Source organism: Vitis riparia, chromosome 19 (assembly GCF_004353265.1).
Source record: "Vitis riparia cultivar Riparia Gloire de Montpellier isolate 1030 chromosome 19, EGFV_Vit.rip_1.0, whole genome shotgun sequence".
NCBI lineage: Eukaryota > Viridiplantae > Streptophyta > Magnoliopsida > Vitales > Vitaceae > Vitis > Vitis riparia.
The window spans coordinates 21,591,498-21,663,586 of record NC_048449.1 but is presented as its reverse complement, the minus strand read 5'-3'; the positions used below and the strand labels follow the sequence as shown (position 1 = coordinate 21,663,586).

The 72,089-nt window shown below is 31.4% G+C and overlaps 1 protein-coding gene and 1 long non-coding RNA gene across 7 annotated transcripts; both read left to right on the top strand.

Moving 5' to 3' along the window:
- The first annotated feature begins 23,180 nt into the window (after positions 1-23,180).
- Positions 23,181-31,117, top strand: LOC117909163 (putative disease resistance protein RGA4). Of its 6 annotated transcripts, none has more exons than XM_034823072.1 (8): positions 23,212-25,526; positions 25,659-26,256; positions 27,171-27,408; positions 27,542-28,000; positions 28,581-29,127; positions 29,814-30,224; positions 30,346-30,769; positions 30,950-31,117. In XM_034823072.1, the coding sequence occupies exons 1-3, from the start codon at positions 23,254-23,256 to the stop codon at positions 27,171-27,173; spliced, it is 2,874 nt and encodes a 957-aa protein (XP_034678963.1). In that variant the 5' UTR covers positions 23,212-23,253; the 3' UTR covers positions 27,174-27,408; positions 27,542-28,000; positions 28,581-29,127; positions 29,814-30,224; positions 30,346-30,769; positions 30,950-31,117. The 6 variants fall into 6 exon arrangements, 5 of the variants coding, with proteins under 5 accessions (XP_034678963.1, XP_034678960.1, XP_034678959.1 ...); XM_034823069.1 differs by having other exon boundaries at positions 23,212-26,256; positions 29,814-29,978; positions 30,179-30,224; XR_004650307.1 differs by lacking the exons at positions 23,212-25,526; positions 25,659-26,256 and adding an exon at positions 23,181-23,205.
- Positions 31,118-69,961: 38,844 nt separating this feature from the next.
- LOC117908571 lies at positions 69,962-70,234 on the top strand. The gene is made up of 2 exons (XR_004650210.1): positions 69,962-70,022; positions 70,101-70,234. It is a non-coding gene; the product is annotated as an uncharacterized LOC117908571 (long non-coding RNA).
- Positions 70,235-72,089: the final 1,855 nt, after the last annotated feature.

Below are 72,089 nucleotides of genomic sequence, written 5' to 3'. Positions count from 1 at the left end.
AAGAGTGAAACATTCATAAATTTCAAGAACATTGGTTTGAAAATTCAAAATGAAAAAGGGTATCCCATTGAAAGAGTTAGAAGTGATAGGGGAGAGAATTTGATAATTCTGATTTTCTAGAATTTTGTCATTCTTTAGGAATCAAACATAAGTTTTCCACTCCTAGAACACCTAAAAAAAAAATAGGGTAGTTGAGATAAAGAATTATGTCCTTCAAGAAATGGCCTAAACAATGCTAAATCAACATGAACTTCCTACACATTTTTTGGTCGAAGCCATCAACTTAGTTTGTTATACTTCCAATAAAGTTCACTTACGTTCTCACGTTAGGAAGACTTGTTATGAGCTATAGAAAGGAAAGAAACCTAGTGTGAAGTACTTTAGGGTGTTTGGAAGTAGATGCTATCTCTTGAAAGATCATGAAAATCTTGATGAGTTTCTAAGTCTAAGAGTGATGAAGGCACATTCCACCAAAAGTCGAGCATATAGAGCGTACATTTTGAGTTCAAATTTGTTGTAATATGCGGTTCATATTGAGTGAAAGATATATATAATGAGAAATGAGCAACTGTCGGAGTGAAGTAATGACTTTTGCCATTCAAGCTTGTATTTTTATTGTTGAGGATGAACGATAGGTTGGGGGGTGCAGGGGAGCAACGCTCTCCCACAATACGGTTCAGGGGTATTTTTGGAATTTTTATTATTTGACGGTTAATATAAATACCCTTTTATGTAACCCTAATTAGAGATATAGTGAAAGTTTTCTTCCCTGTTCCCGTGGACGTAAGCAATCTTTCGAGTCCCATTAAATCTGTGTTTTTCTTTTCGTTTTCTCTAATTTTCACCATAAATCGCTCCACGAAAATCAACAAAAATGTATCGTAGAATTTATCAATGTGATTGTGGATGATCTAGAATCAAGGTCAAGAGAGTGTGATGATGATAGAATTGATGTGTCAAAAGAGATTGAATTGATTGAAGAAAAATTTGAAGATGAAAAGTTAAGGAAGAAAATAGAGAAGAGCAAGGAAAGAAATGAAATAGGGGGAGAATTGAGCCATTAAAATAAAATATGTCAAAAGTACCTAAGAACCATCCATTGAGCAATATGATTGGGAACTATGAGGATAGCATGGTAATAAGGAGACAAGCCAAGCTAAATGAAATAAGTTTTGTTTGCTATACCTCCCAAATTGAACCAAAAAATGTTGAAGAAGCCTTGAATGATGAAGCTTGGGTAGAGGCTCTTCATGAAAAGATAAATCAATTTTCTAGAAATAAAGCTTGGTTCTTAGTGCCTAGACCAAAGGATGTGAATGTCATTGGAACAAAATGGATTTTAAAAAATAAGATGGATGAAGATGGAGTGATTGTGAGAAATAAAGCTAGGTTAGTTGCTCAAGGGTTTAAGCAAATTGAGGGAATTGATTTTGATGAAACCTTTGCTCCGGTTGCAAAACTTGAATCCATTTGAATACTCTTAGTTGTATCTTGCGCATGGAAATTTAAATTGTTTCAAATGGATGTTAAGAGTGCCTTCCTTAATGGGATCCTCAATGAAAAAGTGTATGTGGAACAACCCAAAGAGTTTCAAGACCCTAGGTATCCTAATCATGTTTATAGACTTAGAAAAGCCCTCTATGGTTTAAAGTAAGCTCCTAAAGCTTGGCATGAAATATTCACATCGTATATTTTTATGAAAGGATTCATGAGAAGGGGAGCAGATCAAACATTGTTCATTAGGAGAAATGATGAAGTGTTCATGGTGGCACAAATCTATGTGGATGACATAGTGTTTGGCTCTATCTCCAATGAGTGTGCTTTAGATTTTGCCAAAAAGATGAAAAGTGAGTTTGAAATAAGCATGGTAGGGGAATTGACCTACTTTCTTGGTTTCCAAGTGAAACAACTCAAGGATGGGATTTTCTTATCCCAATCCAAGTATGCAAGAGAACTCGTCAAAAGGTTTGGTCTTGAGTCAACCAAACATTTTAGGACACTAATGCCTATCAACCTAAAGCTAAGTAAAAATGAATCCGAAAAAAGGGTATAGAAAACATTATATATGAGCATGATTGGTAGCCTTTTATACCTCACTGCTAGTAGACCGGACATAGCTTTTAGTGTTGGAGTGTGTGCTAGGTATCAAGCATATCCTAAGAAATCTCATCTCATAGCTCTTAAGCTCATCATTAGGTACATTGCTGGTACTTTAGAGTTAGGCCTTTGGTATCTGTTTAACACTCATTCTGATGCTGATGCTGATTGGACTGGAAATGTGGATGATAGGAAAAGCACTTCAGGTAGTTGTTTTTATATAAGAAATTGTTTGGTTGCTTGGATGAGTAAGAAACAAAACTCTGTTCACTCTCAACAACTGAAGTTGAATACATTGTCATCGGAAGTTATTGCTCTCAGCTTCTATAGATCAAGCAAATGTTTAAAGATTATGGAATTGATCAACGAACCATGGTTGTGTTTTATAGTGCCATCAACATCTCCAAGAACCCTATTATTCACTCTAGAACAAAACACATTGACATTAGACATCACTTCATTCGTGACTTAGTTGAAGACAAAGTTGTATCCTTGGAATATGTTCCAATAGAGGGTCGAATTGTTGATATTCTCACTAAACCTTTAGATGTGTCTAGGTTTGAATCACTTAGAAGATCCATAGGTTTATGGACACTTCATTGACATCCTCTAAAACTTGTCTAGGACATCTTGTTGCATATTTTTTAGTCCTGGTTGTCTTCCCAAGTTCCTAAATGTCATCAAGTTGAAGTTCTTTTTGTCTTGGTTCAATTTTTCTCTATTTTTCACTTGTTTTTCATCAAAATTGTTGAGTTAATCTAAGTGGCATACTTCTTTGTCTTGCTTAAAAGTGAGATTGACTCATAATGATCTTAAAAGCTTCAAGATGTCTTTATCTCCATGGCTTGATTGATCAACATGATATTGAAATGCTATTTTGATTTGATTAGTTAAACCACAAAAAGTTAGCTTCATTTCTTTTAAGTGAGTAAAAGCTCATGTTGGACCTTGTGATTGCATAAATGGTGAATAATGCTCTTTAAAGTCTAAATGTAAACTTATACCTATTTAATGAGCATTAAAGAGTGAGTAAAGTCACCTAGAAATTCCTTGAGTGGTTGAGATGATTGTTCCTTGATTGGTTGCTCTTTCTTTGATATTAAGTTTAAAAAAAATGGAAAAGAAAAGAAAAAAAAATATTAAGTTTCTCGGAATGGTTATGGCTCCTTGGCAATGTTTCAAGTGTGAAAAGCCTCCATTACAAGATTGGGACATCCCTTATGTTGTTATGTTGTAAAGGCTTCCTTATTGTTCCACAAGTAAAAAATTGATCTTAAGGGTAAAATTTATATCTTTGTAATCATTTTAATACCAAATGTGAAAAGCAAATGAGGTATGAACTTCAGAAAAGGGATGTGAATGGGCTATGTTAAACAGAAATCTGACCAAGAGATGTGCAAATTGACTTCTTTGAATATTATCTTGAATTTCTCTAGGAATGAAGAGTGTCTTGAAAACAATTTTTGCCTCATGGATGGATAGAGGTTTATAAGGGAAAATCACTTAACATTCTCACCATTTTGTGGTGTCATGAGTGAGTTTTTCTTGAGCTTAAGTTTCCTTGTTAGAGTGTTGATAATCATTTGTTTTTTATCTATTCATTTGATAAATTTGGAATGTTCTTCAATTTCTATGTTTGTTAATTTTGTCTATTGTTAAGTTCTTGGAAGCATTTTTGTTCAATATGAATCAATTATAATTCATTGAATAAAAGATAAGTATGTCATCCTATTGTATCTCAGCTTTGGTAGATCAATTTTTAGTTTTTGGAAAGCTTGTTGGTGTGTTTGTTGTGATTTTTCGTCAATTTTTGCCTGTCATTTTTCAGTAGGGTGTTGATCGATCTATTGAATTTGTGGATCAATCCACTATGTACACAATTTTGTGACCAAGAGCCCTTGAACTAATCTTGGAGCGATCCACCAAGATTGATACCACTTATACCTTGTCTTTCACACACTTAGCCAATTTTCTTCAAATTTGGCCTATTCAAACCTATGTGACTATGTATCTTCGAGAGTTCACAATCGAAAGTTGGATCGATCCACCAAAATCAATACCACTTATGCACTTGAGAAAAATTCCATTTTTGCCTCCAACTGGTTATACTCGTATGGTTTAATGGATGAGGGGCATTTTCATAATTTAAAGTCAAAAAAATTCGAAAAAGTCAAAATCCCCAAAAATGCATTTCCTTCTTTCATTTCTCTCATAGCCCTAAAGCATTCATTCCAGAGAAGAAAACCTTTCTTCTCTACACATCCTCCCTGGTCGTCGTCATTTGTCCGTTCATTTCGACCATTGTCACCGAAAAACATAGCTGTCAATGGAGGTCTTCTTGTTGTTCCTTTCTTTCGACAATTATTGTCATCTTTTCTTGCAACCTTCATATGTGGGAATCATCTCATAGGTCTAGCATGTGACGCTCGCTTGTACTCTGGCATGTGTTGTCATCCAAAGCTGACATTTTGTGTTTTTTCACTATCGTCGGAAACTACCGCGACCAGGTTCTCTCTTTCCTGCCATTGCCGCTTAAAATCTTTGTTTTCGGTGTGTTCTTCTTGTCATTCCACTCTCATCATCAAAGTTTTCAACTTGTACAACATTAATCTTAGCTATTGTCGTCGGTTGATGCTCCATCTGTTGTTGTTGGCACCATTTCTAACGAGCTCTTCTTCTTATGGTTGTGTCTTTTCCATAACAGGATCTCTTTTCCGGCAACTACTAATCCTTTGTATACAAGTTTGTCATCCTCTACTAGTCTTGTGTGTCTGTATTGGGTTTCTACTCAAGCGTTCCGACAAGGGTTTAAGTAGGCGTCAGGCTTCCCTGTTCTACTGGTTTTCAAAGTATGTGTTTTCAAAACTATGCCTCTGAAAGGTCGTGGGATCAAAGCCCCAGTTAAAGGGTCATCCTCTAGGACCCCAAAAGGTACTCGGGATGAGAATTTACCCATCAATCCCCCTATTCAAACTCCTAGTATCCCTAAGACTCCTGCAAAAACTTTTGTAGAAGGGATTCCTTTCAATGCTTTCTTGGAAAAATTCTATAGAAACTTGTACACCAAGGTTTATCATCAGAGGTCTTTTATTCTTTAGAGACAGCTTCATCTAGAATCATTTCTCGACACACCAATTCCAACAGTATTTGCAGAACTAGGTTGGCTTCCTCTAGCAGGCTTCATTAGGACCGTATGTGCTCCCATTGGTCATATGTTTTATTTGAATATTATTGAACATGACTTGGATGAGTCCTACCTGAAGTCAAGTCTCTTTGGAATTGTTGTTAAAATCACTCCTGAGGTGGTTGCTAAAGTCTTAGGAATCACATTGGTTAAAGCACTCTCTACGAGTGAATTGGAAATCACCTCTGAGCTGTTGGATAGAGTTTTTGTTGATTTATGGGGAGAGGTATGAGGTAAAATAGGCTCAGTTATTCACACTGGAAGTATATCTCATCTTGCATGGGTGTTGGCAACTTTTCTAACATTTTCAGTTTATCCTTCATTTCATCAAGTAGATATTTGTAAGAAGGGTTGCATTCTCTTGTCTCGAATTCTTCAGCGGGAACCCATCAACCTAGCATATTGCATCATAGATGAAATGATTGTTTGAGGAAATCACTTCTTGTCAAAGAAGGCGGTTTTTCTCTATGACATTTTAATCACAAAAATTTTCCAAAAGGTTGGGGTTGAATTTCCTTTAAATTCTTCATTTCTTAAACCAATGGGTCCCATTGATACCACATCTTAGAATCGAAGTGAGGGACAAATTGTAGGTGCCCTGGGTTCTAGGAAGAAGGTGTGTCATTATAGAGCTAAGATACAAATTGGTGAATGTGATTCAAATTCAGCTATAGGTTTAAGTGTCTTAGCTCAACTATGTGATAGGTTTGATGCATTAGATGAGAAAATTTCTGCATAATCCACCTTGTTCTCTGAGTAGATTTCTCAACTCCAATCTCATATGGAGATAGGCTTCTCACTAATTGATGGACAAATGCTTTGCAACATGGATCAGCTTCAAGCTCTTTAAGACTTTGATGGAGTTTTTTTTTTACTGAATAGAAAAAGTTAAAATATTTTACTTTTTCTATTAAGCTAGAAGTAACTTGTTGATATCAACCAACATACCTAAACTGAACCTATTGATAACAAGTTCACTTTAGTTATGTTGGATGATGTCAATAGGTTGTTTTTAGCTGAATAGAAAAAGCCAAATATTTTGGTTTTTTCTATTCAACCAAAAAACAAACATCACATTTGTCCATAAGCATCTCCCTTAGTCAGATAGCAGTTAGCTATCTTTTTGGACAACTTTTTTTTGATATCATGTTCAGTTTGCTAGTTTTATATCTTTTGTTTGTTTTGCATAGCTCTTAAGTGATCTTTGTCTTCTTCTAGGACAAAAAGGGGAGACATTTTACATTTTACATGGATGTTGATATGACATGTAGTTGATCATGATAGTTTCTTTGTGTTTTGTTGCTTTGGATATTTAATATGTATCAACCCTTGATCATGATCATCTTTTTGAATATCTATGGATGTTTGACATGGTTTTGGACTCATGAATGCATATTGACTATCTTTAGACAAGTGATTTTTGTGGATATATGTGGACATTTGTATGTCAACTCATTTGGAACTTGTGGAAGTGTCTTAGTAATATGTGCAGGTGCTACTAATGTTTTTCTTAAGATTTATTTGCAAGTATTGGAGTACCTTTGGTGAGTTTTTGAGTGAGTGAGTGGCCTTGTATGAGAGTTGGGTTGGGCTTACATGTACTCATTTGTGTTGTAAAGGATTTTGTCCTATAATTACCAAAGAAGGACATTATGAGTGTTTAGCTAGGTTGACAATTTTAGACAAAATTCCTAAGTGTCCCTTAACTCAGTTTTCCAATTCCTCTTCAGATTACTTAACTTTTGAAGATTAAGATTTTGCTAAGAGACCGAGGTATGTAGTTGAGTGTGTGGTAATTGAATATGAATCAACCCTGTTTTTCATCTTTAAAATATTTAAGAAAGCTGGGACAAATATTTTTTGTTGAAAGGCTTTTGTTCCCCTATTTCTAGATCGATCCAGGTGTAGGGATAGATCGATCCAACTAACCTGTTTTTAAGATCATTTTTTAGCCCTTGGATTAAGGGTTTCATTCTCGTTTAAAATCAAATTTCTCCCATTTTTGGAAGTGGTGACTGTAGCAATTGTGAGAGAGTTTTTCTTTCCTCACCAATTTGAGGGTGTTTTCCTACAAATAAAATGCATTCAAGTTTTACAAGATTTTTTTTTAATGGATTTTCGGAAAATGAACATGGGTTGATTCTGAAACATTCATCTCTCATTCTCTTGATTATGTGAAAAAAAATAATAAATAAATAAATAATAAAATAAATAAAATAAAAAATCTCATTTTCTTCTTATGTGAATTCAAGAAAAGGCCAAGATCGAGCTTAATAAGGACTCCAAGTGTGCTTCAGAATAAGAAGGTAAGAAGTTGAAAGTGAAGGTACTAGTCAAGTCCAGGAAGGATTGGTTGGCTTGAGTTAGGTAAAACCTTGTATTCAGTTTTTATTCTTCATAGTAGATGTTTTCGATTGGTAGTAGGCTCGTGGTTTTTTATTTCTTCGGAGGTTTTCCACATTAAAATCTGGTGTCAATTGTCTTTTTCTCTCACTCTACTCTTTGATTTATTTTTAGTTTTTGATAATTGAGTATTTGCATGTGACTTGCATTTATAAATTGTTGTTTTTCATGAGTTGTTTTTCAATGATTCTTTCTGGAATATGCTACTTGGCGTTAGGACAAAATGGTGTAAAATTTATTTATCCTAAAATAATAATAAAATGATGTACAGTAGTTTTATTTGTTAATGTCATATTTTTATTTTTGTCTTATTTTTCTTTTTTTTTTTAAATTTAAATGATAGCTTGAATTCTCTAGTTGATCTAATCAAACTATTGTCCAAAATTTCAAATAAATAAATACAACACAATAATGTATCTTTAATTTGAAATTTAATTAATATGAACTATTTCATCTGCTTTTTCTAATTGAAATGATAAAATGAAAAATAAATGGTAATACATTTAAGTCTTTTTCTAAAATGGTGATGAGAATAAGAATCAACCAAATCATAATTATAACTAATAAGGCTATAAATCAAATTTTTGTCACTCATAAAATTTTGAGATTGAATATGTATAAATGAATATATTTAACATTTAGGCTATGTTTGATTCTTGGAAAGTAGTAAGGAAAGTAAAAAATGTTAAGAAAAATGTTTTTCTTTTATTTGGTTTCATTATGGAAAATATGAAATAAAATCAAATATAATTAAAATTAATTTAAAATTTATACATTTTAAAATTATTTAATCTTTATACAATATAAGAAAATAAGTAAAGTGAGTTTGAAAAAATATTTAAAAATAATTTATTACCTTTAAATATATTTTTTTATTTTCCTTCATGTTTTTTCTCCTCTTATACTTTTCCTCTCTATTTTATTTCCTTTGTATTTTCCCTCAAATTTTCCAGAAACCAAACATAACCTTATAATAATAATAATAATAATAATAATAATGAGATTCAATGTAACGAAAAAAAAAAACAAACAAACCTTCTCTAGGCCTATTTTGGAATATAATTTGATTTTTACTTCATTTTATTATTGAAAGTAACATATGTTGGTATTATGTCCAACAAATTGTAGAAATTAAGGAGCTTTGTTTATGGAATTAGAGATAATATTCATAATTTATTGTAGTTATAAACATGTTAATTTTATGATTATTTAAGGTATCTGAACGAGTTTTGGAAAAGATCTTGATTGAATAATATTTTTATTTAATCATTCAAGTAATAAATATAATATGCCAATTTCACTTGGAATTTTTCCCCCTTTGTCTAAGTTTTTTTGCTAAGAAAACATAAATATCCATGTTCTTATTTATTTTTTCAATTTCTTTCTAAGATTTTAAATTTAAATGAGATGTTGAACTCTGAGTCAAAATAGAACAGTTGAACCAACTAAACTTGGATTCAAAAAATAAGTTAAACTACAAAATAATAATAACAATGATAATACAACATAATAATACATATTACATAAATTTATCATTTGATTAATATGAATTAACGAAGGGCTTTAAGTATTATATTCTCATTTTCTTCAAAAAATATAACTCGAGATCGAATCCATATTATTATTGAATCAATACTTCATCCCAACCTTTTTGATTGGGCTAAGTTTATCTAGCCCATGAGCCCATATATTAGGTTATTTTATATTTGGGTATTCCCTAATCCCAAATATGGATATATAAATAGCATTAAACCTTTGGTATTAGAAAAAAAGGGTATTTTATTAAGAAAATGAAAGAAAATTAAGGTTGTTTTCTAGGCACTATTTTAGGGCTCAAGGGTGAAGTTACAGATTCCTTTCATCAACCTTTTGGGGAATTCCTGTGGTATGTTTTCTCCTTGATTTCTTTTTGTTCATGTTTCCTAGGATGATGGATTCTCATATCAAGTATTAAGATATTTATATAAGTTCTCAAGGAAAAAAAAAAACCTGAGGACTTAATTATTGCATTCCCATTTATTGTAGTGAAAGAAATTTTCTCTATGGTTTTTTACCTCCATTTGAAGGGTTTTTCCACATTATATTTGGTGTCCCTTTGTTGGTTGAATGTTTTTTATTACCATTCTTGATTATTGTTAGATTGTTATTATTCTTGAGAGATGGTTATTAGTGTTGAGTGGTTGTTATTGTTGTGGAGGAATCTTTTAACCTTGATAGTTTAATACTCTAGATGAGCCCTTTATCTTCCCAACATTTTCATCATAACCCTACCACTTGATAGATTTTTTTCCTATTTCTCCATCAAATACAATAATTCAATGCAATTTTTTCTTCGAAACCCACCACTTGATGGATTTTTTTCATATTTCTCCATCAAATATAATAATTCAATGCAATACTTTTCTTCGAAACCCCACCACTTGATGTATTCTTTCTTTATTTCTCCATCAGATACAATAATTCAATGCAACATTTTTCTTTGAAACCCCACCACTTGATGTATTCTTTCTTCATTTCTCCATCAGATACAATAATTCAATGCAACATTTTCTTCGAAACCCCACCACGTGATGCATTCTTTCCGTATTTCTCCATCAAATACAATAATTCAATGCAATATTTTCTTCGAAACCCACCACTTGATGGATTCTTTTCATATTTCTCCATCAAATACAATAATTCAATGCAACATTTTTCTTTGAAACCCCACCATTTGATGTATTCTTTCTTCATTTCTCCATCCGATACAATAATTCAATGCAAAATTTTCTTCGAAACCCCACCATGTGATGCATTCTTCCGTATTTCTCCATCAGATACAATAATTCAATATAACATTTTCTTCAAAACCCCATCACTTGATATATTCTTTTCCTATTACTCCATTAAATACAATAATTCAATGCAAAGTTTTCTTCAAAATCCCATAACTTGATGCATTCTTTTCCTATTTCCCCATCAGATAGATCATGCATTCACATTACTTCTTCTCTAAAACCTTTAAGACCCATTACATGTGAAATTCAATGTATATGAAAACTTTAAAAGATTTGATCCTTTTGGAAGAGTGTGAGCATCAACACCTAACATTTGGTAGCTTATTTCTACCTCTTCACTAGAAACATCATGTATTCAAACTCTTTTTGATACAAATTTACCGATAATGCTAATCTTTATCTAAGTTAGCATAACTTTCCATCCTTATTGTTGTTATTATTTTCTATCCACACATCTATAAGTATAATTAAAAAAATAAACCTATATAATTAAAATATATTTTGATTGATAATTACAAAAAGCATAGTCAATATAATGCTAGTTTATTACAAATGCCACAAAACCATAATTAAAATGTGTAAGTATGATATATGAGCTTTTAAAGATTTGGACTAGCTGCCAATATTCTTTATATGATTTTTTTTACTCTTGCAAAATTTTGTTTCACTTACTAATAAATATAAATATTCATGTTTTATTTTTATTTTTAATTTTTTCTTTGGATTTTAAAATTAAAATGAGAGGTTGGGCTTAATTCAAAACCAAATGATTTAAAACAACCAAATTAGATTATAAAAATAAGTTAAAGGACAAAAACAACAATGTAACGTAATAATACATATTACATGAATTTATCATTTGATTAATATGACTTGATTAAGGGTTTTAAGTATGGTATTCAATTTTTTTTTTTTAAAAAAAGATTAAATATGTATATAATTAAATCAATAAAGTCAATTCTTTTTCTGTTTAAATATGCATCAAACATATTATTCATTCGCTTCGTTTTTTGAATTAATAATTCAAAACAACTTTTTCTAAGGAACTCACCACTTATGTTCTTTCTTTCTTTCTTTCTTTCTTTCTTTCTTTCTTGTGCAAAATGCATTATAATTGACATTACTTTCAATGAGTAATTTAATGCAATATTTTCACTAAAATCTAAACTTACCCTTCCTGCTCGTTCACATTACTTTTACACCAGCTGCCGTGTATCACTTTGCTTTGTCTGTTTGATCATTTGAAGAATCCAAAGATGATTAGGACCCCACAACATGGCATCCATAGTAATTGTCTTTCAACTACTTTTGTTGACAGCTCAAACCTCACTTACCGCTCTTATCCACTTTTGAGTCTACCATACCCACTTTTAATGCCACCACCACCTACCACTTCTAATATCCTCTCCTATTATTCAAATAACCTCCCAAGAAAAATTATAGAGATAAAGTAAACTATAATTATCTTATCTTAATTCATCCTTAATACAAAAAATGTAACTAATTAATATAAAGGAATGTCGTAATGTAATGCAAAAATGCATGACTAGAAAATCGTAAATTTGAAGAGGATGTGCCTCATGAATATATAAATGTTTATGATGATAATATATGGAAATCTTTTTTTAGAGGGTTAAAATTTAATATTCATAAAATTACAAACAAAAAATGTTTAATTTTCCTTTCTTTTTTTTTCTCTCTCAAATTTTCAATTTTCAAATAGGTTTTAAAAATTTAAATGATAGCTTGAATTCTCTAGTTGATCTAATCAAACTATTGTCCAAAATTTCGAATAAAAAATTAAATAAATACAACACAATATTGTATCTTTAAATTACAATATAATTAATAAAAACCATTTCATTTGCTTTTTCTGATTGAAATGATAAAAAGAAAAATGAATGGCAATTCATTTCAATCTTCTTTTAAAAAGGTGATGAGAATAAGAATCAACAAAATCATAATTATAACTAATAAGGCTACAAATTAAATTTGTGTCACTCATAAAATTCTGAGATTGAATGTGTATAAATGAATATATTTAACATTTAGACTATATTTCATTCTCAGAAAGTAATAAAGGAAAAAATGAGAAAAATAGTTTTTTTTTATTATTATGAAAGAAAATCAAATATAATTAAAATTAATTAAAAATTATTTAATATTTATATAATAGAGAAAAATAAGCGAAATTGGTTTAAAATGACACTTAAAAATAATTTACTAACTTTTAATCTTTTTTTTTTCTTTCACTTTTTCATTTCTTCTACTTTTTTTTCTAATTTCTTTCCCTAACATTTTCCTTCAAAAGTTTCAAAAACCAAACATAATCTTATAATAATAATAAAAATAATAATAATGAACTACAATGTAAGGAAAAAAAACCTTCTCTAATCCTATTCTAGATTATAATTTGATTTTTTTTAAATTTATTTTATTATTTATTCATGAAAATAGCTATGTTAATATTATGTCCAACAAATTGTAGAAATTAAGGAGCTTTGTTTATGGAATTAAACATAATATTTTTAATTTAATGTAGTTATAAACATGTTAGTTTTATTATTATTTAAGGTATTTGAACAAGTTTTGGAAAAGATTTTGATCAAATAATATTTTTTATTTAATCATTCAAGTAATAAATAAAATATGTCAAATTTCACTTAGAATTTATCATTTGATTAATATGACTTGATTAAGAGTTTTAAGTGTCATATTCTATTTTAAAAATAAAATAAAATAAAATAAATATTAAATCTAGATATAATTAAATCAATAAGTCAATCCTTTTCCTATATGAATATGCATAAAATATATTATTCATTCACTTCATTATAGTTCACATTGCTTTCAATGAATATTTCAGTGCAATATTTTCTTTCTTTCCGTATTTTTCTATCAAATGCAATATGGGTTCACATTACCTTTTCAATAAAATCTAATCGTTACCCTCTCTGCCTTCAGATTCCTTTCATGCCAGCCTGCCCTGTATCACTTTGCTTTGTCAGTTTGATTATATTGAAGAATCCAAAGATGATTAGGACCCACAACATGGCATCCTATGTCAATTTTCCACCCAACGTAATTGTCTTGCGGCCACTTTTGTTGAAAGTTCAAAGCTCACTGATTGCTCTTATTCTCTTTCGAGTCTACCATACCCACTTTTAATGCCGCCACCACCTACCGCTTCTAATATCCTCTCCTATTACTAGTTAATATTCATTTATTTTTAACTTGAAAAACAATAATTTTTCTCATAAAATTTCTATTCATCAATAATGTTTATGTTAATTCTATAATTATTTATAGTACTACTCAATTTTAAAAATATTTCTAAAGGTCTGAATTTGGAAGCTATTTTTTACTCATAAATAATAATTAAAATGTAAGAATTTTACTACTTTTGCTTCAAATGAAAAAAGAAAAAAAAAAAGAAAAAAAGAAATTGAATCCATAATTAAACCCAAATATATATATTGAAAAAGAAGGTAGAGAGCATCCAAAGTCCAAACACCAGCGACTTATTTGTTCTTTTTAACATATTTGGACCACTCCATTTTAACATATTCGGATATATTCTTGTATTTTTTCACTTAATTTTCCATCCTCATAATATTCAAAATTTATTGTTATAAGAACCTATAAACTAAAAGTTATTTAATTTATGTGGATAAATAATCATTAGAAAAGACATATTTTCACAAAATCATAACATTATATTTATAAAAATATGAATATGTGTCATTCATCACCGTAAACTTATCATATTTAATCAACTTCAAAATAGTAAAAATATGTTTATAAAAACAAAATAGTAAAAATATATATTTCATTTAATTTACTTATAATGAACAATTCAAATATGATAAATTTTAATTTTATTTCCTATGTATTAATTTTTGTAGGGAATGTGTTAATGACATAGTTTAGTAATAATAATAATAATAATAATAATAAAAATTCATAAATAATCGTCTTAATGTCAAACTCAAGTTATTTAAAAATCGTACAAAACCTATTAGGAGTCTTATATACCATTATATACTTGACACATTTCTCTTACACAATTAGTGTAATACCTTTGTATAGTGATACAAATTTCATATCCTTCCTAAATTATGTGTCCATGCAGGTGTGTTAACTATATTTTCAATGGTTTGGTTAAAAAAATTGTGGATGACTTAAGCTAAAAAAAATTTCATATATTTAATTTTATCATACTCAAATAATATTTGAAAAATTAATAGTACTTACAAATAATACTAAACTTGTTATATTTGGTTTATATTTTAAAAATGTCTTTGTTAGTTTTCTGATGATTCCAAGCATTAGAATTGATATTGAGTTTTGACTAAAATTTAATATCTTTTTATTTAACTTTTCCAATAATAAATTCAATTGAAAATTTTAAAATTAATTTATAAAAAAAAATCAAATTGATTTGGTTTGGTCACGGAAAATTCGATTTATCTTTTCCCCTATCCTACTCAAAATCTAAAATAAGACTTTTCTCTTCAAAATTAACCTCATTTATCATCAAAGATGATAGTATTTTATACCAAATTTTACATTTGTTTATTTTTGAAGTGGGTGTTAATATATGGAATTAAAAAAATATATAATAATTTTAAAAATTAATATAACAATTGAAAAAATATTTTCAAATCCATCTTGGTAAGAGAAATCCAATTAAAAGTTGTCTTTTAATTTTGAAATTGTCTTTTAAAATGAACAAGTTCAATTAATACCTTAAAAAATAGTATAAATTTGGAAATAGTTTTAAAATTATCATATTCTAATAAATATTTTTTCAAATAAATGGTACTTTCGTCAAAATCTTGATAGTACATGGCAAATATCACTTTGCTTTGTTAGTTTGATTATTTCGAGAATCCAAAGATGATTAGGACCCTACGAGACATCTTATTTATGTGAACTTTCTACTCAAAATAATTGTCTTTCAACAACTTTTGTTGAAAGTTCAAACCCCACTTACTGCTCTTTCTAGTCTACCCACTTTTAATGTCATCACAACCTACCACCTACCACCTACCACCTCTTCTAATATTCTCTCCTATTATTCAAATAACCTCCGAAAAGAAGTTATAGAGATAAAGTAAACTATAATTATCTTATCTTAATTCATCCTTAATAGAAAAAATGTAACTAATTAATATAAATGAATGTCCTAATGTAATGCAAAAATGCATGACTAGAAAATCGTAAATTTGAAGAGGATGTACCTCATGAATATAAAAATGTTTATAATGATAATATATATATATATATATATATATATATATATATATATATATATATGGAAATCATTTTTTAGAGGGTTAAATTTCATTTTTTTTTCTCTCAAATTTTCAATTTTCAAATAGGTTTTAAAATTTTAAATGATAGCTTGAATTCTCTAGTTGATCTAATCAAACTATTGTCCAAAATTTCAAATAAAAAATTAAATAAATGCAACACAATATTATATCTTTAAATTACAATATAATTAATAGAAACCATTTCATTTGCTTTTTCTGATTGAAATGATAAAAAGAAAAATGAATGACAATTCATTTCAATCTTCTTTTAAAAAGGTGATGAGAATAAGAATCAACAAAATCATAATTATAACTAATAAGGCTACAAATTAAATTTGTGTCACTCATTAAATTTTGAGATTGAATGTGTATAAATGAATATATTTAACATTTAGACTATATTTCATTCTCAGAAAGTAATAAAGGATAAAATGAGGAAAATAGTTTTTTTTTATTATGAAAAATATGAAAGAAAATCAAATATAATTAAAAATTATTTAATATTTATATAATAGAGAAAAATAAGCGAAATTGGTTTAAAAAGGCACTTAAAAATAATTTACTAACTTTTAATTTTTTTTTTCTTTCACTTTTTCATTTCTTCTACTTTTTTTTTCTAATTTCTTTCCCTTACATTTTCCTTCAAAACTTTCAAAAACCAAACATAATCTTATAATAATAATAATAATAAAAATAATAATAATGAACTACAATGTAAGGAAAAAAAAAACCTTCTCTAATCCTATTCTGGATTATAATTTGATTTTTTTTTACTTCATTTTATTATTTATTCATGAAAATAGCTATGTTGATATTATGTCCAACAAATTGTAGAAATTAAGGAGCTTTGTTTATGGAATTAAACATAATATTTTTAATTTAATGTAGTTATAAACATGTTAGTTTTATTATTATTTAAGGTATTTGAACAAGTTTTGGAAAAGATTTTGATCAAATAATATTTTTTATTTAATCATTCAAGTAATAAATAAAATATGTCAAATTTCACTTAGAATTTATCATTTGATTAATATGACTTGATTAAGAGTTTTAAGTGTCATATTCAATTTAAAAATAATAATAATAATAAAAGAAAGATTAAATCTAGATATAATTAAATCAATAAGTCAATTCTTTTCCAATATGAATATGCATAAAATATATTATTCATTCACTTCATTATAGTTCACATTGCTTTCAATGAATATTTCAGTGCAATATTTTCTTTCTTTCCGTATTTTTCTATCAAATACAATATGGGTTCACATTACTTTTTCAATAAAATCTAAACGTTACCCCTCTCTGCGTTCACATTACTTTCACACCAGCCTGCCCCTGTATCACTTTGCTTTGTCAGTTTGATTATATTGAAGAATCCAAAGATGATTAGGACCCACAACATGGCATCCTATGTCAATTTTCCACCCAACGTAATTGTCTTGCGACCACTTTTGTTGAAAGTTCAAAGCTTCAAAAAAAAGTGAAACAAGTAAATTAAATTTATATATATATATATATATATATTTTCAAAAAAAGTGAAACAAGTAAATTAAATATATATATATATATATATATATATATATATATATATATATATTAAATATATATATATATATATATATATATATATATATATATATATATATATATATAAATTATGATGAAAATACATTTCAAGTTAAGTTAATTACGGTAGTAAAATTTTGTAATGAACAGAAATTATAATTTAAACAAATTTAATTGATGTAAAATAAGAATAATGAAATGGTATATAGTGATTTTATTTGTTTGGACCAATATCTTTATTGTTATTTCATTTATTGTGCATTTTCATAGGAGTAACACGTGTATGGATAAGCACAAGAATATTGATTGCGAGCACATGGGTGTTAACATACATTAAATAAAATATAGAATATTAATATATTTATAGAATTGAATTTGTTGTACTTAATTTTATCATACTCAAACAAAATGTAAAAAATTAATAGTAATTACAATTACAAGTAACATTAATATTTACTTTCTAAAAGGAATTTTAAAATGACGGTTAATTTTGTAATTATTTATGACATTACAAATTGATACAAGTTTTGACTAATATTTAATATCTTTTTATTGAACCTTTAAAATAATAAATTAAATTGAAATTTTTAATTAATTTTTTCTTAAATTAATTTTCTAAAATTTAAAGTTCCATAAAAAAAAAAATCAAAATTGATTTGGTTTGATCAGGGTCAATTCAATTTATCTCTTTCCTATCCCTACTCAAAATTGAAAAAATATCATTTTCTTGAGAATTAACCTTATTTATGGTCAAGAATCATAGTCTTTTGTATGTGATTTTATATGTACTTAATTTTTAAATTGGCGTTAATACATGAGATTTAAAAGAATATCATAATCTAAAAAAAAAAATTTAATATGATAATTAAAAAAATATTTTCAAATGTATTATAGTCAAAAGAAATTCAATTGAAAGTTGACTATGGAAATTGCTTTTTAAAATGATAATTTAAAAAAAAAAAATTGTAGCTTAGGAAAGAATGCTAAAATTATCATATTTTACTAAATATTTTAAAAATAAATAATATTTTTATCAAAATGTCATTGATATATATGTCAAATAATAATAATAGAAGTAGACCTGACAAGCTTAATTTCTTCCATGATCCCCATAAACATGTTTGGGTATGTAATGTACAATGGAATCCCATCTTCTGTTCACCACCCTATTTTCTCCACGGGAGAATTGTGTTTTTAACCCAATTTAGCTTGGCAATTGAGTTAAGGTCCTCTTTTCACCCATAATTAAACTCAAAACTCCATGAAAGAGTAGAAATCGAGAAAAATGGCATTTCCTTTAAATAATCCCTAAAATACTCTTTAACTATTAAATAAAAAAACTAGGTCACCCTATCTTTCTCATTCTCTCTTTTAACTCTTTTATCCTTCTCTCACCTATTTATTAGTGGAATTAAGTTGAATCATTTCCCAATCATTTTTCTCCATTAAATTAAATATGAAATATAAATGGTTAAAAATTATTATTACCAAATACATTTTTGAAGTAAATAACTTTTAAATACCTCATCAAATATTATTCATTTCTTTTCAAACTTACATAATATATAATAAATATTTTTTAAATACCTTGAAAACTTACATAATATATAATAAATATTATTTTTTATTTCAAACTTATATTATTTCTCATATATATTAAACAATTTTTAAACACCTCATAAAATATTAGTATTCTTTATTTGTTCTAGCTTGCAAATTAGACATCAAATTTTTTTTTTAAACTTATATAATAAATAATTTTTAAATACCTTAGCATTTTTTTTTGTTTATTACTTACAAAATGATAAATATGTTTAAATACCTCATAAAATATTATTATTATTATTATTTCTAACTTTTAAATTAGACACATGATGTTTATTATTTCTCATATTATTTTGGAAATAATGTAAACACTCACACACGCGTATATATATATATATATATATATATATAATATTAATCAAGAAGACAATATTTCTAGTAATGGGCAAAATTAAAGTCTTCAAGATATTCGAAAATTTTCCATTCCAAAATTACCTAATTGTTTTCCACACTAATCCTAAATATTTTTAAATAAAGATTTGAATATTGAAAACTATTAAAATAAATATTTTCTTGTTAAAGCGATTTTTTAAAAATAATCAAATAAAAATCATGAAATCTTCAAACCTATAATTATAATAAATATTTTTAATTTTAAAACTAATTTCATAATTTAAATTAATATTTTTAAAAAATAAAAATGTTATGAAAATAATTTTTGTTTATTTTAATTCCATTTAAATATAATTTTTAATCTCTATTGATAACAATGAAATTATGTTTATAAAAACAAAATAGTAAAAATATATATTTCATTTTGTTTACTTATAATGAACAATTCAAATATGATTGATTTTAATTTTATTTCCTATGTATTAATTTATGTAAGGAATGTGTTAATGACATAGTTTGGTAATAAAAAAAAAATTATAAATAATCGTCTTAATGTCAAACTCAAGTTGTTTAAAAATTGTACAAAACCTATTAGGAGTCTTGTACACCATTGTATACTTGACACATTTTCCTTACACAATTAGTGTAATACCCTTGTATAGTGGCACAAATTTCATATTCTTCCTAAATTATGTGTCCATGCAGGTGTGTTATCTATGTTTTTAATGGTTTGGTTGAAAAAATGGTGGATGACTTAGGTAAAAAAATTTTCTCCGAATATCATTATTAGGGAAAATATTGAAATTTTCATGTGAAAGTTAAATAAAGTGCATGACATAGGTGTATGACCCTTGGGTGACAAGAAAAATAAAAGAGTTGTTCAGAATCAATTGAAATCTTTTACAAAGGATGGTCTTGTACACTTATTATATTTCCTTTGTACAGTTAATGTAATACTCTTGTACAGTGGCACAAATTTCATATCACTTATAAGTTATGTGTCCATATAGTGTGTTGAATCATATTTTCAATGGTTTAGTTGAGAAAATGGTGGATGATTTATGATCAAATTTTTTTCCCCAAATATCATTATTGAGGAAAGTATTGAAATTTCCATGTGTGTTTAATCATATTTCCAATTGTTTAGTTGAGAAAATGATGGATGACTTAGGATCAATTTTTATCCCCAAATATCATTATTGGTAAGGTTATTAGAATTTCCATATGAGAATTAAATAAAGTGCATAACATATATGTACAATTTGTGGATGATAAGAAAAATAAAAGAATGGTTTAGAATCGATTGAAATATTTCATAAAGAGTATTATTGTACACCCTTGTACACTTAGTATATTTCCCTTCTACAGTTAATGTAATACTATTATACAATGACATAATAAATGAATAAATTTAATTTAATTCTTTTTATTAATTTCATATAAAAATAGTACTAAACAAAGTTTTCATTTTTTAATTAAATGTATTTTCAAAAAGAGACAATATAAAAATAAAAAATAAAAACTAGAAAAATATTTTTAAGCCAAACTCAAACATAATCTATATAATTTTTAACTACTTGTTTTCATCTAAAATAAGTAAATATACCTTTCAACCATTTTATATAAGAAAAATTCAATCTCTACTAGGTATAAATATACACTTCTAAAATTAGGTCATACGAAAACATTTTAATTGAGTATCTAAAATAAAAACTATCCATCCATCATTTTTCTTTCTTTTTATTTTTCTTATTTTAATAAATTTTCAATTAATTCAAATTATTAAAAAAATCCTTAAGTAAACAAATTTGTAATATTTCATATAATTTATTATTAAAAGTCATGTTCAAAAAGTTATTAAAAAAAGGAAGAAAGAAGATTAAAAAAAAAAAAAAATTTTTTATTTTATAATAGTAAAAAAAACTTTAAAATATTTTTTAGTATAAAAGAAAAGAAAATAGTGAATATATTTATTTTAAATAGTGTTTTAATCATTAAATTATTTACTTCAAAAATATAAAATATAATTTTTATTTATTTAAATTAATGTTTTTTTAAAATAGTATTTTTCAAAATAGTATTTGAATCATTAGTATAATTTTTGTTTATTTATAATTTAAAAATAAAAAATAATATTGATTTTTTAATTATTTATGAAAGATTTAAAAAAAATAATGAAAAATTTAAAAATGATTAAATAAAAAAGAATTTGTTAGTGACACGTGAAAAATGGTAGAATAAAAAAAAAAATTAAGGGTATTTTTATTGGTTACTATCTCATATAATTATACTTGTAATCAATTATGGATAGTTGGACTAACTTATCTTAATTATCAAAACGCAATTCTCCCTTTCTCCACTTTGGTGATTGACATTTTTGTCGGATTCCTTCTTCGTCTTTTTCATTAATTCAAGAAGTGTTATTCAAATACTTTATTGTAATTTGAAAGCATTAAAAAATAAAAAATTAATGTGATGGAAGGACAGTTTGGCATGTGAACGCTGACATGCACAGGCTTTCCCCGATCCCAACACCACATGTTTTGTTACCCACAAAGGAGACGTTGGCCCCCTCCTCCCAAGTCCCAGTGTCTCTCCCGTCCAACGGCTACTTAATGATCCAACGGTCATATTTCGATCTGAATGTGATCCGACAATCAAACACATTTCCCAACGGCTATTTTGATTCCCAGTATAAATGCTTTCATCTCTATTCCATTTCCTCTCCATTCCACTTGAAAGCCTTCCTGATCTCGTATTAATTATTGCATCAATTATTTTTTTTTTCTCATTTTCTCTCAAAATTTTATAATTTTGATACTGTTGAAGCTGCTGCAGATTCATTACGAATCAACGTCAACCACTACTGTCACTAAATTAATATTGTTATAAATTATGACTATGGTTCAATTTGAGTATTAATTCAAAATTTTTAATATTAAAATTTAAATTCATTGTTTATGCTTCATTATTGCAAATTTAATTATGTACTTATTTACTTAGTGAGATAACTCTATAATTAATTAATTCAATTTAAATTTTAGTTTAATATTTGATTTCATTGGATATCATTTTATGCGGTTTATCATGTACTTCAACATCTGTATTATTACTTCATTGATTATTTTTTAAAATATTTTTAATATTTCATAAGTTTTTGATTAATTTCTATTCATAAAATTCAATCATCAATATTTATTTTATTTTATTTATATAAAATCACCAATTTATTTGAGCTTTAACAAGTGACCAATTATATATATAATTATCTTATCTTAATTCATCCTTAATAGAAGGAGTGTAACTAATCAATATAAAATAATGTCGTAATGTGATGTAAAAATGCATGCCTAAAAATCATAAATTTGAACAGCATGTGCCTCATGTTTATTTATAACCATAATACATTGAAATCTCTTTCTAGAAATTATTTGATGAGCATATGATAAGTTCACATTGCTTTTTGACTAATCAAAGTATATCATATTAGGCCCACTGCATCTTCTTCTATTATCCTCTCACTAGCTCTCTGTATATCATCACTGCTTGTCTGGTGGTATTCTCTCTTACAATTCTCTCAACTCCTTCTCCTACCATACTTTGTTGGCGTTCTGTAGTTTGAGTTCTTCCAAAAAATGGCTGAACAAATCCATTCAATATTATAGCTGACGTTTTAACCAAGTTAGGCTCCTTGGCTTTTCGACAAATTGGATCTGCGTTTGGTGTGGCAAAAGAGTTAACGAAGCTTACGGAGAAACTGGACGCCATCAGGGGTGTACTGGTTGATGCTGAGAAGAGGCAGGAGGAGAGCGATGGAGTAAAAGCTTGGGTGAGGAGGCTCAAAGATGTTGTGTATGATGCCGATGACTTGTTGGATGACTTTGAGACGCTTCAGCTGCAGCGTGGAGGAGTAGCAAGGCAGGTCAGTGACTTCTTCTCATCTTCAAATCAGCTTGTATTTCGTTGTAAGATGAGTCATAGACTCAAGGATATTAAAGAAAGGATAGATGAAATTGTAGAACAAATGAATCTGCTAAATCTTGTTCAAGGGAACATAGTTCAGAGGGAGGTGGAGAGTAGTTGGAGAGAGACTCACTCATTTGTGTTGACCTCTGAAATTGTGGGAAGAGAAGAAACCAAAGAGGAGATAATAAAGTCGTTGGTGTCATCTGATAATCAAGAAATTCTTTCCATGGTTGCCATTGTTGGGATTGGGGGGTTGGGTAAGACCACCCTTGCCCAGTTGGTGTACAATGCTGAGACAGTGGTGCAATATTTTGAGCCCAGAATATGGGTTTGTGTTTCTGATAATTTTGATGTGAAGTCGTTGGTTAAAAAAATCTTAAAAGAAGTGTGTGAGCAAGATGTAGAAAGGTTGGAGTTGAATGGTTTAAAAAATCTCCTTCATGAAAAAATTAGTGAAAAGAGATGCTTGCTAGTGCTGGACGATGTTTGGAATGAAAATTCTGAAGAATGGGATCGACTGAAAAGTTTGTTGATGGTTGTTGGAAGGGGAAGTAAAATTTTGGTGACCACCCGACATAGTAAAGTCGCATCAATAATGGGAATTAATTCTCCCTTTTTGTTGCAAGGGTTGAAAGACACCCTGGCTTGGGATTTATTTTCAAAAATAGCATTCACAGAAGAACCAAAGAAAGTGCATCCAAAGTTTGTGGAAATGGGAAAAGAAATTGTAAATATGTGTAAGGGAGTTCCGCTTGTCATCAAAACATTGGGAACAATATTGCGCCTGAAACCAGAAGAAAGTCATTGGCTGTCCATAAAAAATAATGGAAATTTGCTATCACTAGGAGCTGGAAGTGATAATGTTTTATCAGTGTTGAGGTTAAGCTACAATGATTTGCCAATCTATTTGAAGCCATGTTTTACTTATTGTGTGTTATTTCCAAAAGACTATGAAATTGAGAAAAACATGTTGGTGCAATTATGGATGGCACAGGGCTATATTCAAGCTTCAGATGTAGGAAATCAATATTTCAAAGAATTATTGTCAAGATCATTATTAGAGGTGGCTAAAAAAGATGTTGATGATAATATATCAAGTTGTAAAATGCATGATCTTATTCATGATCTTGCACAATCTATTGTTGGATCTGAAGTCCTTGTTTTAGAAGATAATGTGGAGAAAGAGAAGATCTTGGACAGAGTTTATCATGTGTCATTCTTTAAGATGTCGAATATCCATTGGAAGCATTTGAAACACACAAGGACCATTTTGAAATTAGATAATTCAATTTGCAGACCTACACTTAAGTGTTCCCGTGTGTTGAGCCTAAGTGGAAAGATACCAAAATCTATAGGTAAATTGAGTCATCTAAGATATCTCAATCTTTCATACAATGATTTCAAGGTACTCCCAAATGCTATTACAAGGTTATATAATTTGCAAACATTAAAACTTACTGGTTGTGTAAATCTAAAAGAATTTCCCAAAGACACAAGGGAATTGATTAATCTGAGGCACTTGGAGAATAATGGGTGTGGACGTTTGAGTTATATGCCCTGTAGGATAGGGGAGTTGACTTTGCTTGAAAGCCTACCACTGTTTGTTATTGGAACTGGGAGTAAAGTTGGCAGATTGAGTGAATTGAAAAGGCTGAACAACCTTCGAGGAAAGCTACGGATTGAAAAGCTTGAAAACGTAAGGGATGCTAACGTAGAATCCGAGGAAGCAAATTTGGGGGAAAAACAATACATTGAGTCCTTGGAATTAGAATGGTCATATGGTGAAGAAGCTCAGTCGGGTGAGGATGCTGAGTCAGTGATGGTAGGCCTACGGCCACATCGAAACCTGAAGGAGCTTTTTATAACAAGATATGGAGGTAGGGTGTTTCCAAGTTGGATGATGAATGGTGGGTTGAGTTGCAGACTCCCTAACCTCATCACAATTAATTTGAAAAGTTGTTCAGGATGCCAGATTCTACCGCCATTTGTTGAACTCCCTCACCTCAAGTCTCTGAAGCTTCGGTATTTAAGAAAGGTGGAGTACATGGACTACTGTTCATCAGGAGGGCCATTCTTCCCATCACTTGAGTACCTCGAACTCGAGTACATGCCAAAGTTAAAGGAGTTGTGGAGGAGGGACTTATCTCCAACACACCCACCTTCATTTCCTTGTCTTTTAGAATTAAAGCTCACAGATTGTCTTGAGTTGGCATCCTTGGAACTGCATTCATCTCCTCTTCTTTCCAAGTTAGAGATTGAAGACTGCCATAAGCTGACATCCGTACTACTGCCTCATTCTCCTCTTCTTTCACAATTAGATATCTCAAATTGTGGTGACTTGGCATCCTTGGAACTGCATTCGTCTCCTCTTCTTTCTCGTTTGAAGATCTTCCATTGCCCTAAGCTCACATCCGTGCAAGTGTCTTCGTTACCTTGTCTTAAGGCACTAGAATTGGGTGAAGTGAGAGAAGAAGTACTACAACAGTTGTTGGCCACTGCTTTTTCATTGGAGTCTCTGTCTATTTACAACATAGAAGATTTGGTGACTCTCCCAGATGAGCTTCATCAACACGTTTCCACTCTCCATACTCTCAAAATTTGGGCTTGCACTCATTTGGCAACATTCCCACACTGGATAGGCGACCTCACCTCGCTGAATCAGCTTTGTATTAATTCTTGCCATCAATTGCCATCATTGCCAGAAGAATTCCGTTCTCTTAGAATCCTCAAGAGTCTCACAATTGGCAACTGGTCTGGTTTGACAACATTACCAGATTGGATAGGCAGCCTCTCCTCACTTGAATACCTTGACATTCGTGAATGCCCTAAATTGACATCATTGCCGGAAGAGATGCGTTCCCTCACAACCCTCCACACACTCGGTATCTCCAAGTGTCCACATTTATCGGAAAGATGCCAAAGGGAAAATGGTGAAGATTGGCCCAAGATTGCTCATGTCCCAGACATTGTTGATTGGGACATTCTTTTATGTGGAAAGCCAATTCAGGTCTGAAATGTACCCTTCTTCTCATTCTTTTATGCCTTCGTTTTTATTATTTTTACAATCAATATCCTGTAATAACATGAATTCTATTTAGGTAATTTATGTATAGCAAAAGTTGACTATATTAGCATATAAAGCAAAAATTGCTTTTATTATTTATGTTCGCACCTTATCAATTTGATGGAATGCTTAAATGAGTAAGTTTGAAAAATTTGCTCTTCAATTCAATTACTAATAACGATATAAAATTATAATTAAAGATCGACCTTGATTTAATTACTATTTTATAGCAGATTCACCTTATTTACTTAAGAAGTTTGTGATTATTCCTTGACCCATCTTGAAATCACTTCCTGCATTCTTCAATTCCCCAGCATGAAATCATTGCCAAAAGTTTGGTGTAAGGATTTCTCATGGCCCAAAAATTCATATCTACTAGATGGCCAATATAGGATTTGAGCTTCAAAGGTAATAGATGAGATTGATTCATAATATATTTTTGTTCTTGGATTCAAGCATATCATCTATAATATATTTCAGTTTTGCAATCCAATCTTTCATCTTGCTTTTAATAGCTTCAATTTTTATTATATACTGCCAAACTGTTTGATAAAATGATTAGTTTGAAAAGGTCACTCAGTTTGAAAGGTTTGCATCTTTAAATCAATGTACAATTAGAAAAGCCATTAAATTTGACACAATTTGGAAAGAGTTAACTCACTTCCACCATACTCTCCAATCTATAATCTCTTTAGTTTGTGTCCCATCCATAATATTTATTCGTTATCCGGGTTTGCAATTTCTCTCTTTTTTCAGCTTTTGGTCCTTTAGTCATTTATCATTTATCATTTTTCAATCAATTTATTAAAAACTCTGTACTATGTTTTTAGTTATGATCTATTGATACTCATATGCAGTAGAATAACAAGTTCAGTGAGGAACTAAAGCTGGCTGGAGTTCACATTGGCCTCCTCTTCATGGAAGTCTCAAAATATCTCTGCCAGAGGTGGGACTGTGACACCTCCCTTCTCTCGAGGACTGTAAACTGTCTGTGTAGAGAACAATGTCTCTGTCTCAGCATATTCAACATGTCACAACCGTTGAGAAGAACTTCATCTGTTAGAGAATGAGGATGATAGCAACCATATATTTCAGGTGCCCCTCTTCCTGTTATTGATGGTTACTTCATCTTTTATTTTTCTGTCTATCTATTAAGAATCCTGTGCACCTTTGTAATCTTGTTTGTTAAATGGATCGTGTAACTGTCAGGTGAACTCTTTTATTGCAGATGTAATTGTTGCCACATCAAAGAAAAAGCTGATAGTGTTGTAAGAAAAAGCAGATAGCGTTGTGGCTGAAATACCTCACTTTCTTTCAGTAACTGGAAAGTTAGGATTGTCTTTTGCAGCGATTCCACACCTCACTTTTCTCAAGCTATTGAAACTCCAAAGCTGTTGTGTCCTAATGTGTTTGTCTCAAGTAATTCCTGATCACTACCCTTGAAGCCTCAAAAGTTATCTCTACGGTTTGGCCTTCAGTTGTTGACTGCCCTAATATGAAAGCAATTCCAGAAGAGATGTGCTGTGAGCCTACTGTCTATGCTTAGAAACATGCCGAAAGGAAAACTCAAAGACTGACCCCCTGAAATTTCTCAAGTTCCCACAGTTGATGTCGACTAGAAATGATGGCTGATTCTTGAATTGATCTTGTTCTCTTCAATTCAAGCATGTCCTCTACAATGTTTCAGGTTTGTAATCAAACATTTCTCCTGTTTTTGAAGCCTTCATTTTTTATAATCTTACAATCAATCTTCTAAGAGTTTAAATACTTTGTTTAAAATTTTGTTTTCCTAATTCTCATATGCATTAGCATGTATAAAGGGGGGGGGGAAAATCTTTGTTGCTGCCCTTCCATCTACTTTTTACCTGTTAAAACCGTTGATTATTAATTTATTACTTCTCATTCAATTTGTTAAAGACTTTCACATTCTGCTTGGAGTTTTGATTTTTCTAATTTTCATATGTAGTAGAACACCAACAATTTGCACAAGGAATGCATCTTACTGAATCATACAACAATCTGGTCACCCTTTATTTCAAGTTTCTTGACCTTTTGAATTAAAATGCTACGGAGTAAACCAATAATGGTTTTGAGATCATCTTTACTTTCACTGAAAGGCAATTTGTAGCATCATTTTTCTCATTCCTGAAAGTACTAAATCTTAATAGTTTGAGACATGAAACGAAACATTGTTGAAATGATTTTCTTATCTTATGTTTGCTTTCCATACATTTGGAAGCTTTCTTAAACTAAATATTTTGTTATAGGTGTTAATAGTTTTCAAGATAATGCAAAAAAAGGTGATAGTGAAGATAGGCTGAATATTGCCCATGCCTCCTGATATATCTTGACAGGCTATTGAGAGCTGGTGCAATAGGAAAGGCTTTGCTCACTTGCTAAGGGACAAGCCCTCTTCTCTGTTCTGATTTGACAACATTCCCAGTCTGGATAAGCAGGCTTACATTACTTGCAGAGCTTCAAATTCATTCTTGCCCTCAATTGATATCACCACTAGACGAGATGGATTCCCTCAGCACTCTACAAAGACTCACAATTTGGGACCGTTTGACAACATTGCTAAACTGTATTGGTAGCCTCGCATCAACTGTTCTTGTTTAGCAGCTTTATTAGACTGAAAAAACAACTCGACCTCTCTTAATGAGCTTCAGAATGCTGTCAGCCTTAAATTGAAATCACTGCCAGAGGGGGATGTGTGCCCTCAGCACTTCAATGTTCTCGAAATTGACATGGATGGCTGATTCATAAAGGATTTCTGTTCTATAATTCAAGCATGTCATCTACAATATATTTCAGGTTTGCAATCCAATGGTTCTTCCAGTTTTTAATAGCTTCAATTTTTATCATTTTTTTCCCCAATCTATTTGGAAAAATGCTTAGATCACTGAGTATGAAAATGTTGCATCTTCCAATCAATGTACAATTAGACAAGTTCTTAATTGGTAATTGAGGACCAAGGTAATCATGTTACTTCAATTTTTACATCCTAAGATTTTTGGAAAACGCTAGGATTGATTTAGTTACTATTTTCTTGCAAATTTGAAACTCGAGATTATTCATTGGCCTAAAGCCCAAAGGAGATCAGTCTTGAATTTGCCTAAAATTTCACATGGCCCAAAAATTTATACTCTTAGATGACTCATGCAGAAAGGAATTTTGCTATCTTTTCTACAGTCCCTGTCTTCTCTATGCTATGTGTATGTATTAGCATAGACAAAACAGTAGGATATTCCTATGCTTTAATACTATTTTCTAAATATCACTTGAACTAAAGCACAACATAGACAAAAACACTTGATTATTATGTCAACCATTGATAGAGTTAGCATAGAGAAAATGCAATGTTCCTTTGATATTATAATTTAGTTGAACCTTTGTGGCCTGAAAGCATGCTTGTAATTAGTAAAGTTTGAAAAATGTATCTTTAAAGATATCAATTGCTAGTTCTGTTTTGCTAAAATGATCTTGCTATTTTCTTGCAGATGTAATTGGTGTAAATTCAATGTAAAAAGGGATAATGGTGGGGCTTGGACATCTCTATCAGTGGATGCAACATTTAATCACCTTTGAGAGGTGGAATAAATGTTGCAAAGAGCTTTTTTTGTCGAATAATGAGTTGATGCTTCTGCTATTGGAGCTTGGAAATGGTAACATTCTGGAAATCCTTAAAATCATTAATTTCTCTTGTTTTGTAACTTTACCGGACTAGAAGACAGCCTGACATCTCTTAATGAGCTTGAAAATGTTGTTGGCCTGGAATTGAAATCACTGCCGGAAGGAATGTGTTACTCAACACTTCAACTTTCCTGAAATTGATATTGACTAGCTATGGTACCTGATTTAATAGGATTTCTGTTCTTCAATTGAAGCATGTCATCTACAACAAATTTCAGGTTTGCAATCCAATGTTCTGTATTGCTTTTAACAGCTTCAATTTTTATAATGTTACTGTCTATATGTTCGAATAAATGCATAGATCACTAAGTTTTTGAAAATTTTGCATCTTCAAAATAGTGAGGAACTAAAGCTGATTGGAGTTCACATTGGCCTTGTCTTCATGGAAGTCTCCAAATATCTCTGCTAGAGGTGGGACTATGACACCTCCCCTCTCTCCAAGACAGTAAACTGTCTGTGCAGAGAACAATGTCTCAACGTATTCAGCTTGTCACAGCTGCTAAGAAGAACATCTGTTTGAGAATGAGGATGATGATAGTGGCACACAATTCAAAGGGAAGCCTCATAACCATTTGGATTGGTGGCTTGACACCACTGGAAGGTAACAATCCATTGGCACCATTGGCACTCTACATAGCCTCAAAATCTCTTAATACATAAGGAGAAGATGCCAAAAGGAAAAGGACAAATTTATATATGGATGGCTGGTGCATGAAGGACTCACTGGTCTCTTTTAATTCAAGTGAGTCTTCCACAATTCCAGGTTTTCACTGCCAACCTCTCTTCCTACTTTTGTCGGTTCATGTTTATTGTTTTAGAACCCATCAGTTGCAAATATTGCATTATTCTAGTAATATTCATCATGACTAATAAGCTGGCGACAAACACTGATAAATTAATATTTCCTCTACTTCTGCCTTTTCTTTCATTTTTAATTGTACAGTTGGGTACACAAGCAAAAGAGAATTGTTTTCCATGCCATTTGTGAGTGTCTGAGCCACCATGACAACGCTGTTATGCTGTTTGAGCCCTTCAATGTTCCAGAGACAAATGTTGGCCAGTTATGGATGGCTGATGAATATGAAAAGGGTTATCTCAATTGCATCACCAACCTTAGCCCTCAGTTTTTGTTACTGGTCACAACCATTCTTTCTATTCAGGCTTATGCTTTTGATCCCTTTATCTCAAATGTTGGCCAGTTTTTGTTACTGGTCACAACAAAGGCTCAATGCCTTGCGCAAGGAGATGACTTGGTGAGCCATGGACACAATACCATGGCAGGTGTAGCGCCAAGAGAGAGACTCGAATAGGGCACATCAATGTGAAAAGTCCAAGTAGGACATCAAAGCTTGCCAGTCATAACAGTCCAATGATACCTCCATCTCCAATTCCTAGACTATTTTAGAAGTAAAAATTAATCACCTTTCCAAAGAACTTCTTGTGTGGCAAATGTTTTCTGTGATCTATAAATGTGATTCAAGTAATTACGTTGGAAATATATTTCATGAAGCTTTAATGGGATATGTTAATGTGTTCTTCTAATAAATAATTTCATGAAATTTCAATTATAGGTTATGTGGGTACCCAAACATTAAGATAATTAGGTAGGCAATCCAAATAAAGCTGGTCAAAGTGGTCCCACTTGACCAAAACTTGGCCAGGCAGTAAGCCGCCATAAGTAAATGACTGTTATGTGCCAGTAGATTGTTACATGTCATCAATGGGGCAACGTTACAAGATTAAATGCAAATATCTCTTTTGTTCGTATTTTTTTATTTTTGTTTTATTTAAAGAAAATTCTAAGGTTCAAAATGCATGAGTGGAATAACAAAATTCAAATATGAGTGATTGACATGTATAACAAGAGAGAAAAGGAATTAGATTATTTTTTTCTTTATTGGTTGATATGTGTAACAATATACAAAGAAATAATATTATTTTGTTAATTTGTAATATATTATAATATGAATGAAACCCAAAAACTATTTTTTAGTATCATATGATAATCTTTTATTTTATTATTAATTTATATTAATTTATTTTTAACTTGAAAAGTAATAATTTTTCTCATAAAATTTGAATTCATAAAATTTCTATCCATCAATGTTTTTGTTAATTCTATATTTATTTAGAGTATTCGAACTTGTAGGCAATTTTAAAAATATTTTTAAAAGTCTTGTAAGAAATTTAGAAGCTATTTCTTTTTTTTACTCAAATAATAATTAAAATATAATATTTTTTCTACGAAAGGTGAATCTCAATGATAGAATACACCTAAAGGAAGGGGAAGGGGAAGAGGAGGAGGAGGAGGAGGGGGAGGGAGAGGGGGAGGGGGGGAAGTGAATAGGTGTTTTTCTCCGATTTAAAAGTCTCTCAACACAAGTTAACTAACCTTAACAATTTTTTCAATTTTTCCTTCTTTTTACAAACACTTAAAAACACAAATTAGAAATCACATGCAAATATGAATACAACAACACTCCTTAATAAGAATAAAATGCAATTCATATGCACATGTTCCAACACTCCCTAACACAAAGACTTAGAACAATTTTTTATGAACAACAAGAGCAAAATATCTCAAATATACCTATGAACAATATTCAGAAACAACATTAAAGGTAACTCATATATATTTTACCTCAACATTCAACCAAAAATTAGATGTCCAAATTATCAAAGATAGCTAAAATTGAAATTGAAATGAAGAGGAGAATGAGAGACAATGAGACCAAATTTTAACGTGGAAAACCTCTGAAGAGGTAATAAACCACAGGCCAACAACCAATAAAAAAATGTCCACTATGAAGAATAAAAACCGAATACAAGATTTTACCTAGTTCAAGCCTACCAATCTTTTCCGGACCACTTAATTAGTACCTTTCACTTTCAACTTCTCACCTTCTTCCAAAGTACACTTGGAGTCCACATCAAGCTCAATCTTGAGCTCTTCTTGAATTCACATAAGAAGAAAATTTGTTTTTACACAAACCCAAATAGATTCGAAATTGAGAGATGAATAAATGAAAAATCATCCCATTCTTTCTTAAGAAAATCCATTAAAAATTTTGGTTGAAAACTTGAATGAAATTTTCTTGGAAAACAAGCAACCTCAACGAGAAAAGGGAATGAGGAACACAAGAACAATTGCTACAGTCTCTCAGTTTCCAGAAATGAGAGAAATTTGTATTTAAAAGGGAAAAGAAACCCTTAATCTAATGGCTGAAAATTGATCTCAAAAGAAGGTTATTTGTATCGATCTGCCCCTACACTTGGATCGATCTAGAAACAGGGGAACAAAAACCTTTTAGCAAAAATATTTTTCTTATGCTTCCCTAACTCTTTTAAAATGTTCCAAGACAATCAACATTTTGAAGATGTGGTTGATTCAAATTCCATCCAACTCCAACTCCAACCTTAACTACATACCTTTGTTTCTTAACAAATTCAACAACTTTATTTTCATTAGGTAAGTAGTCCAAAGAAAGATTGGAAAAACCAAGTTAGGTGACACTTAAGAATTTTGTTCGGAACTGCCAACTTAACTAAACACTCAAATACTACATAATTAATTTTTATTTTTTATTTTTTTTTAAAAAAGCCCTAAATCCATAATTGAACCCAAATATTTTTCTTTTCCTTGAAAAAAAGGTGGAGAGTATCCAAACCCCATCCACTTATTTGATCTTTAACATATTTGTACCACTCCATGTGAATTCAACTATTCCACATTCTTGTGTTTGCAAAGCTAATGTTCTTTTTCAAATATACTTTTGTATTTGTTGACTTAAGTTTCCATTCTCATAATATTCATAATTTATTATTATAAGCGCTTATAGACTAAAAGCTATAGTTAAATTATCTAAATAAATGATCCTTAGAAAAGGTATATATGATATAGAATACTAGCATATTACCATTTTTAATGTTTTCACAAAATCATAACATTATATTTCTAAGAATACAAATATGTATCATTCATCATCATAAACTTATCATATTTAATCAACTCTAAAAAAAATGAAGGAATTTTAAGATTGAAGCTTCAAAAAAGAAAAACGAATAAAATAAATAAATTATTTATAATGAAAACACATTTTCAATGTTAAATTATTTAACATAGCAAAATTTTGGAATGAATAGAAAATATAATTTAGACAAATTTATTTGACGTAAAATAAGAATAATGAAATGGTATATAGTGATTTTATTTGCTTAGACCAATATCATTATTTTTAATTTTATTTCATTTATTGTGTATTTTGAGAGTAGTAATGTGTGTATGGATCACCACAAGAATATTGATTTATAGCACACGGATATCAACATACATTAAATAAAATATGAAATATTAATTTATTTAGACATGTTTGGTACATGAAAATGAGGAGTGAAAATAGACATCTCATTTTTTTTCTCTTTCATTCACATGTTTAAATAAACATGAAATAGATGAGAAAATGAATAAGGGTTTGTTTGGTAACTATTTTAAAAAACAATTCTAAAAAATAGTTTTTGAAAACTATTTTATGATTTTTGTAGAACCAAAGTTTATTTAGAAATTTAAAATGTTTTTAACATTTTTTAAATATTTTTAAATACGTTTAAAAATAATTTTTATATCTAATATTTTATTTTTAATTGTTCTACATAATTTTATAATTATTTCTTAAAACAACCCTAAAAAAAACAAGTGAAAATAATAGAAAACAAATTTGAAAACACTTTATTTTTTGTTCTTAAGAAATAAGATGAAGAATAGTTTTTGGTTATCACACATGTTTTCTGTGTTTTTTGTTTTAGAGAACATAAAACAGTTCCCAAACAAGCCCTAAGATACTCATTCTCATTCTATATTTGCCCATATTAAACATTTCCTAATTAATATTAATTCAATTATGAGATGAATGGGAATGGTTAGCCCCAACTCCGAATCACTATTTGGATACTCGGTTATGAAGAATTAAATTTGCATCTTCTAGAAAAATATTTATAAGATTTTGCTAAAATATAAATCAATGAAACAATAATACAATTTTTACAAAGGCAAGTTCTTTGATCTCATTTCCAGTTATGAATGTTTTCTGATTGACCCTACTACTTTATGCAGTATGCTTTGGACCATATTAACAAATTAATATGAGAATTTTAACCAAAATAAAATTTAATCACTTGAATTTTGGCAAAAGAATATAATTTTAAACGTTTATAAATGTACTGATTTTGATAAATAAAGAAAATAATTAACCTTGCATTTGTAAGTCATTTGGATATAAAACAGAAATAATTTTTATTAGAGAGGCTTTTTTTTTTCTTCCTTTTTTTTTTTGGGTAAAATATTACTGGTACATATTTTTTGTAAAATATGTAAATGCTTTAGAGTTGTTGAGAAAACATAAGGTTCATTATCTTTTTATTTCTTCTTTCTTAATTTATTTTTATATTTTAATCACAAAGTTTCAAGATTAAATGGTCAAATCAACTAAATTTGGTCATTAGGAAGATGAAAATAACAAAGAAAACAAACTAATTTGTTCACAATATACATAATTATTTGTTAGAAAAATTTATAATTTAATGTCAATTAGATTTACTTTTTTCTTTTTATTTTTAATATATATATATATATATATATATATATATATATATATATATATATATAATAGAATATTTCATGCCAGAAATGTATATATATTTATTTTATATTTTTGAAAATCACTTTTATAAAATTTAAAATTTGATGTAATAATTTTTTTTTTTTGATATCTCAAAATTTTAAAACAATTTTTTTTTTTTTTTAATACAAGTTTCCAAGAGTTTTTGTATAGTATATAAAAATTATAATTAACTTTTTTTTAAAAAAATTCAAAACAAAAATCAAGAAGTGTATCAAAATGGATGATAATTTAATCAATTTGAGAAATAATTACCACAATTCATATGATTTTGAAAAATCATTGAAAGCCACACCATTTGAATGGCTCTTTCCTAATTCACACAAACACAAGCATCTAAAGGGGCTAGGCCTGGGTCCTTTTGGAAGCTAGATTGGGAATTTAAGCCCCAACCTAAAGTCAAATTTCTAACAAATATAATTATAATTAAAACCAAAAATAATAGATCTATTGGTTTGATACATATGTAGGGGTACAACTTGGATAGGTTGTCTCGATCCAATTCAAACCCAACCCAACTTATATCATATAATGGATGAGAATGCTAGTGCGCATATTTACAATTCAACTGATATTCTAAATTATAAAGATTTGAAGTGTTACATACTATATTGTGCAACACATGTTGTTTCCTTAGCATTTTAGTAATAAATAAAATCCGGTCATTTCAAGTTTTATATCATCAAATATTTTTTATTTCTTCCCTAAGAAAATATTTATAAAAAAATTATATTCTTTCTCATTTTCTTACATATTAATAATATTGAGGGTTAGAATTTTTACATCAAGACTAGGTTGAAACAAGCAAAATTGATCCAAGAAAAACACGATGGATACATAAAAAAAATGTATAATTATAAAACAAACAATGATGATAAAATTTCATACACAATACTTTGTATCAATTCTCTTTTGTCAATTTTGCAATTTTTTAAATTTTGAACTATGAAATCAACAATGATTGAATCAACCCACCTACAATATTTTTGTTTTCTAGTACATTGCTTTCTAATCCGATGACCAAATCAAACTCTAAAGCTTCTTAGTTAGTTGTTGAAGATTCATAGATATTTGAAGGGGATTGCTAGTAGGTTTGGTAGGCTTGTTATTGTTGGTACACGACCAACAATATCTTTCTTCGAGTAGCCTCACCCACTCAGTTGCTAAATGGACTTGCAAAAAAAAAAGGAGTATTTGAATGTTTGTCCAAGTAAATCCCTCCAAAGGTTAAGTCTATTTTGGGGAATTTTTGGCACAATTTTAGTATGAATTAGAGCGCATACATTTTCCTCTGACATCTAATGTGCTTTTACAGCAAGGGGACTTGTAACATTATTTGTGTTCTTATGATTGTCATTTATTGTAAATTTAATGCGTAAAATTTAATCATTGGTTGTCTGTAATGGTTGGCTATTTATGTTGAGCATTGATTGTTTGCCTTGTATGAAACACATAATGATCGCATTTATAACCTCACTGTCCAGGTGTGCATTATTTAATAAGATCTGACCGGGTACTAAGTTGAACGGATGATTCATTCAAGTGGAGCTATTTGACTAGGCTCGAGAGCCTACAGTTATTACTTAATATATAGTTTTTTAATTTTTGTACTACTATTTAAGTCTCTATTATTCTTTATTAGGTTAATTATATTGTGTTGCCTTCACATGCGATGTTTAAATAAAAGCTTGCTAAAATATTTTTAATCAATTTCACACTCATGGTTAGGTGACATTTGGTAAGATTGCAAAATTTGTTATTTTAAAATTTTTGGACTTTGATGCCAACAATGACAAAATCAAACAATCTAAAAGATTTTTATTTTTAAATATATTGTTTTCTTGTACAGTGAACATATCAAACCCATAAGATTCGTATTACCAATTTCATGTTGTAAAAAATTAAATCTCTACAAAATACAGAAATATAACACTAGTAAAGAGCCTTAAATAGCCCTTTCATTTTATATTATAATATAAAAGAGATATATAACCATCAAAATACTATAATTCCTTCCAAAGCTCACTATAACTAGATCATTTATGTGAGAATAATAATTTTTTCATGAAAAATTATTAATCTAATCTAACTGGATTGGCGCTATTCCCAGAAGTGAATTTAACCACTTTAGAATATGGCAATTGACCAAGATGTTTGCAAATATAAACCTATGCAAAATCATAAAAATGATTATTAAAGGTGTGACATACAATGACAATTGATGAGTACTAGTCCTATGGTCAAGCATTTTGTTCACGTTTGCCAAATGTTATTTAAGAACAAAAAATTGCAAATAGAAATGAATCTTACTGATAAGAATGATGGTTGACATATCTAACTTATGTTATTATAATTTTCTTTGAAAATCATAATGATAAAAATTTACTAATTAATTGACTATGTTTATTCTCAAATTACCATTGAGGATATTTACTTTTTTATATTATGTCATTTGATTTAACATAGTACATGTCATATTAATTGCTTAATATATATCGATGTTTTATCTATGCATAATATTAATTGCTTAATAGCATATTTCAAAAAGTTTGTTTAATCAATTATACAACATCAATTATATCAATAAATATTAGATAATAAAAATTTGATTAAGAGTTTTAAAAGGGTTCAACTAAAGTTTTATATATATAATAAAAAATATATGCTGGAAAAGAAAGTTGCACCTCTTCAACATTGAAATGAGAATTTTAATTAAAATATTTGAAAAAAAATTCAAGACTTTAGGTGTGACCAAGCATAAGTTGTGTCCACGTAATAACATATGACAGTAGGCAAGGAAAAGTGGTTTCCATATGAATCCCTATAGCCACCACTGACAAAGGGTCATGTCTATAAGTGGTATATAGTATTAAATTTAGTGGATGTCATACCTTTATAGCAGTAGCTATCAGAAGCCCCAACTACATAGATCCTTTAGTTGAGTAAAAACCATGGTTGAGAATTTGGCAAGTATTCTACCCAACCATCAATTTGGGGTCAGGCGAACCCATCAGGCATGCATCCAGCACCTTGGCCTGGATCTTCTTTTATACACCCTTTAGACTTGGGGAACCATCCCGTCCAACCAACTGCTTGTTACCAGGCAAACCCATCAGCCATACCCTCTAGCACCTTGGCCAGGATCTTCATTTACACACCCTTCAAACCTAGGGAACCATTCCATCCAACTAGTTGCTCAGTACTAGGCAGACCCATTAACCATGCCTCTGGCACCTTGGCCAGGATCTGATCTTCCAAGAAGGCAGTGCTGGTTAACCATTCTCTTTCCAATTTATTATTATTATTGTGCATGGTGCTACAATAGACTAATTAGAAGTAGGAATATTTTTTTCTCAGGCACCCTTTTTGTTCATCTCCATTTTGTAGCAGTTCCTCACCCAAAACTGCTACTATTATTTCTCTTTTCTACAAAATGGAGATGAACAAAAAGGGTACCTGAGAAAAAAAAAATTCCTACTTCTAATAAGTATACTGTAGCACCATACACAAAAGGGGGAAAAAAAAAAAAAAAAAAAAGGATGGTTAACCAGCACTGCCTTCGTGGAAGATCAGATTCTGGCCAAATGGCTGAAAGATTTACCTGGTCTGGAGCAGATGGTTGAAAAGAATGGTTCCCCAAGTCTGAAGAAGATCTTAGCCATGGTACTGCTGGATACGTGCCTGATGGTTTTGCCTGGTACTAAGCAGCTGCTCAGTCTGTTTTCTTCGCTCCACGTAATTCCACTCTTCTACTTGTACCGATCGACAAAGCATGGCCTAGATTCAATTTGAAAAAATTAAGACGATTTTTGAGATGGTAGAAAAGGTAACTGACCCAACTTGTAAGTAGCAATCTAAAAGGCATAACAGTGGTACAAATTCTTGAAGTTTCCAGAACAGAGAGAATGATCAAAAATTAAATAACACGGACCAGACAACAGCATGGCCTGTCGAAGTCCAATTTAAAGAATTCAAGAAAGAAATAAAGCAAGGAGAAAGAAAAAATTGTTCAAACAAAGCTTGATCCTGGGCAACTATCATTTTCGAGGATGTTTTTTCAAGTTCTAAACTACTTTGAAATTAAAACAGAGCTGGATCCTGGGCAATTGGCATCACCACCTCATTTCTTTTCCCGTTCCCATTTTCCATCAAAACAAGCACACGTGAAGAAGAAAAGCAAAGGCTAGACAAGAAATGGTTTAAAATAAAGAATATGTTGAGAATTGAGAATAAGTATAGAAAAAAAAGCAAGAATACCTTTCTCTTGCCACGACCAATGGTTTGATGGACGTCCATGGTTGCTTCATCTCCTTCTTGATCTACTTCATTCATTTTCCTAGTCTGAAGGGAAATTTAGAGAAATTCTTATGGAAAAAGGGCCAAGAAAATCAAGAGACTTTCTTAGATGGATGGAGGTGCCGTTTTGGATTCTTATTCTATTACATTCTAGAATTTGTTCACCTATACTGACATTTGTTCACCTTACTATTTTAGGGGTTGTTTGGATATAATTTTTATTTTATTTCTAATTTTAAAGCATAAGAGTAATTACTTTCCAAAAAAATTAATTCAAAATTAGTGGTATTTAATTTTTTTTGTTACTATTATTTTTACAAAAAGGTTCCTCCATTTTATATAAAAGTTACTATTATTTTTTTTAAAATAAAAAATAAATGATGTATTTAAACAACATTATAACTTTTTTCCATTTTTGAGTAAATTATTATTTGTCATACAACTTAAATAACACTAATTAAATTATTAACTTGAGGTTAATCATAATTACTTTAGCTAGCTAATAGACTTCACCCATTAAACTACTATCATAGACCCTTGTGATTTATGGTCTTCTCCCTATATGATTTCAAGTTCATTTAGGCTCTGTTTGGTTCCCGGAAAATGCTAAGGAAAGGAAAAAAAATGTAAAGGAAAATAGTTTTCTTTAGTTTGGATGACATGGAAAATAAGATGGAAAAAAAATATAAAGGAAAGTATGAAAGAAAATATTGTAATATTTTCCCTATTATTTTCCTTAAAAAATAACGAGGAAAATAAGGGAAAAAGAGAAGGGAAAGGGGGGGAAAATTTTATCGGGGCTCTGTTCACCGCTTCACCGCTTCACCTTTCACTCCTTCTTCATCGGCGGCTATGGCTTCTCACCGTCGTCGACCCTTTCAACGGCCACCACAATCACTCCGACCACCTTCCAGGGCCGAAAACCTACCCTCTTCAGGCACCCGAGTTCCCATGGATGAAGTGCGCTCTTCAAATCAAGTTCTCATTGATGAAATGGATTCTTCAAATCCAGTGAATGTATTCGGATCCATATCTTCAGATCAGGTATGAATTGAACTCCAATCCACCTCATCTTGTGAAAACCTGGAACCCAAGGTAATCGTTCTCTCTTGGGTTCTCTGTTTGGGTTTCTAGGTTGCTTTCGCCTTTCCCGTTATCCCTCAATTTTCCCCTCTTTTTCGTGAACCGGATTGTTAATTTTATCCTTTATGACAGTTACACACTCATAGGTGATCATTTGTTTGATTTTTGTGTATTCATGCTGCTGTGGATTCGTTTATTTACCATGTTTTCTGTTGTGAGAATCATAGGTTTTGATTTTCCGCATGGGTAACTTTCTAGTAAGTTCATTAAATCCACGGATTCTCTAGTACATGAATGCTTTGTAACTTATTTTTCAGAAAATAAGTTATGTAATGGGTACTTCAGCTAGCTGTTTGTTTCTTGGATTCAACCCTATGTCCATATAATAATGAACCCACCGACAATGCCCATTCTCATAAGTAAATCACAGCATCAACCCCTTTTCATCATGGGTTCTTTTCATGAGTTTGAAGGCTCAACTGCTTTTTAGGTTGTAAATCACTGAACCCAGATCTTATATAGTGAGTTCTTACCAACCATGGAGGCAGGATGCAGGATGCAGGAGGCTACTCCCCATATCTACCTATCTGTCTTTGGATTCAAGTCAAAAGTTGGGTATTAATGCAATTCAAAAGCAAACCATTTGGACTAGTAAAAAGGGGGCTGAGAACAGGGCAATGGGGACATGTTGATTCTCTGCTTTTTTTTCTTGGGTAGATGGCAAAGTGGGGGTGTCAAATTTTGTATTTTCTTAGCTCCGTATTGTGGACCCGCATTTTTCACGTGCGTCCCCACTCGATCGGCGAGATTCGTTTTTTATTTGTGAAAAAATAATTTTTAGAAAAATTGGAGTCGCCACTTATTTTATTTTTATTTTAAAGGGAAAATAAAACAAGAAAGAAAAACCCTAAAATGTGACTCCATAATTTTTGGAAAAAAGACATGTCTTTGAAAAACCCGAGCCTAAGTCCGGGGATCAGGTTACTTATTGGGAAGGTACCTTTAAAAGGTAGCACCCCTCTAAGCCCTATAAAGGTCTCTACTGACAAAATTAAGGGAAGTGTAGCAATTAATCAGTTAATTATAGATACCTAAATAGGCTAGGTGATTTTAGAGAGTGGCATGCCAAACACAAACAAATTGCAAATAAGGAGAGTTAGGGTGCGTACCTGAACCGCTCTTCAAGCGTATCATAAAACATAAAAGTTAGTGTAGAAATGTAGCACACAACATTTGTTTTATTCAAGCAAATCAGGCATATATCAAGACATCCAAGAATCACGTCAAATATGGATATGGTCATCAATGGCATACAAGTCCATAGAGTTCTAGAAAATAGATGAGAAAAGAGCGTACCTGGATAGCAAGTCAGTACTCCTCTATGGGAAACAAGGATATCTCAACAATAAATATAAAGTGAATTCAAGTACTTCATCAAGAAGAATAAAAAATCATCATATCAAGCAAACAATATTGAAGAAGGTATCATGAATGTCGGGCCCCCACCAAAGCCCTAATTAATTTCGCATGAGTTGATTCCATAAATTCCATGACTTGGAATTATGGAGTTTGTTCATGCTTGAGAAAATCGAGAAAAATCAAGAAAATCGGTTGAAAATCAAATAAAATAGTGAAAGCGCATGCCGGAAGGAAAATGGCAGCAAGAGTATGTTGGAATATGGATTTTATACCTAAAAAGGATCTAAGATGAATTTTTCAAAGCCAGGAATGTTTAGTTGAACAATGGTTCAAAAATTCAATTTAAAACAGTAAGTTCCCAATCAAAGAAGCAAATAGAGGAGAAGGTGTGTGTGGCAAGGTTGCCACGGTGGAATGGAGCTTGGGAATAAGATTTGGGACTGTTTTGCTGGCGTTGAATCCCCAGATACATTCTGCCTTCTCTTGTCGTTTCCCGAGGCTATCCTGGCGTAATCAACTTTCCACATCTATGTTTTCCTTGAATCTGTGTGCTCAGATTGAAGCAGTTACTAAATGGATTTTTGCAGTATTAGCTAGGAAGTCCTTGGGAGTAGGAGTAACTGAATTGACATGAATTCTGTGGTTCTGTCTAGCTCTATTTCCACATCAAACCTGAATGACCTTAAATTTCTGCATAATATCTTCAGTATTCTGCCCATCTGTTTCTTCTCGGAAAACCCGTCAGAATTGCTTTTCTTTCGAAGAAGCTGACTTCTGCTCTTCCTGATCAAGTGGAACTTGTGTCTCCTCCCTTTTCTGATCCAATGCTTCAACTTCACATAACAAAGATTGCATCTTCTCCATATACCTATCTCTCTCCCCCTTTGCTTCAGTCAGATCACCCAAAGCCTCCTCCAGTTCTTTCTTCCAAACCACCACATCTAGATCCTTGGTATCTGGTGCATCTATGGCTCTTGGTTCATCACTAGATGTATCAGTATTTTCGGTATGGCATTCATCAATCCCTTCCCTAAGCACAGTTTTTTTTTTTTTTTTTTAGGGAAAGTCTAGTGTGATTCTCTATAAACTTCCTTAGCGTTGCAGGCAGTGTGTATAGCTGTAGAAGGATCTCTTAGTGCGTAAGTTACATCTCCAATGCATCCATGTGTGGTATTGAAAGGTGGCAGCCTTCAAGTTCTGAATGTTGCGGCTGTCTTCGAGTTTGAGATGGTGCGTGGTGTAAGTGGATGCAGCCCATGAAGAAACCTGTGCATGGAGTCCATTAGTGCTCACAATTTCTTAAAAAAATTCTGGGGGTTCCTCTAGAAAGTGAACTATGCATGTACGTGTGTTCTCTGAAAATCAAAACTGTGCATGGACTTCTTCATGCGACTGTGAAGACTTCCCGAGGTGGCGTGTTTCTGTTAGTGTGTGGTCCCCATGGGAGTGCAGGCCACCCCTCAATCCGTGCTCTTGAATTTCCAGTGTCCATCCAAAGTGGCAACATGAGATGTTTGTTTCTCTCAAAGTGGGTTCAGATTTTCGTTTCTCTTCTGGTTCAGATTTAACAAGAGACTTTCTAGGTAATTCTTTCTACTGATATTCTGATACGAGTAGAAAACTTGGTGCTAATAATCTTCTGTTCTAATTCCTTCTTGCAGTTTGTTGAAATACCAAGCCTGCCTAACCTAGCATTGTCTTTGATCCTTTTCTTTTCATCTCTTCTTTGCCTTTCCAAGATAACCTCAAACTTCATCCCCTTTAAGCCTTTCATTCATCACCATAAAATTGAATTCTTCAGTGAACTACGCTGTAGATTTCTTAGGCTATTGAGCAGAGGCTGGCAATGGCAATAATTGTGCTTGAAATGCTGGAGTAGACATTGTGCTCAAAGTATTAGGTGATATTGATGTTGAGGCAACCTTATCCATTTGATCAAGGTATGCTCTCTGTGAGGAAGAAAGAATGGATGACATAGGCTGTGCTAATTGATCATGAGTTAATAAAGTTGGTGGTAGATTCAGCACCATTTTCCACTACTTGATCCTCATTGCCAATAGCTTCTTTCCCATTATACACAGATTGTACTCCATCAACAACCACCTTTGTAATAGGCTCATTCCTCGTGGCTTCAGGATCAACTTCTGGTTTGGTTTCTGTTTCTTGTTTCTCCTCATTATTAATCAGACCAGCAGTTTCGCTTTTATCAGTACGAATATCCCCTTTAGTATCATCCTGGTTATCAACCGTAACAGCAACTCGGACAACAGCACAGTTTCTTTTATAGTCATTGCAGAAATAGATGAATTGTTTCCTTTATATGTCAGAACTGGACCATCCTCTGTAGTTGATTCCGTCACATCATCACCTACGCTGTTATTGCAAGCAGCTACTGCGAACATCTCAATGCCAGAAAAGTCTTCATCATCGCCAATCTCTTCATTTGTCGCCTTTGAAGAATATTGACTATCTACGAACTGTTCAGAATCCTCATAGGGAGGAGAAGGAGTTCATGGGGGTGGTAATGAAGACTGAAATATAAAGCTCCTTTTCTTAATCGGTGCATGCTCTACTTTATCACTGAAACGTCTCCCAAGAATGGCCACACCAGGCTTCTCAGATTCGAAAACTGAGGCATTCTCTGTTTTTCGATGAATTTCCATTACCCTGACAACATCATTGCTATTGCATCTTGAGATAAATTCATCTTACTGCTTAAGCATACATCCTCGGCTCGAAAGCTTCTCATTTTCGTCCTTCATGCTGGTCAGTATTTCTTCACTGCTCGGCATAAATTAAAGATTAAAACGATCAGGCACATATTGACTTGAAAAATAAAGAAAAGAAGTGAACCATCTGCACTGATACTGGGCTGCATAGCTGAATAATCTTCACTAGTTTCATATACAACATCAGGATTTAGATAAATGCTGAACTCTGTATGATTGACATTGGGTGAAGACATATCTGTATCTCTGAGAGATATTGTCATAGATGTACATGAATATTTTCCTCCCGTAACTAGGTTCCCTGTACTCTTTTCAATTGCAGGTCCATGACTCCCCGAGCCTATATACGAGTTTTCTATGACTATGCTGTGAGCCTGTTAATTCACTCTACAATGAACCTTTGATACTCTCCACTTTATCCAGATTAATTAAAATTTCAGTTGAATCACATTCCACAAGGATTGACATCTATGTAACAGAAGCTTCTTCACCAACATTGACTAGACCACAAGCTGCATATGATAATTTATTTGTCACTTTATAAGATGATGCAAATCATTGCACTGAGAACTGCCCAGATTGACAGTAATAGGTGATGGACAGAGGTGGAGGAAGACGCTAAACTTAGAATCATTTCCTGTCGTCTGAACAAATTTAAATCTCCCAGATTCTTCAAAGTATTCACAGGAGCAAACTCATGACCTTTCCTCTTGAATTTATTTCTAGTCCTTAAATCCTTTGAAGTAACTAATAAACTTGGCTTTCTTTGCTATTCAAGGACCAACCATAGGTCTCCTCTACCAAAGCATGTTAATGATTGAAGAACTACTTATTCTGTTAATGGCAGAGAGAATTCTATGAGCGGAAAATTCATGCCTCTACACATCATAGAAATCAACCTCGAGGAAAGATAGATCGCCTATGTCTCGCTCTTCCTGTTGGACCTCGAACTCCTCAAAACTGAATCTAAGAACCTTAGGATCCACCAAAAACTCAGAAAACGTCCTCTACCAGTTCCCCTCTTTCTTTGCTTTGTTTCGTCTTGAAAGAACCAATCTTTGAGAAGAATTGCTCGGCTTCCAATGAGATGAGGACTCGTGCTGCCAGTCCTTCCCTCTCCCTTTGTGCTTCTCCTCAAGACAATCCCCCCAAAAATCACTAGAATTCCTATCTCTCCCTGTTCTCTGTGCGTGCTGCCAGTCAGCAGTGGAAGCTCTCCTGAGAGCCCATTTGAGGAGAGATTAAGGATGTTCAAAGTTGTTGATGTGATCATATTTATCAGCCCTGAAAGATTGTTGACTCAAGTCCAATTCAATTAGAACCAAAGGATCTCCTTTCAGCAGGTTATTGGGGATAGACTCAGCAAATCTGCTGTCGCTGGGCTTGAGGACTTCGAGAGCGTACAGAAAATTAAATCCAGGTAACTTTCCAGATAGTTGAATGTAACTCAAATCCAACACCTTCATGTTAGCAAGTTCTAGTGGTCCACCTCCACTCGCAAGTGACCCCATAAGCTGGTTATGGCTAAGATTTAAATACGTAACAGTCAAGAAAACACCGGATAAAATAAGTTTCTGCAAACCAGAATTTATTAGCATATTCCATTAAAGTCAACATGAATGGCACTTGAAAAATCGCAAGAATGCCTCACCCAGATGTCCACTGAGCATATTCCCATGTAAGCCAAGAATTTCAAGTTTTGAATGCGGCTCAAAAACCTTTTAGAATTTTACTTTCAAACCCGTTTAACGATAAACTAAGGATGCCAAATTAATCAGTTTTGCCAATGATGCTGCCATATCACCAAAAAGGAGTTGCGACTGAAATCTAAAGATTGGATTGATTCTAACCCTGAAATTGAGTCTGGAATTGAGCCAGAAAAGTTGTTGTCTGCTAATGACAGGTTCTTCAAATTTGCCCACTTCCCGTCTGAAGCATACAAGTTTGATAATAATACATAAGGAGAAGTAGTCACAGGCTGAAGTTTTAGAAGCCGTTTAGCCGAACGCTCCCCAATTACAACGTCTCCATACAGACGACTTAGCGAAAAGCAAGCTCATTAGAACAACTGGATCATTCTATAAAGCGAATTTCCTCATGTACTCCTCTGCCTCATAAACGTCTTTGTCTGTGCTTGCATCTAATACAGAACTGAGGGCCTCCATTAATAAACTCGAAAAGTTACGAAGCATGCAGCTCCATGATTCTTGTGCTGAAACAGATTTTTTTTTTATTTGAGTTCTTCAGAGGCAACCACCGAATCTTTGCATACAGCAAGGAGCTCAATGCAGAGATAAAGGGCTTGAAAATTAAGTCTTCCACTAAAGACATAATCAAAGTTTGGAAGTCAATCCTCCGATGAATTTCTCACTGAAAGCCCCAGAGTATCGATCAAACGAAAAAGAAAAGAAGCTTTCAAACACTTGATTGCAGCAGGTGATAGAGGCCTTGACAGAAACATAGAGGATTTGACCAATTGCACATAGTTTGTGCTTGCTTTGCAGGAGAATATCATTGTAACTTCCAAACTAGTGACTGTGTTGACTATCATGTTTATATCTTTATCACCAACAATCTAACTTAGTGACCAACCAATATTTTCCAAAATAACCTTCTGCAGAAGTATGAAAGCCTTTGTCACAATTTCGTTCTCCTGAAAGCCCACATGATCTAGTAATTCTGAAGCCAAGGATAACATGGGTTCTTGCTCTGAACAAAAGATTGCATCTTTTATGACCAGTATGAGATCAGCAACAGGTAAGAACTCTACTTGATTTGTAACATAAATCACTGTTTTCGAACCCAAGAGGCCCAGCAAATATTCCTTAAAGAGATTGGTTCCTGTATGAGCATCCACAACACTATAACTGCCTGATCACCAAATGAGAGAATCTCCAGATCCCTTTTCAAGGAATATGCATCTAGAACCCCTTTCATACCTTTCTCTGTCTATCTCCTTACTAGACAAGATGTTCTCTTCTATTTTGCCACTCTGTATCCAAGGAGATTGAGTAATACAGGCCTTCCCAATGTATCATAGTCTTCCCCAGATGCTCCTAGAACAACATATGAGTAGACACCATAACTAAAAGGATCATTCCCTCAGTTTGTCACTACTGAAGCAACTGGATCCGGTACTGAAGTCTCCCCAAAAAGTTTATGGAGAACTGACAAGGCATGATTTACATGATCAGAAGAACTTGAATCCTGATTATCTATAGCTGCCTTACCAATCAACTTAAGGCTATAAGAACAGGAACCTCAACTGTTTTCTTGACATTCCAGAACATAAAACACTGCCCCCTCCATTATCAGTCCCTGAAACCATATTTAGAGAGGAATCAAGCTTCCTTCTTGTTCTTAAAGGCTGGTCAGTATCTTCGACTAAGTGACTTTGAGGAAAAAAAGAACTTTGCTCATGTATCAGAATCTCCCAATCAGCATCCCCATCATAAGCCACATCCCTCTGCCTATGCTTCTTAGGCTTGCGCAACGTGCACTGAGCTGATGATGACAAAGTGAGAAGAAGGACTAGAAGGCACAGTAAGGGATGAAATTACAGAGAAGCAGAGGGGGACGGATGAGGCAGGAATCTTGGCCTCCTCTCTCTCTGCTCTGCTTCTTCCCGAGAATATTTTTCTCCCTTAACACCAACCCTAGATTACGGGCCTCTCTTTAAATACGAGGCAGAGATCTCTGTAGCTTACTCTGTTCCTTTATAATTTAAATGATGAGCATTATCGGACAGCATCAAAGTACACCTCTGATGTATGTAAATGCTCAGTTTATGCTTCTGACCTCTACCAAAAGTTGCTCTCAAATCAGCCATACCCATATTCGTTTGCCAAGACAAATCTCCTCCCAACGTGGGTCCTGAGGAGATAATCTCTAAATTTGTCACATCTTTCCCGGATTTCTACTGGAGGAGCTGCACATATCACTTGACTGAATTGGCCAAGACCTTCGGGGTAAGAATCTGGGTAACAAGTGAGGATTGTCCTCTGTTTCAGCAGATGAACTCGCATAGAAACCCTGCATCTTCTTTCTGTCTCATCCTTCCAAGTTCGAATCCCCCACTCCAGCAGTTCTCAGAAGAATCTCATAAGCAGGCGTCGGAAAGAGAGAATGGTAACCGAAAACAGAGTACCAAAAGGAGAAGAAGAAAGAAAAGAAAAATAAAACAAAATAAAATAAGAACAGAACTAGGAAGAGCCACGTTTCATATTTCGAAACAACGGGCTTTGAAAAGGTGAGGCAAACATAAAAAAAAGAGATATTTGCAAGAATGAATCCGACTGCTCAAAAAGGGGAAGAAAAAATCAAAACGATCAAATTCAGCAAACAAGCAGGTTAATGGTAGTGGCATTCATACTGATACAAATGATGTTTTGGAATCAGCAAAAGAATCAAAGAGGACAAAATGCGAATGAGAGTATAGTAAATATCAGGAACCGACCTCAACACAACAAATTTGTGGCCCTTTCCGTCCACACCAATCAACAATGCAAGAATATTCAAGAACGAACACACAGAGAAATCGAAAATGGGTCAGAATTCCAAAAGTAATGAGAAGCATACCTGGACAGCCTTGGTTGCAATTGTTCTTTTCCGTTTCCTCTGTTCTTCTCCACGAAAAATTTTCAAAAAAAATATCCCTTTTTCCTCCCCCCTCCAGAATTTCTTTTCTCACATATATATATATCCCTCTTTCCCTAAAACCTAAATCTCCCTTAAAAAAAAAAAAAAGGGAAAATCTCCTATTTTCTCCTTATCCTTTTTTAAATCTTCCAATTCAAAAGCGATCTTCCCAATTTCAAATTCCTAAAAATAAATAAATAAATAAACAAAAATAAATAATAAATAAGTTAAGGAAAATAATATAAAGAGGAAGATAACCAATAAAAAGTGAATGATAATCATAAAACTAAAACTAAAAAATAAAATAAAATAAAATAAAATAAAAAATAAAATAAAAATAAGCCAATAAACAAAAAGCCGAGCCCAAAAGTCATGTAACCATGCAAGTCATACAAATCACGCTAAAAATGTCCCAATGGGCCAAGGTGAGACTAAGTGGGCCAAGGTGGACCTAATGAGCCTAATGTATCTAAATAGGCTTAAGGTGCCTAAATGGGTCAAGGGTGCCTAAGTGAAGTCTAGTCTAAATCAAGACTACCGAGGATCACAATAAAGGGTCAAATAATCCCTTAACCAAAGTCTCCGAGGTGACTCAGAAAAGGGTAAGTGGTATGAGTAGCAATGGGCCACCAAGGAACTATTGCGGAGCATTGAAAACGAATTTTAAAGACATGTGCTAAAGGGACAAAATTGAGGGTCTACACGTATGTATTCATATTTTGTTTGGTTTGGGGGTGTGAGGGATGAGGATTTTTACATTGAGAGTACTGAAAATGGACAGTTGGGAAAGAAGATTTTTACAGCATTCTTCATTCCAAGAGCCAAACCTTAGAGCTGTATGAAAAGGAAAATATTAATTGATGAAAAGAAAAATTGAAAATTTTTAATTAATTGATGAAGTGCTACATTATTGGAGTACTGTTCTATTGGGACACTGTCTCATTTTTCTCTCTGTGAAGAAGGTTGCAGGTCCTGAGACACTGTAAGCCCCTTTTTTCCTTTTCTTTTTGTTTTTGTTGGGCAGACCTGAGGCATTTAGCTTTAGAAAAGTGGAGTTATTCAAAATTCTTTTATATCAATAATGATACTGGTTGAACCAATATTGGGAGTGTTGTAGGCAGCCCTTTCCTTTGTCAAAACCTACATCATGGCAAAAACATACCCAATTTAAATTATGAATGAGCAGACATACCCAGTTTAAAATAAGGAAGAGTGATCTCTGCTTTTGTTATTTTGAGTAGGGAAAGTAGAGTTTATTCCACTTGTTCCACAAGTATCAATGGGTGTGCAGATCAAACAAGCCTAATGGACAGCCTAAGTGGCTTCTTTCTCTTATTCCAGATTATTCGCTGCTCAACTTCATGCTCACAACTGCCATCTATATCTTAGTAAGCAGATTTTTCCTTGATGCTTCAAATTTTATAAGTGAAAAATACTAATGAATCTCCTTTTTTTATTTGCTTGTGTTGCCCTCTCTGCAGGTCCCCTCGGCTTTTTGAACTAACCAGTACACTTAAAGCTTTTATTCCTACAAAGGACAATCACCGGCTGCTGCATAAATTTTCTTTCTGGAATTTCATATTTCTCAGTGCTTATATTGCATTGGGTTCATTCTTCTTCAGATTCTTCATGCACAATTAAGTTCTAATTCTTGCTTCTATGTTATTGGAATGAATCAGATTTGCAAGATGTATTGCAAAATGCATTTTTAAGGATTTTAACTGGATCATGTCATTCAGAATCCATCAAACTAATTTTGATGTTTGAACGTTCATTTAAGAAGTAATGCAATTTACTCCTACAGGCTTGATAAATCAGGACTGAAAGGACATGCATGGGGCCATTGTGGTCCTCGCGCTGGTTACTTTCCTCACTAAATGATTAGGGTGGCCTGTTCTCCAGTTCAGCATTGTTTCTTTAGAGTCCTGTGGGTGCTGCTAACCAGTTTCATATAGCAATGTTTAATCATCATTATTGTATCTGGATCTATTGTGCCCATTATTTTTATCAATTCTGCCCAGCCTCCTCTCCTTTAGGACTTCAAAGCACCTTGCTACTGTTAAAGGCCAGAAAGAATTTTATACAATTCAGCAATTTTATTTTTTTTATTTTTAAGAAAAAACCAAGGCAATTTTTGGAAATTATTTTTGAAAACAATTTTTGAAACTTGAATTATTCTTAACCAGTTTTTTTTTAAATCTTTTTTACTATACTTTAAATATAATCTTTATATGTAATATTTTACCTTTTTCTATTATTTATCATTATTTTTAAGGTAATTTTTTTAAAAATAAGTGAAAGTAATACAAATATATTATTTAAAAATATCATATTTTGTGATTTTAAGAAAATCATTTTATGTTTTTAAAAATATAAAATTATTTTCTATTTTCTAATTATTAAACTTATTTTTTTGATCTTTTATTTTTGAAAACAGGAAACTGTTTTAAAAAATAATTCATAAACATAATTCGAAACTATATCTATCATTATTTCATAATATTGAATAAAAATAAAAATAAAAATAAATAAGACCTAGCTAAAAAATGATGAAATGAATTCTTTTTTTCTTCCATTTTCCTTCCATTTTTCCTTACATTTTTTTTTTGTGGTTAACCAAACAAAAGAAAATGAATTCTTTTTTTTTTTTCCCTTAAATTTTCCATGGATAACCAAACAAGTGAAAAAAATTATATTCATTTCCTTACCTTTTTCTTTCCTTCCATTTTTCCTCCCAATTTTCTTTCTCTCGCATTTTTCGGGAACCAAACAGAGCCTTAGTCAGCCTCTATCAATGCTTTAAGAGTCGATTTCATAGTTTTTTTTTATAAAATACTTCTAATATAAAAAAAATGTTTTTGAAAAAAAAAAAATCAAAAGTTTGATAAAATTTAATAAACACTTTAAAAAAATTGAAAAACCACTTATATTATTTATTAGAGACTTAATAGGTGATTTTCTCATAAAGACTTTTAAATAAAACATTTTTACTAAAAAGACTTGTGCTTAGGACACTTTTAATAAAAACATTAAATTTTTTTTAAATAAATGAATAAAAATATAATAAAGAAATTTAAGCTAATTTTTTTTTATAAAAATTTGATAAATATTATCTTTAATAGTACTTATATTAATTACACTTACAAAATAAATTTAATATATATATTATTTCTTATTTTATCATTTTTTGAAAATTTTATAAGCATTTCTATTAATTTTGAATCATTTATGTTCAATCAATATTTGTGTAGAAAAGACTTACCAATATTCTAATATATCCATAAAATTCAAATACCGATATATCCATATTTACCAATATTTTAACCTTGTTTATAACTCAAATTAACATCCTTAACCTTTTAAAGCTTTCTTGTTGCCTTAACTAATTTATATTCTTCTTTTATTGGTCTTTTAATTTATGTCTATAGCTTTGACTTGCCATAGCCCGTTATTTTTGGTGCATCGTTTCATGTTATGGTTGTGACTTGACCTGCAACATATTAATCTTGACTAGCCTTTTTAGGTGGTGTCATATGCTATCTTAATTAGCACAACCTTATCTTATCTTTGTAGTGTACATTTGGCCTCATTTCCTATTTTAAAAAATATAATAAATTTTATATAAAATATATAATAGCTTTTAGAAATTTATATTAAAAATATAACATTTTTAATATTGATTAAAACAATTAAAGTATTAAAAAAAATTTACTGCTTAAAATTTTAAAAATTTGAAATTTTTAAAGATATAAAATCTTTATTTTTATTTTTTATATAAAATTTTCTATTTTTTCTTTAATGGAAGTGAATTACTTCAGAATAGGTAGTTATTTAATTATGAGTAATTAAATTGATTTTGACATAACCCCTCTAAGCTTATCCCAAACTATTTTGTTTTTTATTGTCTTGGATTAAGTTTACCTTACTTAATATAAAAAATATAACATTTTTTAAGGTTAAAAACGTTCCCTAAAATCATTATCGGACATTTAATTTTTAACTCTATTGTATCCACCCAAAGATCATTTTTTATGGCTTTATAACTATAATGTTAATTGAAGTCGTTATAATCATGTGTGTGTGCCTAAATATTTTTCATATTAGTTATCATAAAGTTTGGTGCCTTGTAAGTAGTATGATTTCAACTTAGTAATTGATCATCAACCTTTACCAGTGCGCTAAATCTAGTGCTTACGGGTAGCTGCTGCAGTTAGCATGAACAGGTCATATCATTACACACAATTCCACCAAATACACCAATTTCATAACACAGTCTACCTATCTACTGTTAGTGATAAGGATAATGATTCGAGTTTATCTCCAATGTGATAACGATAATAATTCGAGTTTATCTCCACTGGCTCTATCCTATATTTGAATGTTTGTAATCTATGTTTAGATGTTTATCTCTTGTAACAACCTTTGATTTTCTGAATTTTTGATCTGATCCAAATGTAATTCCTCTCTTATAAATATATGTATATACTCTGTATCTGGTAAGCTTTTCCAGAATAGTTTTGGTTTCTTTCATGGTATCAGAGCATCTACAAGCTCACGCATTACTCGATCCTATGGCTGTTTCATCTAATACTTCCATTACCTTTAACCTTCCAGCACAAGTTATTTCCATCAAGCTTGATGGTACTAACTTTCTTGCCTAGAGTGCCCAATTAATTCCAATTTTTTGGAGCTATGGCTTGATGGGGATTGTTGATGGTTCCAATCCCTGCCCTCCTCAATATTCTAGTGATGAACTCTGTGACCAAGGTGTTCTTAACTCTGCTTATGTAATTTGGCAGTATAAGGATCAAATCGTGCTTGGTTGGATTGTCTCATCCCTTTCTCTTTCAATCGTTTCCACTATTTATGGTCTGGAAACATCTCGACTAGCTTGGCAGACCCTCAATTCGCGTTTTGCTGCACCTTCCACTTCTCGAATTTCTCTTATCAAGAGAAAACTTCAGTCTCTTCAGCAAGGCTCCATGTCGTGCCAAAGTTTTCTAGATGAAGTCAAATCTCTCTCAGATGAAGTCAAATCTCTCTCAGATGAATTATCAGCAGTTGGCAAACCTGTTGAGGATTCTGACTTGATTTTATTTGTGCTCAATGGACTCAACTCCTCATTTCATTCCTTTGTCACAACATACATGCTACTTGCAAAGGAAAAATCCATGCATTTTTCTGACTTTCATGCCGAGCTGCTCAACTATGATCTCATGCAGAAATTTCACAATCACACCATTCAACCCGAGACTAGTTCCTATGCTCTTTACTCCCACAAAAATAGTTCTAAACCAGGAGCACGCAGTCACAATATCAATCGGTCTCGTTCTTCAGGTACGTCCAAATTTCCTGGCTCAGTTCCATCTTCTTCACCATTTCGGCAACCTCTACCCCATTTGCCATCTTCATCTTCTCCACCTGTGTCCCATGATTCTCGGTCTCAATCACCTTGTCAAATCTACAAAAGAGAAAATCACCAGGCATAAGATTGTTACAACCGAATGAACTATGCCTTTCAAGGGAGGCATCCTCCAATAGAGTTGGCTGCTATGGTTGCTGAGGCCAATACCACCTACCTGAATCAGCATCAATGGTACGCCGATAGTGGTGCGAACATTCATGTTACTTCTGATGCAGCTAATTTGGCAATTTCTCAGCCTTATGAAGGCACTGATACCGTGGGCGTAGGTAATAGGGCAGGTTTGATAATCTCACGTACTGGCACTGCTACTATTAAAACTCTTTCCTCTACTCTTACTTTAAATGATGTTGCTTATTGCCCTCAAGCCTCTGCCCATCTTCTTTCCATTAATAAATTTTGTAAGGACAGTAATGTGTTATTTGAACTTACTGGTTCCGATTTTTCTGTGAAGGACCTCAAGACAGGGGAGACGCTCATGATAGGGCCCAATGATAAAGGATTGTACCCGATCAACCTACAACAACTATCATCATCTAAATTTCATGCTTTCTCCATGATTGTTGGGGTTAAAGCCTCTACCACTACTTGGCATTGTCGTTTGGGACATCCTTCGTTGTCTACTTTGCATCATGTTCTTCATAATTATTTTCTACCCATTAGTGATTCTTTCAATAAAAAGTCTATTTGTGAGTCGTGTCAACTAGGTAAGTCTAAGCAGTTACCATTTTCTGCTTCCTCAAGAGAATCAACTGCTCCTCTCGAGTTAATTCATTCCGATGTATGGTCCACTTCCACTCCATCTTTGAGTGGTTGTCTCTACTATGTTATTTTTATTGATGATTTTACTCGCTTTTGTTGGCTATATCCCATTTCTAACAAATTTGATGTTTATGCTACGTTTGTCGAATTCAAAATTTTAGTAGAAAAACAATTTAATTATCCCATTAAGCAATTACAAAGTGACAATGGTGGTGAATACTGCTCCACCATTTTTAAACACTTTCTGAGTGATAATGGGATTTTTCATCGGCTCTCTTGTCTGCATACCTCTCAACAAAACGGTCTTGCCAAGAGGAAACATCGTCATATAGTCGAAATGGGACTCACTCTTCTTACGCAATCTAGATTACCTAAGAAATTTTGGGTCGATGCTTTCTTAAAATCCATATTTATCATTAATCGGTTGCCCACAAAAGTTCTCAATTTTTCTTCACCCTTTGAATGTCTATTTCATCTTCCTCCAGATTTTAGCTATTTTTGTTCCTTTGGGTGTCAATGCTTTCCGTGTCTTCGACCTTACAGGCCTAATAAACTCTCTTATCGTAGCACACCATGCATTTTCATTGGTTATTGTTCTAATCAGAAGGGGTTTCGTTGCTATGATCCTTCTTCCCGCCGTGTGTATATTTCCAGAAATGTGATCTTTGATGAGACTGTGTTCCCTGCTCGTGTATAATCTCCTCTCATGGACTCTGGCAGCAGGGTTCCCTCAACAGGTAATTCTCTACCCTTACTTCCTTCTCCTCCTTCACACATTTTTCCTTCATCTTCTCCTTCCCCTTCAGTTTCACCACCTTACACTACTCCCATAATTCCCACTGACCATGATTTCTCTATTCCACCAGACACTCCATTAGACCTCAACTCTCATGTTTCCTCTTCTCCTAGCAAGATCCTTGAGCCCTCATCTTCTACTCTGACCAGTTCAACCCCTTCCTATCACGTTGTCACTAGATCACAAATTGGTCATCTTAGGCCTCGCACATACCCTGATTTTCATCTCTATTACTCAACACGTCATCCCTTTCGAGCTTTGCATGCAGGTGTTATTATTTCCGAGCCCCATTCCTATGCTCAAGCTGCTGCTATACCTGAATGGCATTTAGCTATGGAGTTTGAATTCCAAGCTTTGTTGAAGAATGACACCTGGACTTTATGTCCTCGTCCACCCGGCAAAAATGTTGTTCCAAGTAAATGGGTTTTTAAATGCAAACGCCGCCCAGATGGGAGTATTGAAAGATTCAAAGCACGGCTAGTTGCAGTTGGTTATCTCCAACGTAGTGGTATTGATTTCTTTGACACATTCAGCCCAGTTATTAAACCATCCACAGTTCGCATGGTACTCGCCCTTGCTGTCTCATTTAATTGGGACATTCGACAACTAGATGTGTCTAACACCTTCCTTCATGGCATTTTGGATGAGGAAGTTTATATGGCTCAACCTAAAGGTTTTGAAGATCCTACCAATCCACAGTTTGTGTGTAAGTTGCATAAATCTATTTACGGATTAAAACAAGCCCCTCGAGCTTGGTTTAATCACTTATCCACTGCCTTTTTATCTCTTGGATTTGTAAGCTCTCAGGTTGATCCCTCTTGTTCACCTATCACCATGACTCTACTCATGCTTTCCTACTAGTTTACGTAGATGACATTCTCGTGACATCTAATGTTCAGTCATTTATTGATGAGTTGATCTCTAATCTTCAACTAGATTTTGCTATGAAGGACCTTGGGCAATTATCATACTTCCTGGGTATTGAAGCTACCAGTGATTCTTCCGGTCAACATCTTCGGCAGACAAGATACATTATTGATCTCTTAGATCGTGTCATCCTTATTGGCATACGTCCTTATCGTGCACCATGTGTTTCGGGTCCTAAGGTATCCAAATTTGATGGAGATTCCCTGCTTGATCCTTCCGAATATCGTCACACAGTCGGTGCCTTACAATATATAACTCTCACTCGCCCAGATATCGCTTACTCCGTGAATCAACTTTGTCAACATATGCAAGCCCCAACTACAGCTCATTGGACAGCAGCCAAGCGTGTCCTACGTTATTTGAAAAATACTCTGGATTTTGGTCTCCTTTACAAACCTGGTTCTTTCTCCATTAACGCATATTGTGACTCGGATTGGGCTGGTGAATGATAGATGTTCAACGTGTGGCTATGGTGTGTTTGTTGGTCCCAATCTTATCTCTTGGTCAGCAAAGAAACAACCAGTGGTATCTAAATCCAGCACTGAGGCCGAATATAGATGTCTGGCTCTAGTTACCGCTGAAGTATATTGGTTGCGTATGTTGTTATGTGAATGGGAAATTTCTCTTGATTCTTCTCCTGTTATCTGGTGTGATAATATTAGTGCTCTTGCACTTGCATCTAATCCTATTTTTCATGCCCGTTCTAAGCATATCGAAGTGGACTATCATTTTGTTCGTGAGAAAGTAGCACATCGAGACATCATTTTGGAGCACATTTCGACTTCTATTCAGCCTGCAGATATTTTCACCAAAGGTCATACGACTGATAGATTTTGTTTCCTTCGTGACAAACTGGCTATCTACGATCTTCCTGCCAGTTTGCGGGAGAATGTTAGTGGTAAGGATAATGATCTGAGTTTATCTCCAATGTGATAACGATAATAATTCGAGTTTATCTCCACTGGCTCTATCCTATATTTGAATGTTTGTAATCTATGTTTAGATGTTTATATCTTGTAACAACCTTTGATTTTTTGAATTTTTGATATGATCCAAATGTAATTCCTCTCTTATAAATATATGTATATACTCTGTATCTGGTAAGCTTTTCCAGAACAGTTTTGGTTTCTTTCATCTACTTGGCTTATATCAGCAGAAAATGAGGAACCCGTCCATACTGGTGAAGCCTGCACCTCCAACAGCATTGAAGAAAATCTTATCCATAGAATTTACATCACACCCTAGTTTATCACCCAACACTGTTACGAGTATTTGTCTTTTCTACTAAATGGAGGTGAAAAAAAAGTGGGCCGAATGGTTGTACCAGCACTACCTTCGGTTTGCAAGACAAACAGTTTCCAGCAGGACAAGACCTTAACTGCTACTGGCTGCTAAATTCTAGATTAATAATAGAAGTAGTGAAATCCCACTAGTTGTTTGATTACAAACTGGTGATTGATGCAGTGGGACTGTTCCTGGGATTAAACTTTCAGTCATTTTCTCTGGCGCTTTCTCGAGGTGGATGCATGCATGGCTGATGACACTACAAAAAAATAGGTTTTTAATGACGAATCTTTAGTCACAGCCACAAATTTCGTGACCAAAGATATTATTTTGTCACGGCCAGAGTAAAATTGTGACTATATGTGTTAATCAAGGATGGTAAAAAAAAAAAACATGTTTAGTTACGGAGATTTTATGAACCGTCACCAAAAGGATTGATGAGAGGGTATTTTAGTGACAGATTTATTTGAATCCGTGACTATTTGTAAATTTAGGGAGGGAAATTTTGGCGCCAATACTTTTAGTCACGGTAATTTTATCATTCGTGACCAAAAGTGTAACAAATGATGTTTTAGTCACGTGTTTTTGTGAAACCGCCACTATATATATATTTTTGTGAATTTTAGTCACGCTATTGATTGACCGTGACTGTATGGAAACTTATGGTCACAAATTTCACATTGACTATGACCAAATACATAGAGAAATATTTTGAACCTATGGTCACGGGGTTCACACAATCGTGACCAAAGTCTATTATTTATTTTAAACCATTTTTGGGTTACCTATTATAATTTTTTAGATAATATTATATATATATATATATATATATATCATAGAAATTATTATTAATAGTAATAATAATAGTTCTTATTAATTTTTCCTTAGTTAAAATTATTTAATTTCCTTGTTATGATTAATGTTTTAATGAGAAGTAAAATAAAGTTTAATATTTTAGTTTAAAAATATGATGGTTCAATTTGATATTATTTGATAAAAAATTTAAATGCAAGTGACATTTACTCCACAAGTCTATGAGTTTAGCTTTAAAAAACCAAAGCTAAAATATTAACTTAGTCTGAGAAGGTGGGGGAGGAGGAGGGGCCTAATCTCTACTTAGCTGCATTTGACCTAACTTTTTGATTGGAAATGTAGAGGATAATATTGTTTATTGAGTGAATCCCCCCGTGGCCCATTTCTTTCCCATTAAATAAAATTGCCATGTTTTGGTGAACCGAACGACCCAATGCCAAAATAAATATTATTATTATTATTATTATTATTATTATTATTATTATTTGTTTCATTTTCCAATCTAGGTAAACTTCGGCCACCTCACCTACCCTTTAACTTTAATCCCTTCAAGCAAATTGTAGCATAGCCCTTAACTCCGACCCTTCATCAATTACTGGATTTTTTTATAAGAGTATGGCAGTTTTTAAAAATAATGCCTAAATTATCGTGGTAAAAAAAATAATTCCAAATCTATGTAGTTTTGTCCAACGAGGAGAGAGAAGAAATTTGTAAGTGAGAAATCGTCTCTTCAACAGACGATTTTCACAACAAAAAAAAAAAGTGAGAAATTCTCACTTAAAAAAAAAAAAAACCTTTAATTTTTTTTTCATTCTTTATTCTATTTATACAATAATTCGATTATTATAAATATATATTATAAAATTAATTAATTTTATTTACTAAATTTAATTTATAAATAATATACTAAATTAATATAAGATAAATAATATTTATATATTATTTTTTTCTTTCACTTTGGAATTAAAAAAAAAACTATTATTAATTTTATATGAAAATTGAGTTTAAATTTTTTTTATTAATTTATTAAATAAAAAATAAAAAAAACAAAAACGTCACAAATGATTTTCAAAAAAAAAAACTTTAAAAATCCATTTTTCTATTCCATATTATACTTATATAATAATACAATTATTAAAAATATATATTATAAAATTAATTAATTTTATTTAATTTAAGATAAGATAAATAATGTTTATCTTATATTAAATTTAGTATATTATTTATAATTTAAAATTAATAAATAAAATTAATTAATTTTATAATATATATTTTTAATAATACAGTATTATTAAAAACTATATATATATAGCTTTATTAAAAGACGTTTTTAATCTATGATGTGGACAGTTTATGCTTGGCCACAATTTAAGATCTTGAGAAATTTTTTTAATTCCTTTTGATGCCACTTTTCCTTGGCTGCTACTTAATCTATGAGTGGACATTGCTTGGCCGCAAGTAAGGTCTTGAGTTTTACTTTATTTGATTTTAATATTTTAATTAAAATTCTCATTGCATGAAGAGATGTTGCTGAATTTTCTAGCATATATTTTCTATTATATATAAAACTTTATTTGAAGCAACAAAATTTTAATCTCTAATAATACATATATCCAAACTATATATTCCAAAAATATATAAAACATATTTATATACATATCCAAATTGGATAATCGGATAATAATCCCCAATACAAAGTTTTTTTGCTAAATAACAAATTACATCAACCAACTTATAGGCTAAACAAAAAACCATAGGCCATAAAATTGAAACATTATTTCAATAGACAAGATGTACAAGTGCAGAGCAACTGCCTCAAGGATACCACTCCCCTAATTAATCACATCATTTATAAATCATCATTTGCACTTTCAAGCAGCCATCTAAATTTATCTCCAATGAATCATATCTCAAAAGGTATTTCTAAACTCTGTGGGAAATCACGTTGATAAGCCACAGAAGCTTCTTAATTTTTTTTAATTCACCTAATAATATTGTTACTATTTCCAAATTGATATTCCTAGCTTGTTCCAATTATCAAGTTGGTCATGAACTGAAGGAGAAAATCATGATTTTGCAAGGTGATTTTTAGTTAGTGTTATAGTAATTAAAAGACTACAAATGTGCAGGCTAGAGTTGGCTTCATTCCACGTGGTAGCACAACAATTAGTGCTGGAAGCTTTTGACAATGTGGTATTAAAACAAGTCCTATGCAAGAAGTACGGAGTGGGAAAAAAGTTGTCACAATTGGCCTAGCTAAAACCATTAAATGAGATGTTGCAGAAAAAGAAAATGCAAGAGTCCAGCTGTAAAGGAAATTTCCATCAATAAGAGAGAGGTGTTCCAGCAAAAACATGTGCGCAATAAAGGTACAACAATAAAAGGTGGTAATTAACAATGCTAAAGTTGGACCCATAAGTATACAATCAGATTGAAAGGATCATACAAAATATGGCCTCGTATCAATTATTATGTAATATTTATTTAAATATCAAATTAAGTATTATGATTTAATAAATAATAAAATTAAAATCCTTTTGATTAGTTTACGGGAAGTTAATTTCCTAAATTAAAGACACTTTGATGAAAATTAATTGCCCGGCCTTTTAATTTTGTAAGGAAATTAATCCTCTCTCCACCCTATAAATAAGCTTTTTATTTCATCAATAATACTAATAGAAAATTGAAGAGGTTAAAGAAGAAAAACACAGTTTTTATTATACTTATTTTTTAGTCTCTTAAAAAATATCATACCGATAAAATGTCAATGGTTTCAAGATTAAGAAGCTCCTATTTGGGTTTCTCTTTCTCTTCGCCACACCCCATAGGTCAATGGTTTTTTTTTAATTAAGAAAATAGAGAAAAAAAAGTGAATAATTTTTTTTTTAATTTGATAAATTATTTTACACTTTTTTTTTTAAACTCATTTCACTTATATGATAATGATTTAATATTTTTTTTAAAAATAAAATAAGACTAAAAATTTATTTTACAATGGTTTTAAAAAGTGTTTTTAATTTAAAAAGTATTTGATAAAATTTTAAAAATATTTTTAAAAATTTTAAAATATAATATTAAAAAATCACTTATAATATTTAAAAAAAAATGCTTTTACTCTAAAAACACCTCCAATAAAAAGATTTTTTTTATTTTATTATGAAGCATCATATTTTAATATTTAATTTTCAAATTATTGTTTTCTTAATAATTTGTTTAAAAATAATATTTTTAAAATGGAATCTCCTTTTCCCAAAAAGCTCTTGCATCCATTGGGCCCGTATTGTTTACATTGAACCCCATGCAAGTAGGGAAGAAGGGATTTTTAACATGTTACCAAGGGAGTTTCTTCACAGCTGCCAAATCTAATTGCCAACTGTTTTCGAATACATTTTATTTTATTCATATTTTTTATTTTTAAAAAAAACAAATTAGTGGGTTATATAACTGATTTCTATTGGATTCAACGGTTAAAAAAGTATGGCCCTTCCAACTAATCTTTAAATTTGAAGAAATTTAATTTCATTCCTTCACATTTAAAAAAAAAAAAAAAAATTCAAACCCAACCTTCATCCATCTTTGTCGCATTTAATTTAATTTTTGGACCTAAAAAGAACGAATCTGGGCTTTAAGATAAAGTTTAAGCTTTTTACCCTTTGACCCACCGACCTAAATGAAGCCCTAAATTCAATTTTTGAGGTGGGGGAGTGTTTCTTTCGCCTCGGGCAACTGTAGATGGTAATAAAGAAGAGAAGGGGGAGTAGTACTTTACCCTCAGCCTTAACCTAAAATCCAATCCAAAATCTCCCTCTTTCATCTTCCTTTATTTTTTCATACCATCCCACCCAAATAGTGAAATTCCAAGGACGTTGCTGTTAGGAAACTCCAGGTATTTCACTTACCTCTCGAGAAATTCCTGCTCTGTCGTTATCTTTGAGGGTTCGGTTGAATGGTTGGTAAATTGAGCTTTTTTTCTTCAGCTAGGGTTTCTTGTTGAGGAATTGTTTTTCCAAAACAGAATCGAGGTTAAAAATCTAGTCCAATTTTCATCTGAAAGTTCAATTTCTGGGCATCAATTAAGGAACGTTGTGAACTTGTGTGATTATTGCAATTGCCTACCATAAGCTTTCATTTTGGAAGGGGGTTAAAAACAGTTTTTATTCTTCAAAAAGAAAAAAAGTTCTTCAATTTTTAAAATCACATTGGAAGAATTTTGTGCTGAAACTAGTGTTTTTTTTATCCCAAGAATCAACATATTATAAAATATATATATATATATATATATATATATATATATATATATATATATATATCTGAAACAAAATAAAATTTTAAAAATAAATTTAAAGTGTCTAAAATATTTTTTTTATGGTATTTTAAGAAATAATTAAAAATACAATGAAAAGATGGAGAATATTGGGAATAGGGTTGACAATGAGATAGGATTTTTCAGGTATCTTTACCTTCAATAATATTTCACTTTCCTATTATGAAATCATAGTAACTAAGATATTTTTCATATTGAAAATAATAATTATATAATATAATTTATATTTCCAATATGTATCTTAAAATGTGATAGGTTTGTACTATAACAAGTTCTTTATTTTTTAATCCTTATTTGTTAATTTTTTTAAAAACTTATCAATATCTCTTATTATTATTACTATTTATCTTATTTTTGTAAAAGACAATTATTTAAAATAAAGCCTATAATTTTTTTTAAAAAAAATCTTAATCTCCTTGTTCAAATATAATATTGCATATATTGTGATTTAATTAATCATTGACGTTGTTTTAACCATTATTTTTATTTTTTTAGAGATAATGTCGAATTATGTGAAATCCTTATTTATCTTCCAGTAAAAATAGGGAAATTTTGTTATGTTGTGGGAAATTATAAATGAGAAGCCTTGATATTAAATTCTCTCTTGGAGTGCAACTTGATATTAGAGTTATAATATTGCAATAGTTAATCTTGTGATTCTTCTCCTAAGTACAGCCGTAAAAAGTATGCATTATGAATTGTTTTAGATTCTCAATTGATTGCATCCTTTGTTATGATTCTTTCTTTCTTTCTTTTTTATTTTTTATTTTTTATTTTCTAATCACCATTAGTTTTACTCTTAGATAATACTAAAAACTTATTTAAAAAAAACACTTTCAATGATAACATGCTTACTCCTATTTTCTTATCCTTATCTTCTCCTAAGCTCGGGGAAGTGCTTTTGGGGTATGTACAAATTATCTTTTATGTCTTTAGATTTATCGAAAAAGTATCTTAAATCTCTTTTTTTAATTAAGAAAAACAAATTTTTAAAAACTTTGTTTCTAATAATATATTTGAATTTATTTTTAAAAATTATTATTGAAAATAAAATATTATAGATAAAATTTATTTTTAATAAATATAAAAAATAAATTTTTATTTAAAATATTATTATTTTTAATTATTCTATTTTTTTTTTAGAATTGTTTTAAAAAATATTCCAAAATAGTCCTATTATTTTTCTTAAGAAATGAAAAATTGGATATATATAAAATTATATTAAATGTAACTACATCTATATGAGAAGAAATTATATATCTTAATTTCAATGTTAACTTATTAACTTAAAGTGGAACGTTGCAAATAAACTTTTTGTTTAGAAAATCTTGGTGGGCCCATGCCCATCAACAAAAAATAAAAGCTTTCGAAAAATAGGCCACTCAAATCAATTCCTCTTTTTTTTTTTTTTTTTAGCTATGGTTATAACTCGGATGGGTTGAATGGGTCTGAAGGTTAATCTGTGTCAAATCTATTGATTCATATGTCCAACCTATTCTAAACCTAATATAAGGTCGAATCGAAAAGGTCCAATCTATTCTAAACCTAATATGAAGTTGAATCGAGAAGTTTCAACCCGTGTTAAGTTAATGGGCAATAGGGGCTCCAATAAGTACTTGTTAGTTTTCAAGGGTTATCAAACAAAATGTATATAATAGAACTTTTGATAAATAAAATATTTATTTGAAATTAATAAAATATAAGTCATATTATAGAATAAAAATTTTAAAGTTAAATGTCTCAAAACTATCAATTATATTATTTGTTACTAGTTTAATATAAATGACAACTCTAACCTCAAGTTTCAATATTCTAAAATATTTTAATAATTATAAAGAATGATAAATTTATTAGCATAGTGCAATTATAAAAAGAAAAGGTTAAAATTCCTTTATTATCCTTTTCATATTTTTTACATTTTAAATATAATAATAATATACAAGTTCAAGTTTCAACAAGTTGCTTGTACTTTCAACACACGCCAACCCTAATCTTCTTAGATTGATATTTTTCTAATTCAAACTCTTCCTTAACTTGTTCACACCTTGTCCATGGTATTAGGAATAGGATCAAGGGTGCATGTTCTCTAGATCCCAAGACTACTAAATCTATCAATAATGAAAGTAAAAACATCTCCTAGATCTTATTCCAATTGATGTAAGAATCTCATAAACCTTATAATCTTCCACCCTATCACTCAATCTTTAATCCTTGGCACTTGTATAAAGTTGCATCTATTGTGAGACCTTATCTATGATTTTATATTTTATTATTGTTATCTGTGAACTAACCCTCATTGATTTTATGCAATAAAAATATTAGTTATTCATTTCTATAAATTATCGAATGTGTTAGTCTCATTGTGTGTTTTTATCTATTTCTTTTCTAATATTATTTGTCATTAATTTTATCATTTACTCATTTTCATTTTAGAAAACCCTAGAAATCCCGTTCAAGTATCCTTGCTTGATAAATGTCTCTTTTATCATATACTAAAAACAGATAAGTTGTAGAATTGTGGATATGATTATTTATTGTGGTCATATTCAAGTTTTCAACCTATGTGTTTTGTATATGATTGGTAGAATTGTCTGCAAATGATGCTTGAATTGTCCGTTTGGACAGTTTGGAAATACATAATATTTATGAAATCACACGCCTATGCTTTAGCATATTGATAAGTTTTGACAGTGATTCCCTTTGTTCTCTGGGTGCATATTTGGATAAGGTATGTTTATACCTTAGCCAATTCGTGTACTTGGAAAACTATGGGGAAATGCTGCCGAAATTTTATCAAAATGAAACTAAGCATGTTAGTGATTGATTCATAGGGATTATGTATTTCTAAATGGGATAGGAACCACTACCAAATATAGGAATTTGAGACGATAAAAAACATATCACATTCATTATAAGTTGATATGAAGATTCATTGTTATGTGATTGAAGGGTTTAATTTGCAGAAGTACGAGAAAAATGCCAATAGATAAGAGTTGGATGCAGAAGTCAAGAGTAAGTAGTGAATACTATAAAGGAGTTTTGGAGTTATTAGACTTTGCCTTTAGCAATGCACTTGGAAAAGAAATGCTCCCATGTTCTTGCATTCGTTGCAATAATTGTCTTATGCAGAAGCGAGAAATCATGTATGACCATTTGTTGGACAATGGGATAGCTAGAAATTATGTGCGATGGTTGATGCATGGGGAATATGAGTTTTGCGAACCTACAAATACTAGCACTAATGAGTCTGATATGCATGATGAGATGCAAGAAATGTTAAATGATGCATTTGGAATGCCAATGCCAAATGAAGAATCTGAAAGAAGTCAACATGTGCATGAGGAGTTTGAAAAACCAAATGAGGATGCAAACTAATTTTATAATTTGTTAAGAGAAGCAGAGCAGGAACTATATCCAGGGTGTAAAAAATTCACAAAGTTGTCTTTTATCATAAGATTATTTCATATGAAGTGTCTTAATGGATGGAGCAATAAGTCCTTTACAATGTTGCTTGAATTGTTGAAGGATGCATTTCCTGAGGGTGAGACATTGCCAAGCAACTATTATGAAGCAAAAAAAATACTTCGTGACCTTGGCCTTCATTATATCAAGATTGATGCATGCCCCTCAGATTGCATGTTGTATTCAAAAGAGCATGCAAATGCAAATGAGTGTGTCGTTTGTGGTGTCTCTAGATGGAAATCAAGTGATGAACATTCTACAGATGAGTTCACTAATTCAGCAAAGAAAAAGAAAATTCCTGCTAAGGTTTTGCGTTATTTTCCTTTAAAACCAAGGCTTCAAAGGTTATATATGTCATCTAAGACAGCTTCTCACATGAAATGGCATGTTGATGGTCGCATGGAAGGTGAGATGATGAGGCATCCAGTGGACTCTTTGGCTTGGAAAAACTTCGATAACGTACACCCTTCATTTGCACTAGAACCTCGAAATGTTAGGCTCGGTTTAGCAAGTGATGGGTTCAATCCTTTTGGGAATATGTCAATTTCATACAGCATGTGGCCTGTAGTTCTTATTCCATATAACTTACCACCTTGGATGTGTATGAAACAAACATTCTTCATGTTGTCACTACTTATTCCTGGTCCAACTGCACCTGGGAATGACATTGACATATACTTACAACCATTGATAGATGAGTTGAATGACTTATGGGATGTTGGAGTTGAAACATATGATGCTTCAACAAAACAAAATTTTTGTATGCATGTAGCTATATTATGGACCATCAATGATTTTCCTACATATGCAAATCTTTCAGGTTGGAGTACTAAAGGGAAATTTGCTTGTCCTATTTGTAATAAGGATTGTTCTTCATTTCGATTACAAAACAGACGGAAATGGTGTTACATGGGTCATCGTCGATTTTTGCCAATTGATCATAGATTTCGACGTGATAAAAAGTCCTTTGATGGAAATGAAGAGCATAGAGCAGCACCTAAACAATTTTCTGGGGAAGATGTCCTACATCAATTAGATGGAATGGAACATATTACTTTAGGGAAGACATAAAAAAATAAGATGTCAGCAAAAAAGAAAAAGAGAACATGTTGAACTTGAGCACAATTGGAAAAAAAAAAGCATATTTTTCCAATTGCCATATTGGAAAACCCTCATTTTACGTCACAGTTTGGATGTAATGCATATTGAAAAAAATATATGTGACAGTATAGTTGGCACCTTGTTGAGTATTGATGGTAAATCGAAAGATAACTTCAATAGTCGTCTTGACTTGCAAGCTATGGGTATCAGAGATCAACTTCACCCCATACAAAGAGGGAATAGGGTTATATTGCCTGCTGCATGCTATTCACTAACTTCAAATGAAAAAAAGGAATTCTGTAAATTTTTGAAAGAAGTAAAGGTTCCAGATGGTTATGTTTCTAACATTTCTCGGTGTGTACAAGTGAATGAAAGAAATATATTTGGATTGAAGTCTCATGATTGTCATGTTCTCATGCAACAACTCCTTCCACTTGCAATTCGAGGAGTTCTACATAAGAATGTTTGTACTGTTATAGTTGAACTATGTAGTTTCTTCAAACAGTTGTGTTCTAAAGTGTTAAAGACTGATCAATTAGAGCACCTTGAGAATGACATAATAGTCACACTTTGCAAATTAGAAAGAATATTTCCTCCATCATTCTTTGATGTTATGGTGCATTTACCTATTCATCTTGCAAGTGAGGCAAAGGTTGCTAGACCAGTGCAATATCGATGGATGTATCCTATCGAGCGGTATGTTCTCATTCAATTAATCTTATGGATATTAGGTTTCATATAGTTCATGAAACAAATCTATCATGTTGTGAAATGACAGGTATTTACGTACATTAAAGTCTTATGTTCGTAATAAGAGTCGTCCAAAAGGTTCTATTGCAGAAGGGTACATAGCAGAAGAATGTACAACCTTTTGCTCAAGATATTTGCATGATGTTGAAACGAAGCATGACCGTGAAGAAAGAAATTATGTCATTGAAAATAACATAACAAATGGTGGAGGGTTAACCATTTTCAAATGCATGGGACGTACAATAGGGAAGTCAACATCTCGTGTTCTTAGCACAGAAGAATGGTCCCAAGCACATTTATATGTGTTGACTAATTGTGAGGAAGTGACGTCATTTATTGAGTAAGACACTTATTTGAATAAAACTTTATACTAATTCTCATACAAAATTTAATTTTGGTCTTTGTGAGCATTATAATTAATTTTTTCTTTTTTATCAGAGAGCATAAGCAATCTATAAGGATTAAGCCTCATATTCGTGCACAAGATGTAGATTTGATTCACACAAGAGAATTCATTAGTTGGTTTGAAGAACGTGTAAGTTCATTCACTACATAAATTGTTCTATTATCTAATACACATGTATGTATTAACATCTTATATTTGAATCTATAGATTATACAAATGCGACATGAAGGTCCAATTTCTGAACACATACTATCATTGTCTCGTGGACCAAGTACATCAGTTACATGTTATAAAGGATACATCATTAATGGGTTCAGATTTCACACAAGAGAACGAGAAAAGGGGAAAAAAACTCAAAATAGTGGAGTTGTTGTGACAGCAGAGGTATCAAGCTTTGCAAGTGCAAGAGATAAGAACCCAATTCCTGGTCATGTTTCTTACTATGGTGTGTTAACTGATGTAATTGAGTTACATTACCTTGGTGGAAATAGAGTTATTTTATTCAAGTGTGACTGGTGGGATGTAATCAATAGTGGAAGGGAATAAAAAAGGATGAATATAGGTTCACGTGTTTGAATTTTGAACGTACCATATGCATAGATGAGCCATTTGTGCTTGCATCTCAAGCAAAACAAGTCTTCTATGTTCAAAATTCAAATGAGGAAAATTGGCACACCGTTGTAGAGATACAAACTCGAGGGGTTTATGATATGAATAAGAAAGTATCTACTAATAATCCAGAGCCATATCAACAGTTTATAACACCTCATAGTCAACGTGATGTGCATGAGTTGGTCGAGAATGATTTAATCAATTGGGATAGAAATGATATTGCAGGAGAAACTATCCAAACAGATGTTCTACTATCACGACAAGAAAACATTGTTGAAAGACATAATAAATTTATTCAGGATGATGTGTAGCTAATAATATTGGTAAGTACATAAATATATACTTACAAAATATACAAATTGTAATTTATTTCATATTATTTCTGTAACTTATTTTGTATTACTTTTTCTAATTTACTTTATTATGTAGGAAATGTCACATCGAAGAGGAAGAGTACAAATAGTGTCTCCAGAAGATGAGTTGGACAATCTACAACTCTTAGACATACAACCTACTGCAACTACTACTCCTAGTAGTTCTGATCCTTCCGATTCTTCAGATCCTTCAGTTGTTGGTATGATTAAGAAAATTATGTTTAACTTTACATATGATAAATTTACATATGTTTAATTTCTTGAATGATATGTTTTTAATGTTTAATTTTATATAAGATAAGTAAATTATGTTTATTTTAATTTCATTATTACTCTTAATAGGTTCATATTCTAGCAAAAAGAGGACACGTGGCCCAACGCGTAACTTAGATTTACTTAGTATGAAACCCAAGGAAAAAAAAACTACAAGATTCAATACCAGAGGGCAAGTTGTTTATGATGGAAAAGGGGAAAGATTGTCAAGCTATATGGGAACATTGGTGCGATCTCAACACAATGTGCCCATCCAAGTTCAAGATTGGAATCATGTTAGTGAAGATGTGAAGGAAAAGATTTGGGCCTTAGTATTGGTATATGCTAGTTATTATTCAATCTAAATTGTAATGTTATTGTTTAAAATGATACCTCTTATTTATACATGACATTTTAATGCAATACAGGAAAAATATGAACTAGAAGAAACATGTAAGAGCTACATTCTTCAATGTTGTGGAAATTTGTTTAGAAGCTATAGAAATAAAATGAAGGCCAAGTATTATAACCCTTATAATACAGATGATGAGAGATTGTGTCATCGACCTCCACACTTATCAGATGATGATTGGAGGTGGCTCATCCACTTTTGGGGTACACCTGAAGCCAAGGTAAAGATAATGATCTTTTCTTGATAATGTATCTTATGATACTCATATTCACATAAATTTATATTTATTAGTTATATCTAACCTAATACTTCATGTATATAACTTTGATTATGTTTCTATTACCTATATAGGTGACTTGCTAATTTTTTAATTGATGTAGGATATCTCAGAAAAAAAACAAGGCAAATAGGGCAAAGCAAGTGATAAAACATACATCGGGATCAAAAAGTTATGCTCAAATTCGATATGAACAGGTTGAAAATTTATTATTAATATGATTTGTTTGTACATAAATAATTTATCATAAATAACTCAATTGTTTTACT

Excerpts from the sequence above, each read along its gene's own strand:
- LOC117909163 (XM_034823068.1), top strand. The coding sequence starts at position 23,254 with ATGAGTCATAGACTCAAGGATATTAAAGAAAGGATAGATGAAATTGTA.